Source organism: Cololabis saira, chromosome 10, assembly GCF_033807715.1.
Source record: "Cololabis saira isolate AMF1-May2022 chromosome 10, fColSai1.1, whole genome shotgun sequence".
Classification (NCBI taxonomy): domain Eukaryota; kingdom Metazoa; phylum Chordata; class Actinopteri; order Beloniformes; family Belonidae; genus Cololabis; species Cololabis saira.
Window position 1 is genome coordinate 33,490,363 of NC_084596.1, and position 66,109 is coordinate 33,556,471.

Genomic DNA, 66,109 nt, shown 5'->3' on the forward strand with positions numbered 1-66,109 from the left:
GAGGGATCCTCTCACGATCCGCGCACAAAGCTCCACTGGATTCTCTTCGAAAGGGCATGTCATTTTCCAAGAGAGCTGATTGGTCAGTGGGCGGTGCTTTTACACCCGGCGATCTGTATCTCGAACATAACCTGCTCCGGAGCAGGTTAGCGGTTCAGCATAAGTTACCATGGCGATGTGCCCCGCTAAGAAGTGAACCACCGTCGTAGTCCTGAAAACCCAGGGTTAAACCTGAAGTTACCTCGCTAACCCCAAATCCCGCTTCGTAGTACAGGCCCCTGCTGGTTTCACCCGACCCGGAATTAAATTTTAATCAGAATCTTAAAATGTTAGTTTCTTTGATTTTATTCTGTGAAATCATTTGATCCAAATTATGATAAAAGTATTTTCTATGAGCTGTTTTGTTGCTCTGAAATCAAACTGCAGTATTTACAAGATGTTTCCCAACAGTTATTGGTCAACATCTTGTTCCTTGTTGCCCCAAAACACAGAGGAAATTATGTATGGTTTAAACATTTTAACAACTTAGTTGAGCAATGTCTTACTCAACTAATGGTACATTTTGGTATAAACATATCAAGTGCTATGTCATTTTCCCGTTCTTTTGTAAATTTCTGCAGTGTGTATTGGTAATTCCAGCAAATAATACCAACCTGATCAACAAAATTTTGTTTTGTTCCCAGTTAAAGTGTATAATCTTACATAAAGGGTCCCCTTACTGTTTAACTTTTTTAAATAGTTTTGCGAATTAATTTTTCAGTCTCATTACATCTGATTAACAGAGCTGATTAAGAGGAATTTTAATCTTTTACTAAACAAAGGCAATGCTGGTTTGGTCGCGTTAGCTGATCTTATATCATCTCAATAGATAAGTGTGGAGTATAAGTAATGTATTGCTGGTTTTAAGTCAACTTGGACGGGTATCTGAGGACTTCTGAGTTGAAGATTCAAACATTTGCTTAATTTTTGGTTAATAAAGGTGTATTATTTCTATATTTAAGTTACAAATAGGGCGACGGCGACTTAGTATTTGTTGGGGACATTAGTGACTGAAATGTGACCTCAACCACACTGCTTTTAGTAACCAGAAAGCAGATGCATAAAGTGTCTTTAAATGGGAATACTCAGACGAACACACATCTAAGCAATATAGTACAGGACTGTCTCAGAAAATTAGAATTTTGTGATAAAGTTCTTTATTTTCTGTAATGCAATTTAAAAAAAAAAAAAAAAAAAAAAAAAAAAGTCATACATTCTGGATTCATTACAAATCAACTGAAATATTGCAAGCCTTTTATTATTTTAATATTACTGATTATGGTTTAAGATTAAGATTCCCAGAATATTCTAATTTTCTGAGATAGGATATTTGAGTTTTCTTAAACTGTAAGCCATGATCAGCAATATTAAAATAATAAAAGGCTTGCAATATTTCAGTGGATTTGTAATGCATCCAGAATGTATGACATTTTTGTTTTTGTAATTGCATTACAAAAAAACACAATATTCTAATTTTCTGAGACAGTCCTGTACATGTTAAATGCAGGAATGAATGTAGTTTTGTACATTTGGTGGAAGTGGAGCATGAACTACTACGGTTATGGCTGGTCCCCGAGTGGTCATCCATGGTACAGCTATGGTACAGGTACTACCACAGCTTGGTTTGCGTGGGCGACCAGCGCGCTGACGTAATCACTCTCCAGCCAATCAGCGCACTGGCTTCAACTAACTCTCCTGGGACTTCCGCCGTTCAGCCAATCAGCTGCCGCGCATATCAAACAGGAAACGCTCCCAAAAGGACAGACAACAGTTTAGTTGGAAGTCAAGTTAGCACTGCGGAGACTTCCAGTTATAGCATATGAGTAGCAGCTCTTCGGCCGAAAGAGGTGTTATTAATACGTAACCTAGCCTGGGACTTACACCGGCTCCGAGAAGCTGTTAAACCACTAGATACAGTGCAGCAGTGGTTAGTATCCACGGTGCTGGGTCAGGACAGCAGGGCCAGGAGCTAGCGGCTGTAGCCTCGGCGGGACCACACTGGCCGGGCAGACATGGACAAGGTGGGTCAAGCTGCTACAGAGCCTCTTCAGACACTTTACAGGATAGGAAGGCTCTAAAAGGCTGTTTGTAGGTTATAAACGAGACATCTGTGTTGTCCTCGGCGTGAATGTCAGGAGTTGGTTGGGATTGATGTGTTGTTTGTGTTTCCTCGCAGGGAGACTTCCTGAAGGGACTGCCCGTCTACAACAAAAACAACTTCAGCAGGTTCCATGCAGACTCTGTATGTAAAGCATCCGTAAGTGGTCATCTCCACACCGACGAGCCTGGTTCTGGATAGGACGGGTTCCGGTTACAGTGTTGACATGCATGTGATTTAGGATGATCTCATAACGTCTACATGTTAGAGAGCAAACCTGCAGGAGGGTGTTCTCTCTGGCAGACAGGGCATAGTACTCAGCCAGAATCCCTGTATACTAAACAGTTACAGAGGAGAGCTGTCTCTGTTTTAAAAGACAACTCCCACCCTCTTAAATGTGAGTTTCAGGTTCATGGTACCTGCTTGTAAAACTAAACGTTACAAAAACAGCTTTGTACCAGCAGCCATCAGTGCTATTAATAAGTGAGAGAAACTGCAACATAACTTTGTATTTATGTTTTGTATTGTTTCCTTTATCTTGTTTTTATGAAAAGGCACATTTTTTATCCTTTTGCTTGGTTTTAATATTTTAGTGTTTTTATCTACTGATGTTTTTTTCTTATCTTGGGGCCGTCCTTGTTCTTTGTTCTTTTAGCCAAAGCACTGTTGTCACTTTATATTATCCTGTGTTGTTGAGTGTATGGTTTTAGATTGTATGAGGAGGCACTCACTGTGAACCAAACTTACCCAAGGGTACTATAAATAAATCTATCTATCTATCTATCTATCTATCTATCTATCTATCTATCTATCTATCTATCTATCTATCTATCTATCTATCTATCTATCTATCTATCTATCTATCTATCTATCTATCTATCTATCTAGTAAATGCTGATTTATGGTTCCGCGTTAAATCGACGTTGGTGTAACGCGGAACCATAAATCAGCCTTAACTCTCAAAGGTTTGGAAACAAGGCGACTGGACTTCTTTTTCTTTTCTTGAAGACATTTCAAAACAAAGGATGGGACGTGAAACGTCTTAAAAGAAAAAAAAAATATTTCCATGGCCCATGTTTAAAGTCCTTGAGACTTGGTACAGGCAGGTACTGTCTCACGTAACAATAGATTCATATGTATACTTGTCTAACTAGGTTGACATAATTTAGATGACCTATTTGTATTGTGCCATCTCCCAATTATGTTATTATTTGGTTAAGGTGATCAGAAAATGCTGTTGAGATGGCAGGGTTTTTCAGAGTAAGAGTCGGTCTGGTTTATACCTGAATATTACTGTGAATGTCAGCATACAAAATGCAATGGAGAAAAAACAGCTCTTAATTATTGTTAGACATCCAATGTGTGTTGTCACATAGTAGAAACACAATTTTGAGAAAAGATTTATTTGTCATTGTTTTAGAATCGCCGACCGTCTGTGTATCTTCCCACACGAGACTATCCATCAGAACAGAGTGAGTACAAGTTCCTACGTGAACCCACTTTCAGTTTACTGTGATCTTACTCATCAGGAGAAAAGCTTTCTTCAGCAGCTTTCTCACATTTGTGCACCTTTATTTGTATGTCTCTCACGGTACAATCAGCGACTTTCTTTTTTTTCCCCCCTTTTAGTTATTGTCACAGAAAAGACAAACATCCTGCTGCGGTATCTACATCAACAGTGGGATAAAAAGGTAATGGCTTGAAAAGACTAGTGACATAATCCAGTGAAAAGCAGGTGCTAATTGTGCAGTGTTTTACAGTAGATGTGGTCGATGCATTGTGACTTTCTGTCTTTTAAAAGTATTTCTCTGATTTTACCAGAATGCAGGAAAAAAGCGAGAACAGGAACCAGAAGGGGAAAACACGGCGCCTCCACGAAAGATTGCCAGAACAGACAGTCGGGAGCGGAATGAGGATTCATAACTTCGTTGACTGTTGACGCTTTCCAACTAGAGACTGATATCCTCGAACAAAACACAGACAGGGATGCAAACCTGCGCTGTGACGATGGAGCACAGGATTCAGGATATTTCAGACCACAGCTGTCACAATAGTAAACAGTAAACATCAGATTTCTTCTCAAACCAAAACAGCTTTCATGAAACATAATTTTTTTTTTTTCCTATAAACCGCCACCATCTAGAGTTGAAGTGTTGAAAATGCTCTAAATCTACCTCCTCAGTTTATGATTCATTTGGTTATATTCACGTATGCTCACAACTTTTTTTTTTTTTTTAATTCCTGAAATGCGGGTGTGAAGTAATTACTCATCTACTGCCAGTTAAGAGTTTACACTGCATTGTTATTACACAGTGTTTGAAATAATGCATGTTTTGTAGCATGCCATCTTAAGTTTTTCTCTTAATCTTATGAGGTTTTTTCAGTTTTGGATCACATATAGTAAGAGTTGTTCTTTTTAAAATGTTATTTTGGTTTCATTTTATGTGAGTGCTGGCATTATACTGGTGAACTAGGAAAAACATAGTTCTGTTCGGGGTAGAAACCGAGTTATGATGCAGGACTTCATCAAGGGCTGTGCCACATAAAAGATAAGGTTGCTTAAGGAAATGCTTTGTTTTATTCATGATGAATAATGGTTTATTGCCTTAAATGGAATCAAGTCTGTTGTACCTTTTTATTTAAAGACAGAAATCAACCATTCTTGAGTCAAAGGTACATAATCATACTAAGTAATGCAAAAGTACAAAAGTACTTGGAAGTAATGCAAAAGTACATTGATGGCTGAATGGTTTAATGCTCATTATTTTGAAACTCCATAAGCCGTTCTTGTATTTTTTTTATACTAACAAAGTACACATTATTTCAAGGAATATTTGAAGTCTAGATGCGTGTGAAGTCATATGTTAGCAAGGCTAATATGTAGGCTGCTTGAGAAGTTTTGCCAGTCACATTTTCTTACATAGGAGGTTAATTTGAGTAATTTCAGAAGGATAAATATTTTTGACTAACATACTTAAAATAGATGGCCATGTATACCATGCGTTTACTGCATGTTGAGTGTCGAGCTCACTTTTAGAATGCACAGTATTTGTCCTGGAAGTTTGCAGGGCTTTCACTTCTCACGACGGCCACATTTTTTCAAGTTGTTCAGACAAATTTTCCGCTGTCCCGGAAGAATCGGCCCACGTTTGGTCAGAACTGCGGTATATGTGCAGAGGATGCGGAAAAAAATGAACAGTTAAAAGACCAGACAGTTCATGCTCAGTTGTTAACGGCTGCTTTTCAAGGTTGTGTTTACTTGAGCTGTTTATGCAGGAGTGTAAACTCAGTGTAAGTTTCTCAAGTAAAACTGAGCTATTTTTATTTTTCCCAGCTCTTCAAAGAAAAGTTTGATTTCTACCTTTGACACATGACTCTGTTTGGAATGTGTTTGTTTGCTTTGAATTTATTGTATAAATCTTTTGCCATTTAAAGATCTTTACTTGTGTGTGTATATTACAGTAAGTGTTACAGTAAAGCCTTTGACTTGGCAAACGGTCACATCTCTGGGTAAAATTCAACATAATTCTCTGTTTCCCCCTTGTTTTTCTACATGCAAGCAGGTGTGGATTAGACCAGTTGAAAGTTGTCTCCAGAGAATTGGACCCTTGACAGCAGTGAGTCTCTGGTGGGTGTGGTCATTTCCTTTAAAAGGGTTCCTTTGTGTGCGTCTTGTATCCAGAAGACAAATGAACTCATCAGCATGGTCTCCAACAGTAACGTTTACTCATCCTCTACTCTGTGCTTGATGGCCATAGGCTCAGGCGAGGCTTTATTTGCTTCATAGAGTTTCATTCACTAATTGATGTAGTAAAATAATTTATAGAAAATTAACGTTAGGAAAAATAGAATATTTTTTATGGTCACAGTGAATAAATCTGACCTATTGCAGAAGAATACAATGGCTTGTAAAGTGCTTGACAACTGAAAAGATAACGGACATGTCATGCATGCACATGACAACATGCATTCATTATTGGCACCAAAACGAGAAACAAACCTGGAATGGGAAGCTGCTGTTTATGGCCCTCGACGAAAGGGATTATTGATTATTGGAGAACGGGTCCCGACTTTGGAACAATGATCCGTCGCATCAACATTTGTCCCGGTGCTGTTGCAAACAAGGCAGTCATGCAGAATTGTAACCTTAAAGAAAGGCTACCATTGTCCCACTGGAAGATGTACACTCACCGCACTTGTGTGCAGGTTGGATTATCAAGTCTTAATAGATGGTGTAATGCTTTCGGAGAAGGAAGTTGCATCGAGAGTGAGAGTTTAACACTTGTTGACATCAGTGCCGCTAGACGTGCCTATATACTTTGAACATTTGTACATTGTCTTTATTTAGATAACTACGTCAGTGTAATTTAGCATTTATGAAGTCTTTGTGTTTTCTGATTCAGTTAGTTGCCTCGTTTCTCTGTCTGACTCAGAAGAGGGTAATTCCTCTGCGGTGGTGTTTGGATCAGCCCTGCCGGGCTGGGCGCCAGCAGCCTGGGACAGTTGCTGTGTGCCATTTGCACACACCACAGTTCCCTCCGACTTGCTGAAACTGAAGAGCTTCCCTGGACTGAATGTCCTGTTGGGAGATTGTGACCTCTCGTGGCCACCAGGGGGAGCTGTAGACGCCCCCGTGGACCCTGGTGTGGCTCCAACTGCAACCGCTGGCTCTTTCTTGACCTCAGGGGACTTCAAGAACTTCAGAAATCCAGGGAGCTTGGCCTCTCCTCCGGTCGGGGACTGGGCCGGTGAGCGCGAGGAACTGGAGGAGAACTTCCCCTGCAGGGGGATGATCTGCTTGAGCTTCATCACGTTGTTGTTCCCCAGAAGAGAGCTGGGTCTCTTGGGCTTGTCCCCCGCCTTGCTCCCCTGTGCTTTGTCGTGGTGGTGCTGGTGCTGGTCCGCTTTGTGACCGTCGCTGTCCTGACGGGCCTCAGCCTGCAGCTCGGCCTGGCGGTGGAGCTCCTCTTCCTCCCGCCGGCGCCTGAGCTGCTGCTGGAAGTGCTGCTGGGCCTGCAGCTCGTGCTTCTACAAGGAGACGAGATGAAATCAGTCGTGCAGAAGGATGAGGTGAAGCAGAGAAATCAGATTAAAGCAGAGATCTAATTAAAGGAAAATATTTTAAAACCCCTAGTGTTTACACTAAATATCTGTCAATATTTGTCAATCATTTATTTACATGTATACGCACTATAAAATACTAGAAAGACTAGTATTTTCTAAAAAGTGTAGTCAGTCTTTGTGTCAGTGGCTGTTTAGGAGCCGCATTAACCCGTTTATGGCGACGTTTATGAAAAATTCAACTCGTTCTGATTCATTTCCTCTCTGTACATCTTTAGTCCTGCAGAGGACAGTTAGATTTATGCTTGTTTTATTTTTAACTTCCATTTTTTGATGCAGCAATGAACTAAGAATAGTTTTCAGAGGTGTTTCTAAGACAAAGCAAAGTCAAAACAGAATCCTATCTGGCCTCTTACTGACATGCTGTTAAGTATTATGGTATATACTCTGGATGTCACAGCCACTAAGGGGTCACAACAAATCACTGTTCTCACAGGATACGTTCACGCTGCAGGGCTTAAAGCTCAATCCTGAGTTTTTTTTTTGGCCAAGATCTGATATTTTTGTGGTTGTTTATTTTTAGACTTTTTTTGTGAACCAGAGATTGTAAAAAAAAAAAAAAAAAAGCTTTTGTTTTGAAATCTGGGCTGCGTTTGCCTGCAGTGTGAACGTAGCCAAGACGTTCCCACGTCTGGATGGAGGGGGTTGTGTCTGGAAAACCTAAAATAACAAAACAAACTATGCCAAATCGAAATGTTGCCGTCTAAATCTGAAACAAGAGAAACTGGATAATGAAATGTGTAGATTCTTGGCAATTTTACTATTATTCTGATAATATTAAACTGCTAAACTATGTAGTCTTTCCCAGAGTATTCCTGAAAGATTCATCTTCTCTGGGATGCGTGTTCTTGTATCCAGCCCTGTTATCACCCTTTTAGCAACATTATTAACTTAGGTATTATTCCCTTTTAAAGGATTTAACTGCAAGTTTTCCATTTGATTCATGATTTCTCCAATTTTAAAATAGACCGCTTATGTCGAACCTAAAATCAGCCTGCCAAATAAATACATGAAATGAAAAACAAATTAATAAAAAGGAATGAAATGGCTTTGTTTCCGTAACATTTTTAGTTAAACGTAAAGTTTTCTGCATCACATGATTCTGCAGATGTGATGCAGAAATATATCGACCAATAACTACACAGATACCTGGGACCATTTTACATAAATACATAAATGCACACCAACAGACCAGGAGATGCATACTGTGCTGCATGCATACTATGCATGCAGCACAGACCATAAGTTTGGACACACCTCATTCAAACAAATTGTGTGTCCAAACATTTTGGTCTGTACTGTATGTATGTGTATACATACATACATACATACATACATACATACATACATACACACACACAAATATATATATATATATATATATATATATATATATATATATATATATATATGTGTGTGTGTTTTTATATATATGTGATTGAAACTACACAGACATCAGCCAACAGCAAACCTAACGTTGGCAGAAGGTCTTTCAAGCTATGACCCAGCTATACCTTGAAAGCTTCCCTTCGTCGGTACTCTAGCTTGGCCATCTCGTCTGCTACCCAGCCAGGGATATCAGGGATGGCAACATGGAGGATGTACTTTAGGAGGATTGCAAAGTGCTGAAAACCACCGACCACAGAGGGACAAACTCAACACACTTCCATCAAAGCACAATTGCATTCTTTTTTCATATTCTAAAAGAGGACAAATCTGTACTTGCAGCGCACCACGTAACGCTTACCTCCAGTAGGACGATTGAGATGATGGTCATTTCGGGGCTCAGCCAGGGGAACAGCCGCTGCAGCTGCCCACACTGACCAATCAAGTAACAGTTAACTATGATGGCTATCAAGCCCATGGCCTCCATCGCAGTCTGGTGGTGAGGAAAAAAGAGAGAGATTTAGAAAAGATGCCTTCAGTCGCCTGAAAGACTTTCTCCAAAGCAAAGAGCGTTTTAACCTGCCACTGCCCAATGTTCTCCACCCTCTGCCCGAACGGCCTCTGCAAGCCGGTGCAGAGCTTCAGGGCGTCGCTGCGGATCTCAATGATGTTGTTGATGAGAGCACACATGGCCGCCAGGGGAAAGGCGGACGAGAACAGGACCACGTATCCGAACTGGATGAACATCTCCTGGTAGTCCAGCAGCGTGCCCTGCTGACAGCAAACACCATGCTGGTATTCTCAGGCATATTCTCATGAACGTGGAGCAGGGTGATTCTGGAGCGTTACCTCATACGTCTGCATGCAGCTCTCAATCTCAGCCTGCGTGAGGGTGAAGGTTTTGAGTTCTTCCGGGGGGTCGATCCATGATCTCTTATCATGTTTCCCTTCGCCCGGGATCTTCCTTTTCTGACAGACGGAGTCGGATTCCTTCGGTGGGGGCACACTGGCGTTCTCCTTGGTGTCCTGTGGTAACAACTGAGATATTTTTTTCATTCTGCTGCCGGTTCTGTACGTGGAGAAATGAGCTGAATGGACTTAGACATAACAGTTGCTCGTCTCACAGCATGAAGCAAGAATGAGATATTTTCGTGACATGGTGGGCCACTACTGTTTAGGAGTCGCATTAACCCGTTTATGGCGACGTTGATGAAAAATTAACTCGTTCTGATTCATTTTCTCTCTACATCTTACTTTAGGCCTGCAGAGGAAAGTTAGATTTATGCTTGTTTTATTTTGAACTTCCATTTTTTGATGCAGCAATGCACTAAAAATAGTTTTCAGAGGTGTTTTTAGGACAAAGCAAAGTCAAAACAGAATGCTCTCTGGCCTCTTACTGACATGCTCTTAAGTATTATGGTATATACTCTGGATGTCACAGCCACTAAGGGGTCACAACAAGTCACTGTTCTCACAGGATACGTTCACGCTGCAGGGCTTAAAACTCAATCCTGAGTTTTTTTTTGCCAAGATCTGATATTTTTGTGGTTGTTTATTTTTAGACTTTTTTGTGAACCAGAGACTGTAAAAAAAAAGAAAAAAGAAAAAAAGAAGCTTCTGTTTTGAAATCTGGGCTGCGTTTGCCTGCAGTGTGAACATAGCCGTGCCGTTCCCACGCCTGGATGGATGGGGTTGTGTCAGGAAAACCTAAAAAAACAAAACAAACAAACTATGTCAAACCAAAATGTGATATTGCAGTGACTCATCTCACAGCATGAAGCAAGAATGAGACATTTTCGTGACATTTTGAACAGACTTGGTGGGAAGGGTGTGAAGCTGAAAGGATGGATTCAAAAACAGAGAAGCAACTGAGAAAAGCAGAGTGCATACTTGAGCAAGCGATTCACAGTCACTGTCCTCGTCACAACTGTCAAAAATACTGGATGGATCCATCCCTTCCTGCACCAGCGTTGGACTGTCCTCCAGGAAACTGTCGTCTGCTGGCTGCGTGTCCGCGCTGACGTCCTGGTAGTCCACCTTCTCTGTGAAGCTGACTTTCCGCTGCTTCATGGCGCTGTCGTTCAGGTCCCACTCCTCCTCCGTCAGCCTGAAACCAGCTTTCAGGTCGCCTCTCCTCCTCGGCTCGGGGTTACAGCCGGGGACGTGGCCGACCGGGATTCCTCTGCCCCCCAGGAACAGGTAGGACGTCATGGAGGCCTGGGCCTTCCCCAGAGCCAGGCGGCCGTACTTGAGCATGATGGCGTGGAGCAGCTCCCACAGCACCTTCGGGGTGAAGACACCCAGCTTGTTCTGCTCATACAGATACGGCTGCAGGACTTCCTTGATGTTCTGCAGGAACTGGCGAAAAATCAGCAAAGTAGCTAACATCTGTGAGGGGAAGACAAAGTTTCTGTTACTGCGCTGGATGGATGAAAGTGCACGAGTGGTGTGTTGTAGGGCTGGGCGATATATCGAGATTTTAATATATATCGATATATTTTCAAACGCAATATAGTACGAGACAATATCGTTTATATCGATATAGCTTTTTTTTATGATTTTGATATAGCTTATTTTGTGACAAATTGACTTGAATGTTTTATTTGAGATTTGCACAAATATTTTGTTATTTGCACAACTGTCAACCTCAGTGGAAAAATTGCACAGTGTATTTTAATTTAATTGTTATGCAGAAAAGGGATATTTGTTTTATTTTATTCAAGAAGCATTTTTATTCTATATGTAATACTCTGATAAATATCAGTGGTATTTAATTTATATGAATGGTTATTTCATACAGATAAGATGTTTAAGTGTATAATAATTTATGTTTAAAAATTATTGACTTAAAACAAAACGAAAAAACATCATTTCATGGGGTGTGAATGTTTAAAAATATGTTAAAAGTAATTCTGTTACATGCGTGAGTTCATGACATTTTGGGTTTTTTACACTTCCGGAGAGGAACGGGAGAAAGAAAAAAGGAGAGCAGCAACGTGTAAATGGCGGAGACTCTGGGACTGCGTGCGCCGTCAGTGTTATCCGTGAATAAGACTGCGAACTGTAGCTGAGCTGCCAGCTCAGAGTTTGTGGGTCGGATTCACATCGGTCGCTTGAGTTTGGTGACAACGTTCTGTTGGCTGGTCGGAGCCGGGTGAACACCTGCCGTCCTCGCTGGGGAAGAACGCTGCTGCTGCGGGAGACGGGAGTTCGCTGCTGCTGCGGGAACGGAGTTCGCTGTTGCTGCAGGAACGGAGTTCGCTGCTGCTGCGGGAAACGGAGTTCGCTGCTGCTGCAGGAACGGAGTTCGCTGCTGCTGCGGGAAACGGAGTGCTGCGTGGCTGTGGTCGGAGACGGAGGCTGCCGCGACGAGGGTGACGGAGGACGCGTCCTGGCTGCCGGGGAAGCTGGAGTGCTGCTGTGGTCGGAGACGGAGGCTGCCAGACGAGCGAGGGATCTATCAGATGCGGTTTGGTCTTGCTGTTTCATCTACACATGGAGGTACCATTTTCATGAGCTCCAACTAAAGCGCGCCAACGAGAGTTTAAAAAAGATTGCACTCAAATCAAACTTAGACGTTTGAACTAAAGTAAGAAAACCATACCCCGGGGTACTTTTTGGGTTTTACTTCTCTATTGTATTTCTATTGAGAAAAGTTTGGTTGGATGTGTGTTTCTTGTTAATACATTTTCGAAAACTGAGATCTTGTGTTGGTTTTAATTGTTTTGTGTTTATTATCAGAGTACTGCATAAGAGTTTAAAGGCCTAGTGTAATTTCTCATAGCCTCTAAAGGGTAATTTAGAAGCAAGAATCATACAGTATCCTAGACTGATATTTAGAATTTGAGATGTGACTTTTACCATAAAGTGTCTGACAAGAGTTAAAGCTTAATTTTCCAGCATAAAGTGGGTTTTAATACACGAGCCGGTGGTAAAAGGGTTACATATACATGCAGGCAATTTATTTTTATTTCATTTGTTTTATACATTTTGATATTGTGCAGACCTCTGTTAATAAAGGTACCTGTGTGACATTTGGCACGAGGCTTCGTATTAAAACTGACTGTTTTTTTAAGGGTTTGCCTCAGAAAAAAATGAAGCTAACAGAGATGCTATGCTATAATGCTTTGGGGGAAACCCCAATTATGGCACAGAAAAAATATCTATATATATATCGAGTATCGCCATTCAGCTAGAAAATATCGAGATATGACTTTTGGTCCATATCGCCCAGCGCTAGTGTGTTGATATCCTTACTATCTAAAGGTACAAAATAAGCTGCCTGAAATGGTTCTGATCATTAACTGTAACAGTCAGCTTTAACGCAGCCACATACAAAGTATCCAGCTGTTACCTGGTACTGTATATTATCTAAAATACTAAATAATAAACCAGGAAAACACCATTCGTTCAACCTATCCTCGCAACACTGACAGTAGTTATGATTCAAAGCCCTGGAGAATAGACCTCAATGTTTTCACAATCCCCACATTTTGAGGATGTTTTGAGTTGTAGTGAGGTCAACCATCTGTTTACAGATTTTAGAGGAAGCTTGCAATGTGAAAATAAACACTTATTTACCTTTTTTTTGCACACAGCATTGACCCCTGGCTCAAAGGTCAGCTTGTTGTCAATTAAACAACCAAGATATCTAATACTGATTGATGACCCTGACTATCTGATGATCAATAACAACCAGGGAGAATTCTTCCTGAAATGATTTCCTTACTTTTGGCAACAACGACCCTTTTTTCATGTTTTTTTTTGAATGCTTTCATCATTATTGAGGTACAGTATGTGCCACAGTCCTGTAATCATTCAGTGATGCATGTCGGTGCAAGTTTACAAATTCTGCAGAAAAGCTTCAAAACTCTTTTTAATCAACTTATGGAACTAACAGGACTGTTGTTTATTTCAGCGTTTACTTCATCATTGATGGTTCATTCCCAGATGTCTGCGTTATCCCTGTCGTGTGAACTTATGCCATCACAGATTATAAGGTTTTAACTGTTTCATACAGGCCAGGTTATCCATCTCCTGTTTCGTTCATCATTTCTAGGATGACTTTCAGAGTTAGATAACCACATTACAGTAAGCACTGCGCTGCAGTGCAGCGTCCTATCTTATCCTCTCTGTGTTGTTTAGCTTTAGTTTGCATCTGCGAGGGCAGCGATTGAGGGCGTTTCAAGACCGGTGTTTTCAGAACTGAACCCAAATCAGCCAACCCATCACATCGGCAGGTTCACTGCATCATGTTAGTGGCGAAATACAACAAATATTCTCATTCAATTCAGTAACAGTTGTTTAGCCAAAGGATGTGTTTTTATGGTATTAAATAAAAGCTAAATAAAGGTTTTAATATAAGGCTACTTAGGTAAACATTTAAATTCTTAAAATGATCTCTCATGTATAACATACAGACTGTAAAGTGATAATTAAAACGAACAAAGCATTCTTGCCAACAGAATTGCACTTTTCACTCAAAAACACTTTTGTAATTCTTGATATTTAACTCCACATCATTTTTTATGTAAGGAGGCAGACAAAAACAAAGCAACCTTGTGGACCTATTGTGTCTCACGTAAAATGCCTGGGCGAATCCAACGGACCTGTGATGCAGTATCTGATCGCCATTCAGACGATCATAACACAGAAACAAGAATGCATATTCAAGCATTGACTTCTGCACAAGCAGCACTTCTTTATGGTGATCCTTTACCCATTTATGTTACCTTCCCCGTTACCTGTTAATTCAATTAGCTGAGAAATCCTGTCAGGTATTTCTTAATTAGGTTTTGATCTCGTGCTGATCTGTTCTTTTTACTTTAGAAGTGTGTTGATGAGTATAAAACTAAAGTTTTAAAATCGCGTATGTTGGCTTTGATCTGTTCTCCATTAAAATCAGGACCACAATGATTAGTTTTGTTGATATTTTACAAAATACTGAATAGTTTTTCCCGATGGCGTGTTGTTGAAGTTATTACCTCCTTCAGTCGCTCCATATCCTTGAGGTAGAATCCAATGTAGAAAAGGCTAAGATATGAATTGATGAATTCAAACTGTAAAACCAACAGAAAACATGGAAAGATCTCAGAAAGCAAATAATGATGGAATCTCTGTATTTAACTGAGGGGGAAGTATGACTTACAAAAACCATCTTTATGATGAGATTGTTTTCATAGGCACTCTTGAGTCTGTAATTCTCTGCATGGAAAAATAAAGACAAGAAAAGCATGAACCTTGGTGCTTGGGCTCTTTCCTGTGTCTGTTTTAGCTGCATCCTAAAGCACGAACCACAGAACCGGACCGTAAAATCACAGGCAAAGACCATCTCTTTTACTTCCTTACCCCCAATACTGTAGATCACAAAGATCAAAATAATAACAATAATGATCCCGTTGAGGTCTCCTACCCATGTCGTTGAGCCAGTAGGCGATCTTCTTATACACTTCGTCACACACGGTTACAGTAATGGCCAGAAGTATTTTAGGGATGAATCTCGTGACACCAGGTAGCTCTTGAATCTCCATCACCACTTCCTGCAAGGTGAATAAGAATGTGTTTAAATAAGTTCCTATCAATCATCTCTCTATTTCTACAACTATTTTCTAAGGGCTGTTAATTTTATCTGAACTTACAATTGCTATATTCCACTGTTAAAGGTTAGACAATTAATTTTAATGTATTATTGACTTCTTGCATCAACATTATAATTGGTTTTTCAACTATTTCATTCCCATTTCTTCAACCTGAGTTTGTACACTGCACTAACAAGCAGCAACCTGCAGTTCTAGGCAGAGGAGCATCGCGACGAAGACGAAACAGAGGCAGAGGAGGCAGACGGGCAGACTGACGAGCCATCTGAACAGAGTCCTCTTCCAGGGAGGGTAGTAGAACTCCTCACAGCCCGTTATGGGACTGCAGCGCTTCACCCCCTGCACACGCAGCACAAGAAGAAGGAGCATGAAAGATGTGCAGGGTATTATGTCATTGCAAAGAATGAACTGAAGGCATCTGTGAAATTGTTCTTGATCAAAAAAACAAGTTTCCTTTGTTTATTTCTTAATGGATGTATTCTCTGCCTGTGACAAAAGTATTTTAAATTCTTTGAAAAAAAAAAAAAAAAAAAAAAATTATAAACATCTCTGAAATAAATCCAAAATGTGTGGGTGGAAAAATACAAGTATAAGGGAAAAAACTAAGAAAACAAAAGTGCAAAGAGGGTTTAACATCATCCACAGAATTAGGTCCTCGTGATAAATTGACAGAAAACAGAAGTCATCTTCCCTAAATGAAAAAATGTTAGCGCCCAACGTGGGGCTCGAACCCACGACCCTGAGATTAAGAGTCTCATGCTCTACCGACTGAGCTAGCCGGGCTGGTGCTCTCACCCCCTCCAGATGTGTTTTTAACTCCGCCCAGCCCCTCCCCCTCCTGTTCACTAGGAGCTGCCTTGCCCCTCCCACTGAGAGTACACACCAGGCCCCCGGTCTCCATCCATGCCAGTCTCGCACTCAGCAGGCACGCCGATTTTTCCCCCCAGTGGCCAGCCGCGGTACTGCAACAAAAAAATCCCATGGGGCCCAAAAAGCTTTTTTCCCATAGACCGCAATAGTAAATAGTAATAGTAAAAGAGAAGCCTCTAAAACTGTTCACAGGACACCTCCAGCTGTAATCACCGTTAATTACTAATCTTTGTATTCTATATTTTCAAGTCATGGACTTTATATCCGTCAAAAATGATTTCTAACGGCCAGAAAAGTCAAAGAAAAGTCTTTTTCTGGGCGTGACGTCACGGTTGTGTCCGTGCACTCCATGGATGTATTATATTTATACATATTATATAATTATATTATATTAATACATGAATAATATATGTAATAATATACATGTAATAATATACATTAATTAATATATTATATTAATACATATTATATTAATACTCGTTCTCATTGCCCCGGGGCATGATGGGAGGCTCCAGAGCATCATGGGAGGTAACTCAACTGCGCATGCTCTATGGGCCCGATAACACGGAAGTAAACCCGGAAGTCAGGAACTTTTTTCGGCGTATGCGACAGGCGAGAAACTTCCATTGAAATGAACGGAGGCCATTTTCCTGTCCGGTATCCAGGTTAATATAATACATCCATGGAGTACACATACTCCTGCAACTCCTGCACACTTATGAGGGTATTTCCTGGTAGCGTAAACTGGTCTAGACACTTTAGAGTTGTACAAACAGTCACTGCCAACGATGCTTCATGCAGAATGACACAGCAGGAGTGATTTTTTTTTAAGCCTTCCAGCTTGTTTGTTGGGAGTAAACACAAGAATGCTGATAAGCTGGCCGAAGCCACGGCCCTCACCCTGAACTGAGGCCGGGGCTCCTCCAAGGACTCGGCAGGAATATCCAGGGTTCCCCACCTGTAGGCCAGCTCTGCCTCTCGCCGCTTCCAGCGCTCCAGAAACAATGTTGCCCACACAACGTTGAAGAGGGCAAAAACCACGCAGCAGATGTCCTGACTCGTCTGTGGAGGAGTATCAGACCAAAAGAGGTTATCATACTGCGTAACTAAATAAAATATACATCCTTGACTGTGGAGAGGAAGCATGACAACGAAGTATGATACATGTATGATCCAAAGATTGCATTTTTGCCACAGACAGTAGGGCTACATTGAAATTAAATTTGCTCCAATCCACAAATTTTGCTTAGAAAAAAATACATTAAATAAAAGGTCAAAAATACTTATAAATACTTATAAATATTAAAGAGAAGAAAAAACAGTTAAAAAAGTATATGAGTGTAAATACCTGCACATGTGTGCAGAAAGAGTGAAACAGTTGTTATCAATGGGGAACAACACAACGTGATTTTAAACATTATTCCGGGTGCTTTAAGGGAGAGGTGTGAGAGCGGGCAGGTACCTGGTCAGCCTCCGCCAGTATCCAGAGCAGGAAGCCGATGGCAGCGGGGTAGAGCATGGAGTTGGTGTAGAAACCCAGCCAGGCGAAGTACATCCCAATCTTCACTCCAAAGTAGTCGCAGATGTCATCTTGAAAGAACATCAGAGTTAAATACATTTTGAGACTTATATTATATTACAGAGTCTGTTGTTGTGCTCGGTAATTCCAGTTTATCTCAAGAAGCAAAATCTAGTGTAAGTTTTCTTATTTCGTACCAAGGGGCTGCCTTTCGCACACAGCCTGGACCCACGATGTCATCAGCTGGTTGAGAATCCTCTGCTCGTGAAGAGGGAACATCTGATGGATCACCCCGCGGGCGACCAGCTCTGGAACTAAAGCAAACACACCATCACATTTGCACATCGGTGACACTCATCTGGTCAGCTTTCAGAGGTCACAACTAAAACTCAAGCCTGATGAACAGACATACTTCACAAAGAGGCCATCTAGCATTTGTCTTTAAACTGAATAACTGCATTTCTGATCCAATGCAAAGTGATCCAATGCTTCTGAAAGACATTTAAATCAAACCTTGATCTGGTGTGTTAAGTTTCATTAGGGGCCAGAACATAGTGAAGGAAAGCAGTGCTGATTTGCAATGGGATAAATGTTTGCAGAATAATGGCCATTATTAATAGCCCAACTAAATTATTAATATAAATATCTATTTAAAAGTGGAAAAAAGGGCCGTTTGTACCCACCTGACATTGCTGTCGGCCAACTATTTAGAGAATGTCTGGGATGCTACTGTCAATAGCAACATTAGTATGCTCGACATTCAGCAGTCCACTGATGTTCTGGGTCTCTGGAAAGCGCCTAGAGACAACTTCTGTTGTAATAGACGCTATATAAATAAAATTGAATTGAACTGAATGTGGACTTGAGATGGCTGTGACCTTAAAGTGAATTCAATACAAACAATCCTTTTTAACCCTTTACTACCAGCCAGTTCTCAACATTACTGGCCTTTACAGTGCAGACTTATATTCTGTTCAAGCTCAAAACTGGGACAAGTCATGTCGTTTTGGTCTCTAATGAAAGTTTACATCTATTACCATCTAACAACTAGGGTTTTTATCAACCAAAGCAATTCTTGGTCGACTGAAACCCTCAAATTTAGACTAAAATTTGACTATTCAACTATTTCTTTTTTTTCTGCCTTCTCTGCGTTTCCTCCTCCATTTACTATAGGCTATACTAAATCATTTTTGATCTAATGTTTTGCACAGAAATTAATAACACACTACAGCCTGTCAAAATTAATAGGAGGAAGATTTATTTGTATAAAACCATTGTTTTGTCATGTTTTAATAATTGAACAGTGGTCGCGAGTATTTTTTTCTGGTTCAACATATTTTGGTGGGGCTCAAATAAACGCCAGAATTTCAATATGAATATATATTTAATAAAACAGCACCCTGCTAACCAGGCAGGCGCACAGAGATGGAGGGAGAGACAAGGACCACGGTGTAGGTTGGCTTACAGTGTTCAGGTGATCAGCTATGTTGATGCGGAGATGTGATATACAAACTGTTGCTTACAAAGTTTGCATACAACTTTTTTTCCATTGTGTATTTTTATGAAATTCTGCCACACTGCAGATGTCTCTGACATGATAGAGTTCAACAAATCACCGGACCTTGTTCTTCTACTTTACAATCTACCCGTTTCAGTCAGGGGGTTGGGCTAATCCATAATATTAAAAATAAGTGGGTGTCCAAAAAGATAGACCGTTACCGTGAAAGAGGTGGGCTCTGAAAATACCCCCTTTAAAACTTGGTACTTTCCTCCTGATTATATTAAAGAATCGACCAATCAGAGTTTTGGTCGAGCCAGGCCGCATCGACTAATGAATTGACCAGTGGACTAAACTAACTATAATAGACCCAGGGTTGGTTTAATTCAGGAATATTCCTTCAATAAGACCTTAGAAACAAAATAGAGGAGAGAAATGTTACGCTTACTGATTGGCTGGCCCTCCAGGAAGTGGATGTTGTGAAGCACTTCCCCCTGCTTGGCCCGCAGGTTGTCCAGCCAATACTTAATGATGCTCTGACGCTCCTAAACACAGTTACAGTTACACGGAGACAAATGTTTTCATGTGATCTGGAGGAAACTCTCCATCCCATAGAGCACATGTGATAAACGCTCAGGGTAACAAGCCTTGCAGTTCTCACCTGGGAGGTAAAGAAGCAGAGCTCGCTCTCGATGTTCTCATAGATGTTGTCCTCCTCACAGGAGAAGCGCCGCATCCCTCCACCAAACTGAGGTTTAACAGTCTTGTGCATGCCCATCTGCTCGGCTCCTCGCAGCAAACTGGTGTTGAATGGAGACATTCATGAGCAGTACCATGAGACCTTCTGGAAAATGACCACAACTTGGAAAGATGACCTTCAATACAACCTCTAAACTTGTTTTTCTTTTACATTTCTGTTTGAGCTAAAGTTAGATTAGTTTAGCCTTGACAGGCCTTTCCCTGGTTTTTGAATCTGAGTTAATCAAGACATAGTCCTGCACACCAGAATCACTGGCACTTGTTCATTAAAAATCAGCAATTAAACTATCCTCGTAACAGGTAAGAAAATAGGCAAAACGACTCGTCAATTGTTGACTGAGACTTGTCAAACAGTGGTGTCAAATATTTCTGAGCACAGACACAGAGTCAGAGCTTTAGTCTTACTTCTCAAAGGCCGTGGTGATGAAGAAGGCGTACGCCTGGGTGTGGCTATGCTGGCGGACCTGGATGCTGATTTGAGGGATTCCCAGACGAATCTGATTCAAGAGCCACAGCAGAGTGTGGTCATCTATTGTATCTGAGAGAAGTGAAAATACTTATTATTAAGAGATTATTTTCTCTTCGGTGGCATGAAGTCATGTTCATGGAGGACATGGCTGTCCGTCAAAGCATTTCCTTGAGTGTCTGATGTGGTAATCGACTACAAGTGCAGACGTACCGTCACCCTGTCACCTTGTTTGGAGCCACTGAGGGTATAACATATGTAGTTCAGAGTGCTGATCATATTAGCTGTGTTCTGTGACATCACAGACCAATCCAACCGCCACAAGGGGGTGAAGTTAAGTTCCTCCCTCCACCTCCTTAAACCAGCTGCTATCAACAACGGTGTGAAAATGTTGTTGAAAGGCTGCATTTATGCTGTTTTCTTGTGGTTTTTTGACACAGACATTTAAGGAATACTTCCGTAAAAGAGCCTGACCCCGAGCTCACCGACAAGGGGAGGGTTCATGTTTGCAAACATGAACTGCTGGAGCGGACAGAGGCTTGTGGGAGGTCATCACGGCCATGGTTTCTCTGCAAGCACGGAGGGGAAGGGACGGGCGGAAGGAGGTGGTTCTCTGTGTTCTGTTTTACTTTAAATATTAATGTGACGTTAATATTTATAACTGACCCTGCCCGAAGGATCTTCTGCAGATGCTCTGGATCAGAGCATCTGCAGAATGACAGCAAATTTCAAGAGACTTTGGACTTCATTTTTTAAATCTTCGGTGAGTAGATTTGCACATGAATCCCCTCTTTACTAAAAATGTACTCCGGACTCACGGGTGCCACGTAAAACTGGGATTTGATCAAAGAGTGTGAGTGTGAGTATGTTCGTAAATGCTGATCGATCACAAATCACATTTCTGTACGTGATGGTGTTTATCGTACGGAGTCGTCTGGAGGAGAGGTTTCCTCAGGTCACGTATAAGATCAGCTTTTTCTCAAGTTCATAACAATTACTTGGTTATTACTTGCAGCTAAAGCAGCACAGATGAACGTTTGCAAGTGTCAGACACCGGAGCTTAAGTCACTTTTACAACACAGTAAGATTTACTTTTGCTTGTTCTTTTGCTCGTTCACTGTCTCATTTCATTGTTTTCTTCCATAATTACTTTATTGAGTCATAGATGTGACCTAATGCTGTAAAACTAGATACAGTTTTCCCACCGAAACGGGAGCGGAAAATTACTTTAACTGTTTATGAACTGAAAGTAGAAACAGAAAATCATTGCAGCCAGACAACACTTTGTAATAGTCCTTCAAATTAAATAAAAACTGGTCTTTTAATGTGAAAAAGCCAAAATAACATTCATATGAATGCTAGGATGCAGGTTTTCCCAGCAGAATGAGATGAGCAGCGTTTGCTCTCGTTACCCATCAGTGGTCATGATCTTATGGCTGATCGCTGTGTCTCAAATCTGAAAGAGATTATAACGCAGAGGATGTGCTTTACATGCTGCATATGTGTAATTCAGTTCATTGAAATGCAGTGAGACCCATAAGAACATGCTGCAGAGGGGGCCGTGATGGAGAACATGTGGTCTCCAGAGACCTGATTAACAAGCTACTGGCTGGTCATTGAAGGAACCTCATGGTCACTGTTCTCGTTACCAGAAGGGCTTCACCACGGCTGGAACTGTACCGTACCCGGGAATGTCATCAGGATGTCACAGTTTTCCGTGGGAACCATCTTCAACCAGGACTTGCGAGACATGATGTAGTGTCGGGCAAGAAGAAGTCGCTTCCCAAACAGTTTATCTAAAAAGAATAAAGGAGAACACAGTGAGGAGATGCAATCAGTATGCAGAAAAAGAGTGTTTTTGCAAGAGACAGATGCTCATTTCATCTCATCATGAATACCGGGACTGCTTACTCATTCACACTGCCACTCACCACCGACACTCTTCTTGGTATTTTCTGTCGTTTCTTATTTTTTTCTGTGGCACTGTGACAAAGAGACAGCAATAATTCCTCTGCAAGCACGGCGACTGATTGCAATGCAGTGATCAGATGACTGAGCAAATGTTGCGAGACCTGGAAACAGAGCAGTGTGTGAATAGACACCACCAAAGTACTGCTTCGTATCCATCTCTAGAGCCACCGTCACATACGCCTCGGCCTACCCAGCTGTGAATTATTACCACACAGGGACTGAAGTCAACCTTTCTTCTGGCCCTTCTTTCACACATTAGCTCTGATTCGATAACACTCAGGCAGAATTGGTTCAGTGATAGACCAACCTCCTCACCGTTCACTGAACGGCACTGAGACGCTCCCTCTGTGTGTGAGAGATCGGTGTTTAACATTCCGCAGATGCATCATCGAATCCCCTGCTTTTAGCACATGTTATCCCTCTTACTGAGCGCCATCTGTGCTGCTGTCATCTCTGTCACAGACCTCGAGCTGTTCATCTATACCTGCCCATATCATATGTTGGACAACGAGTCAAACTACCTTTTCTTATGTTTGATACAATACGGTAGAGCAGCAGAGAGCCTTTTTATTCTGGGAAGTTTGGGGAATATGGTGGTCTTATACAGTATATATAACTCTTTAAACAAATATAATGATTGCATTTATCTTAATTTGCTTCTGCAAAACATTGACACTTACAGATTCTTCTATGCCTGACAAGCTACTCTTTCAAGGTCCTTCAAACTATTTTTTTTCTATATTTAATTGCTTCATTTCCCTTGAAAGTGACATAAACAAACAGAAAGATCCATGATTAAACATATAAATGTGTACTAATCCCTTGTCTAGGTGGTGGCAATCTACCCGTGTGAACTAGAATGTACTGGGCCTCTTTGCATACTTGCCTTATTGTTAACAGTAATTACCATTACTGGTAATTACTGTAATTGCTAACTTCTGCAATTGCAACAAGTTCTTTTTGACTTAATCACAAGAGACAGCTTCAGCACAAGATCCAAACATCTCCCAAGTGAACCAGAAGCTATTTGAAGTACTTTATAGAACATACCAGTTCATACTAATAAAAAGGCCGGTGCCACGCAGGCGTGAAGCGGGAACCATTTCCACTGTCTTCGTGCTCGTGTGAAGCTTCGTGGCGGGTTTGCTGTACGTTCACTGATCTGTACAATAGTACGGATGCCGCCGTGAGCTCTTGGTTTCCCAACAACTGCAGACAAGTTGAACAACGAAGCAAACGAGGGAAGCTGTGGGTGATGTGGCAATCAGCAAAATGATTATTCATGCGCCGCAGCTCGCTGCATGACACATCAAAAAATGATTAAGGATGTTTGTTGACAGATGTGAACAAGACTCTGAGTTCTTATCTTTTAACTCTCCATCGGGCTTTAGGTTGTACACTTTAAACCACTAATGCTCCTCGAAGCTGGTCCATGTGACAGGGATGCTGGGAAAATCCAGCAGAGAAGCCAGATCAGGGATGGCCCTGGTACATTGTGTCACGACTGGTGTGGTGAGGACCCAGATGCAGGAGAGCGAGAGGCAGGAGTTCAACGAAAAAGGATTTATTCCAAAAAAAGGCAAGGACCAAAAACCAAAGCGCTGCTTAGCAGGATCAATACACAGAAACAGGGATGAAAAAACTGGAGGAAAAACTTGGCATGACACATGGAGGAAAACACAGTACGGAACCACAAGGAGCAAGGGAATGACAAGACCAGATATACACAGGGGATAACGAGACACATGTGCAGACAATCAGGGCAGATGGGACACAGGCGGGTCAAAACAGAAACAAACTGGGGGAAATGTCAACCACTGACACATTGGTTCAATTTCACATGAACAAGGCTGTGTCATTTATGCAATGCTGCACCTTTGGGTAGTGCTGTGTTGCCATGGTTACGTCACTGCTGTGCTGTAAACAGATCCAACGTAACGGGTATAACGGTTATAATGGTTATAACGGTTATAACGGTTATAACGGTTTACTACCCGCTGCCTGTTGTTTTAACACCTGCCTATTGAAGTTCTGAGTAAACTATCGGATCTACAACTTGTGTGGAGTTATTGAAAACCATTAAAGGCTTTGCATAATTCAAAACAATGAACAATATCACGAAAGGGGACATATTACATTAAAATCCAACCTTTCACTTTGTTTTAGGTTGATTAAGTCTGAAATGTCTCTTTTATCCAGAAGTTCAGATTTACACGTTACTGTAACATCGCAGACTCAGATCAGCCTGATAATTTTCATTTCCACTGGCTGCTGTGAACAGATGTGTAAAACATCTTTGACAGCAGAGCTTTTGTACTGTATCACTAGGATATTTACCAAAGATGCCACTCAGATTATACTTCGGACATCTGTCTCCACTTGGGAAAAAAAGGCCTTAATTTATCTCTCATTTGGACTCAAACTGTCGGGAAAATAGCAAGAAGGACTGACAAACACCTATGTTTCTGATAGAAGATAAGTAACTGATTCAGGACAGTGCAAACATACGGAAACGTAAATCAACTTAAGGTGGTACTGCACCAACAACATTTTCAGTACATGAATATTGCTCCAACGACCACAACGCTCCTTATTTGCTTCCTCGCAACTCTATTTTTCTGTGAAGTCCTTGGGACGAACCGGCCACAGCCCAGGACCGTTAATATAATACATCCATGCCCAGGACGCGCTGATGTTCCTGTTGGACGCGCGGCTGCGCCCTCGGGACACGCACCTCCTGTCTCCTGCGTGCACCTGTGGGCAACACAAGCCGACTGCTCCAGGGCCTGTCTGAATCGGAATGTGCAGCTGCCGTGCAGCCAGAGAGGTGGCAGAGAAGCAAATAAGTCAAAAACCTCTAATAGAGAATCACCGATCCAGCATCCTTCAAGTCATTCAGCCAAGTCTGGGAATCGGTGGCCGCTCCAAATTCCCCGTCCACCGTGGCCTATAATAACCAATATCCCATTCTTTTAAAGACAAATGAACACAAATACCCAGCTTCCTTTCCTCTCCAGTGAAGATGCACATCCTCCCGTTTTTTTCTCCCGTGGAACTCACCGAGCACCCCGGACGGTGAGAACGCTGGCCGCTGCTGGTGGCTGCTGGTCCTGTCCTGCTGGCTGCAGGGCACCGTCCTGTCGGTCCTCTCCTCCTCCCTGTCTCTGCCGGCTGCCTTGCTGCTGCTGCTGCTGCTGCCTCTGCTGCTGCTGCCTCTGTTGATGATGCTGCTGATGCTGCTGCTGATGCTGCTCATGCTGCTGCCTCCACCGTCCGCAGCGGCGTCCGCAGCGGCTCCTGTGATGCCCGCAGCGTGCATGGTGCTGGAGGAAGACCGCAGTGGCTGCTGTTACTGTTAATGCATGGTCTTGGCGTGCAAAGGGAACTGTGCCTGGCAGTTGAGGAGGAGAGGGAGGAGACGGAGGAGGAGGAGGAGGTGCTGGTGGTGGATGAGGAGGAGGAAGAGGAGGAGGAGGAGGAGGAGGAGGAGGAGGAGGAGGAGGAGGAGGAGGAGGAGGAGGAGGAGGAGGAGGAGGAGGAGGAGGAACATGATCATGGCATCCACCAGTACGCGCACAAGTCGTGACTGTGTGACGACAGAGTTCAGGGGGACTCCGCGTGGGCTACAGGTCTGTAAACAAAATGATCCAGGGGTTAATAATAACTATGAATAATAATCTGCGTGAATATCTTATTTTAGAGAATAATGTCATGCACGTCATGAATTGGTTCCACTTTGGCATCCAGATACAGCAGGTCCGTCCAGGAAGGGGAGAAGAGGGGACGGAAAATAGATGGATGGATGCTTTCAAGTTCATGCTGCACACATCCTCTCTGACACTGCGTGTTGGCTGAAGTGTATAATCCTTTCCATCCTTTTAGGTGATACCTGTACTGGGAACGTGTTTCCTAGATCTGCTACGTGCAACTGCTGCGAGCTCCTTATTGTATACCTGCAGACGAATATTTACTCCTGTTTGTTGTATGAAACCGCATTAAAAAGCATGATTCCACAGATTAAAGTGGGCCAAAAAACGAGTTTAGTTTACAATATGTAAATGTTATTTGTACAATTGTATTTATATTTCTTTATTAGCCTGCTCACTATTTGTAGGATTGTCATGCGATGACTTCTGCACAAGCTCGACTACAGGGCGTATGAATAAACCCTGGTTTGGGGCCAATTTCTTGTTCTCATATTTTAGATTTGGAAAAACTGACAATGTTTGAATTCACCAAGTAGCCTTTTCTGTCTTTTTGTGTGTAATATTTCTGACTTTTGTTTTGCTTAGTTTTAATTTGAGTAACAGTTGAATAGTTTTACTTTTGTGAATTGAAGTGTAGCAGTGTAGCAGTGTCCATATACAGGACACTGCTACTTACTTTCTGCTAACAGTGAATAAAAAACTCCCTTTATCTGAGCCTCTGGACGGTACAGCAGATAAATAGACATCCACAGTGAGCGCCAAGTTAACGTTTCGTCATGATGTTGCATTCTGGGAAATTGAGTTTGTCTTAACGCCATTTTCTCCTGCCCAGTATGTTTTTTTTTTTTTATTTATTTTTTTTATTTTGGGACCCTGCTGCTTCAACTTCCTCCTAATCAATGAGGTGGGTTTTTTTTAAACAAAAAAGATTCCCAAATAAAACTCCATAGTTAGGCTACTCTGTGATTTGTAATTTGTAAAAAAAAAATGTTATAAAATGAAGCATAACAGCACATGTTCTTGTTCCCTTATTGTTGAAGCTGCAGTACACTTGTACGGACACAAGATGGGAGTAGTATACAGCAGACTAAACATCGCTGTTAAGAGCCTATCTATCTATCTATCTATCTATCTATCTATCTATCTATCTATCTATCTATCTATCTATCTATCTATCTATCTATCTATCTATCTATCTATCTATCTATCTATCTATCTATCTATCTATCTATCTATCTATCTATCTATCTATCTATCTATCTATCTATCTATCTATCTATCTATCTATCTATCTATCTATCTATCTATCCATCCATCCATCCATCCATCCATCCATCCATATATATATATATTTTTTTTTTTTCTTCTTTTTTTTTCTTTTTTTTCTTAAAGACACATCTTGAGAAGAGGTCCATAGTACCATTAAAAAACATTATACATATAACATACACGATATAAAAGACAACAAAAGACTAAAAAACAACAGTGACACAAAAAGAAAACAGTGTCAAGCAAGTGTACAGACCTGAACGCCAGTGGTTCCACAACGTGGATGTGAACTTGACTGAGCTGAGTGCAGGATTTAGTTTCTATATATATTTATATATATATATATATATATATATATATACGTATAGCCTATATTTACAGTAAAAAAACATATTTGGTCAACTCCTCATGAACAAACATGAACAAACTGCTCCAGAATGTCTTGATAATCTTGCGGTTTCATTGGACCTGCAACTTCAATCACTCAACTTTATTTTTAGAGCACTTATCACAGATAAAAATCCCAAAGTGCTTTACAAGAAAAAGAGGAGCAGGATGAAAGAAGTATAAACAGACAGGGATTAAGAACATAAAGAAGAAATAAAAGAGCAAGATAAAACCAAGTTAAAAAAATGGCAAAGCCAAAGCTATTCAGTCAACTAAAAGCTTGTCCAAATAAAAGGGTCTTCAGTTGTCTTTTAAAAGAATCAGCACTGTTGGTCATGCGCATGGAGAGAGGAAGAACGTACCACAGTCGAGGGGCGATGGACTGAAAAACATGTACTGGGATCTTGGGACAGATAATACGTTTTGTTCTGATGACCTGAGTGAGAGAGCTGGGGCATAAACAATTAAAAGATCAGATATATTTTGGGGCTTGGCCATGAAAAGTTCTGAAAGTCAGCGCAATAATTTTTAAATCAATTTGTTGCTTTACTGGCAGCCAATGTAAAGAAGATACAATCAGGGTGATGTGGTTCCATCCGTGAGCACCAGTTACAGTTTTTCTCAGTCGCTTTGGTACATTTCTCATATCAGAATTGAAATTCTCAAAACTACTTGTTCAATCTTCACATCATTGTGTCACTTGTGCACATCAGAAAAGCAGTTTCTCATTTCTTTGAACAAGTTGCAAATGCATTTGTCATCCATGCAAATGATAATGTACAATTTTCTGCTGTTTCCTACATTATCAGTTGTTTATGTCATGTTGATCAAAATGTATTATAATGGGTCTCTGTTGAATAGTCTCACCCCCCACAACATTTAGGCATTAGTTCATCGCATAAGTCTTTACATGCAAAATGGTTGAACAAGTTGTCATGATATGTCAGCATATTTCTATACATTTCCATTAGACTTTGTTTCTAAATCTGGCCTGAATTGGTAAATTGATCCCAGGTGAATCTTGACTTTCTGTAAGGGAAGGGAAATATGTCAAGCATTAGATCAACCAATGATCAACCAGTTTTCTGAAATAGCTCAAAGGTGCATCTCATGAACTATCAGCTGGCAAGTATACATATAGCCGGAGCACAACACAATGTTACAATGTCTGACAATGGAAGGACAAGGAATTGGACAGGGTCAACAGCCAGAGAGAAGAAGAAGAGGAAGAGGAGTGAGGCTGCGTGGCGGAGGAGTTGGGAGGCAAAACAGAGGAAGAGGCAGAAGAGGCCGAGGACATATGCGCGTTCCTGATGAGATAAGAGCTACACTTGTAGACCATGTTCTCAATCATGGGCTTACAATGGCCGAGGCTGGTCGAAGGGTGCAGCCAAATGTTGGGAGAACAACTGTGTACTCAATCGTTCAGAACAGGTATGTAATCTAACAATAGGCACTGTACTGTAATACTGTATACTTTCTGTAATGCTTCATACAATATGACAGTATTCTACTTTCATTTTACAATATACAGTAAGTATACTATATACAGTGACATTTTATCTTACTCAATTTTGTGTTTTGCATTACTATATTTGTTCCACATAGGACTGCAAGACAACTTCACAAGGGTGGCAGAGGGCCCCTTTTCACACATGAACAGGAGGAGGCTATTTGCACCATGGTTGTACAAAACAATGCCATAAGACTAAGGGAGATAAAGACTAAGCAATTTGACTGTCTTATCCGTACACAATGACACAAGCACTTGTGATTCTGATGCACTGACACGTTCATTGACACAGATATTTAATTTTGAGAGATGAACTAAGGATTTTGAGCAAGAGACTGGCTTTTGCAGGTAATCCATGGTGTTTTGCTATTTGTACGAACTGTTTTGAGAAATGCACTTACTGTTTGGCAAATGTCGAGGATGATCTGAGAAATGTACCAAAGCGACTGAGAAAAACTGTAAAAGCCTGGCATTCTGGACAGCCTGCAGTGTCTTCAAGAATGATTGTTACTGTAAAACAGGTCAAAAGAGAGATTGAGAAGTTTAAAAGAAATAAAAGCATGAAAACCATATCCAAGTTTGCACACAAAAGAATACTCTTAAGTTTAAAAATGTTCCTTAGATGATAAAAGCAATTTTTTGACTTGAGTGTTTATCCGAAGAAAGAGATTAATCAAGCAACACCCAGGGTTCCTGAGGCTCGACTGGACAGAGGAGCCCAGGGCCCCAAAGTGTTCTTTTCATCGGGGCAAAGATCAGGGGATTCTGTTTTGTAAGCATTTAGATAGTTGTTTGTTAACCATTTTTCAATGGAATCTACACAATTTAATAAATCAGCTAGCACCCCAATTTTTTGACTCATGAAAGGAACAACAGCTGGATATCATTAGCATAAAAGTGGTAAGATACATTTCCAAAAAGGCTTATAAGCCTTCCAAGGGGGAACAAATATGATAAAAACAAAATTGGTCCCAGCACTGAGTCCTGATTAACGGATGGATGTTTCCCCTCAGGTTATAACCCTACTTACAAATGAATGGAGTAGATTATTACAATCGGATAAAGAGTGAATGTTGATTTGGGAACCTTGAGGTGAGAAAACTTTATTAATTGTTTCAAAGAGAGTTTTGGAATTATTTTTGTTTAAGGAGACTAATTGCTGAACAAATGCTGATCTGGATTGTTTCACCAAAGCATTAAAAGAAAACATCAGCTCCTTCAAGTGGAGTCTGTGTACTTTTTAGTGGATTTCTATAGACGTTTTGCTTCCCGGCAAATTCTTCTTTGAGAATGAATTTCTTTGTTTACTCATGTACATGATTTGTTCACAGAAACAACACGCTGCTTGGTAGGTGCAATGTTATTTAAAATAGTCAGACAATGAGGATTAAAAGAATTGACTGACATATCAGCGTCATTTCCAATAAAACGGGAGTGAGGATCAAATTAATCTATAAACTTGTCAATAACCCTTTGGTTAATTGAGCGATATCGAGTCAGAATTTTGCAAGAGGGAGGTGAGATAGGAAAAGCTACATTAAAAAGAATACAGCAGTGATAACTCACAAATCTATCTTTCACACAAAGCTGGTCTACGCTCAGGCCAAAAGATTAATTAAGTCTAAAGTGTAACATTTTTCATGCATTGGGCCTGACATGCTGAATTAATTCAATTCAATTCATATTTTATTTCGAGCAATGAACATAACATAAATGACCTGCGTGCAACATAAAATTAAACAAATACCTTTTATCAGGTTTATCAGGTGCAGGTTCAAAATACAAATTAATTCGTCAACACTCGAAAGGGAGTGGGAAGAAGAAAACTTATTTAATCCCACCCCTGTTTCTCATTAACAACTTGTCAGATTTTTTTTTTTTTTTTTTTTTTTAAGGCTTCCTCCTGTCTCAGCATTTGAACCAAAAAAAATGAAAAAAAGACCTATATGAAATTATAAACGAAATGCAGATGCATTTCATGGCCACAATGCGTGCAAATCCAGGAACAATGTATATAGCAATATTTATAGTTAACCGTTAACTTATATTTATAATAAACCGTTAACTTATATTTATAATAAATACCAGCAATGGTAAGAGTAACAATACCAGAAGGTAATGGACATGGACATATAGTACATATAGTACATACATACACGTCAGTGATGGTCAGAACAACTAACAACAATTAAGAATCAGTTAAAGCTATGTTGTGCAACAAAAAGAGTGATGATTCAGTTATTAGAGTTATTCATATTTGTCTTACGATAGTTATTAATAAATAATAATGAAGATGACTTATCAAAATGAATCGTTGTTCTCTCAGATGTAAGTCGCTTTGGATAAGAGCATCTGCTAAATGACAGTAGTAGTAGTAGTAGTAATTATCAAAATGAATCAATCAAAACGGGGCACCACCTGACATATCAGGAAATAATATCTAAACAGCACAATCAGTCTCAATGTAGCTGTTATTCTATACGTGCCAGGGGTGGCGTTACAGAATAACAGTGAAGGAAGTAGTCTGAGCACAGACCTTTGCAACCGGCAGCTGTAACAAATATGTGCAAAATAAACACTCACAACTTCTGTCATTCAAATGAATCATAATTTATTTACACAAGTGTTAAAAGATAATGAAACAACACTTGGGATAAAGTTCTGATACCTAAACTAACTAAACATTAAACATAAACTTCAGATTATGTACGTGTGTGTGTGTGTGTGTGTGTGTGTGTGTGTGTGTGTGTGTGTGTGTGTGTGTGTGTGTGTGTGTGTGTGTGTGTGTGTGTGTGTGTGTGTGTGTGTGTGTGTGTGTGTGTGTGTGTCACGATGGCTGTTCAAACCATGGATGTATTATAGAACTGGATGGGACATCAAAAATGGCCACCCATTCATTTCAATGCATTTTGCTCAGCCAGCGCATACGCCGAAAAAATTTCTGACTTCCGGGTTTACTTCCGCGTTGTGCGGCCCATAGAGCATGCGCAGTTGAGTCACCTCCCATGATGCTCCGGGGCAATGACGCAAATATTATTAGAATATGTATTAATATAATATATTAATTAATGTATATTATTACATGTATAGTATTACATATATTATTAATGTATTAATATAATATAATTACATAATATATATTAATATAATTCATCCGTGGAATGCACGGACACGGACACCCAGAAAGAGACTTTTCTTTGACTTTTCTGGCCGTTAGAAAACATTTTTGACAGATATAAAGTCCATGACTTAAAAATATAGAATACAAAGATTAGTAATTGCCGGTGATTACAGCTGGAGGTGTCCTGTGAACAGTTTTAGAGGCTTCTCTTTTACTATTGCGGTCTATGGGAAAAAAACTTTCTGGGCCACGTGGGATTTTTTGTTGCAGTACCGCGGCTGGCCACTGGAAAAAATCGGCGTGCCTTCTAAGTGCGAGACCCGGGGGCTGGTTCAAACACATGGTGTGGCAAAAGTGACTGAGTCTCGCGTGATTCAAAACGGCGGACGAGATTTTGTCACGGAACAAAAGAACTCAGAGGCTTTATGGCCAAGATAAGAGTGTGTGTGTGTATGCGGGGGTTTGCAGGAGAGAATGAGAGGAATAGAGAAGAAAGTACAATCCAAGACCCTAGAATAACTTCTCACCAAGCTGTTATAATGTTTCCCACACAGAGAAGCACCAATGTGAAACTAACTTCACACGTGCACTCTGGTCATTCAACTGGGAAATGAGGAAGGGCTTTGTTTTCTGTTGTGGGAGAACATGTCATCAAGATCCAGCAATGTGGATGCAGCAATAGACAAACGATAAAATAAACAAACTAATAAACACAGTTGTGAAGGGATCAGCGATCCGGCTCACAACGTAAAACTAAAGTAGTTAAATGTGTTAACTATGTTTCTCTGCTCAGACACAAAACAGCCTCTTACGTGGATCTTTGTAGTTGAAGAAAAGGGTGGTTTGGTCTGGCCGGTCAGCGTTCCTTGGTGAACAGCTTGATGGTTACGCTCCGCAGGTTATCCTGGTGAAGAGCGTCGCTCTCTCAGGCTCTCCTTGTCTCCGTGTGGATGAGGGGATGCAGCACTGCAGCTGGGCCTCCTTCAGCTCCAGGTCGGTCTGAAGGCGTTCACGTCGGGGCATGCAAGGATCCCTCGTTCAGCTCATCTGGGGCTTGGAACATTCACGGGTCACTCGTTGCAGCGCTGCAGACTGTGGTTTCCATTTCCATGCATCCAGATGCTTCTTCAGGCACGATAAAGGAGAAGGCTGGCCCATAGCTATTAGCTTTTCATGCTAAAATAGTAGCTGTGGCCTTCTTCATAGCTCACAGAGAACCCCATGGGAGAGTGGACAGGGCTGAGAGAGAAGAGAGAGAAGAGGAGGCAGCCTGCTCTTTATAGCCGGGCCTGATTATCACAGAGTGACTGTAAATGCAAAGCCTGCTGGCTGCAAGTCATTATGGAGGTTCCTTTGTTTTAAACCATGAGGTCAATGTTAAGACATCGAGGCTGGCCTCAGAGCTATGCCTCAGAATTGGAATTAAGTTCAACACAGGACTGTGGCCAAACAGCTATAAGCTCGGATGCAATAGTACAGGTGGTGTTGTCAACATGTATGTTGAAATCACCAACAATTAATATTGACTCCAGCTTGATAATAGAGGATAAAAAACTCTGCAAATTCCTCTAAAAACAGACCAGCAGGACCAGGTGTGGTCTGTATATTAAAACACAGTACAAAGGACGAATAAACCCAATCTTAGACATCCGCAGTTCAAATGACCTAAAAGGGTCCTGGTACTGGCCCGTTGATCCGCAGGGAAAACAGTCCCAATAGACCAGAGCGAGTTTTATGCCTCGATGGCCCAATTAGCATGGTGTCCCGAACATAGAGCACTTTAGAGGGCATAATTTTTTTTTTTTTTTTTTTTTTTTACCTTGTCTGCACACATATTATTGATTGATACCATGACGGTAGAAACCAAAAGTGTATATGTGTGCATTATTACTATATTTAATATATATACATATATATATGCACACGTATGCGTACACATACATAAATATACACATACAAACCCAGTGTTTTTTTTTTTTTTTTTTTTTTTTTTTTGGGGGGGGGGTGACGACCTCCACTGCCAATCCAGGAAGCAGGAACACACGGAGACACACGTCAAGCACTGGCAATCTGCAACAAAAAAACACAAACAAAGCACGAAACCGGCACGGTGCCAACCAAAACAATAACAGCAATCGACCTAAATCTTGAGATCTGATCGCAGTCTGAGCTAAGCTATCGCTACCGCTACCTAAACCCAAAAACTAGAGAGCCAGCATGCAAGTGAACAAGCCAGTGTGTATATCTATGTGTGTGTGTGTGTATGTATATGATCATGCGTGTGTGTGTGTGTGTGTGTGTGTGTGTGTGTGTGTGTACATGCATGTGACTAAATGACTATATGTGTGTGTGTGTGTATGTGTGTGTGTGTGTGTGTGTGTGTGTGTGTGTGTGTGTGTGTGTGTGTGTGTGTGTGTGTGTGTGTTTAATAAACCAAACAAAGCTCCACCTGAAGTGTATCTATAGTGGGGGAGGGGGGGGAGCAACCCCGCCACCCGCGAGACCAGAGGCCGACACGGAAGAGCCCGGAACCCAGGCCACCGGCAACCCCACAGAGGGGAGAAGTAGGAGGAGGCAACCCACCGCCTGCGGGCGGGGCCCCCACGGCGCGGGAAGAAGCAGCCAGGGATCCCGCGGCGGCGGACCGCGACCCAGGCAATCCCCGGCCACCCGGTCCGGGCCGGACACGCGGCCAGGAGGCCCTCACCCTCCAGGCCAACGACCCCCACCCGGCAGGGGGCCAGCCTGCCCGGAGAGACAGAGCCGCCCCGGCCGCCGACGCGGGCAGGCGCACCCGTCCCCCACGAAAGTGGCCCTCCAAGACCAGAGGGGCGCCCCGCCGCAGAGGCAGCGGGGGGGACCGGAGACGGGCCCGGAGAGAGGGAACCCCCCAACAAGGCGACACCCGTGCAGGCCTGACAACGGAGGGCCCCAGACCCAGGCATCCCATTCATTCATCCATTCACCTCAGATAGACATCAGATACCTATACTAATAATAATATAATATACTATACATAATAATAATAATAATAATAATAATAATAATAATAATAATAATAATAATAATAATAATAATAATAATAATAATAATAATAATAATAACCATCTTTGTATAATATAATATTCATAAATTATTAAGTTTTGATGTCCTGCCAATGGAGGCTCAAATCCTCCATGGCAGGACCCTTCCATACCGCATTCTCACCGACACAGACATACAATCACGCACCGTTTCCCCCTCCCCGGGGGGGTCCAGCACCGCCAGAAGGCACTCCAGGCTGCATGGCGGGCCCCGCCAGGCCCGGGTAACCCGACCCACCTGTCCCAGGCCAGTGAGGGAACGCGGGTGATGTGGGACCCCCTCCCGCCCCTGGTGTTGAGTGCGTGTGATTAATGCCATAAAAACAGGGAGGGGGGAGGGCCAAGTATCGATTGACACCGACCCCCCCCCCTCCCGAACTACGTGTCCTTGTCAAATGTATTTATTAAGTGTTGAATGTGCAGTGTCTATTTTGCTGTTAAAACCGTGAGGCGGGGAGTGCCGGGCCCCGCGGGACAGTGCCCCCCACGACCCGGACCCCCCGCCCTTCGCCTATGTACGTATGAATCGTGTAGGGGGGGAAAGAGGGGGAGCGGAGGCCGAAGCCAGGAAGCAGGACCAGCAAAGCCGGCCCTGGTAAGACACCCGCGTCCCCCCACCGGCCGTCCAGTAGACGGGGGCCGGCCCTCCGAGCCGGGCCAGGGCCCCACCGTACCTTTAGAGGGCATAATTAATTCAAAACAGTGTGGTCCAGCTTGCATTGCCCAGTTTCAGTCGAACACATAAAATCCAAATACTCGCCAATAAAAACATCACTTAGGATAAAAGTTTTGTTAGCGATCGAGTGGGCATTCAGCAGTGCGAAAGGGAGCTGAGCAGGGTTTGTCCCTAGGGGCTGAGAGGAACAAGAGATCCGAAAAGCTCAACAAAGACGCTGAAGGTTCTGAGGGTTTACTCCCTGCAGAAGAGAACAGGGAGGACGGGGCACAACCCAGTCCACTCTGATGACCGGTACTAGCCAGCCGACGTCAGGCTCAATCGAACGATGAGAGGGAAAAAGTGGTGAAGCTTTATCTGGACAGTCCTGATGTCAGCAGAGAAATGTCTTACACAAGCCCTCAGTCTCACCAGTCTCCCACTTCTGCAGTTTTAATTTCACAGTGGACTCAGTCTTTGAATTTGAATTTATTTCAGACAATTGCCACAAAATTGATTGGTAAACAGTATTTACAAAAGTACAATCTCAAACAACATATATTGTTTATTGTTTATTAGGGCCCGAGCACTTACAGTGCGAAGGCCCTATTGTATCTGTAGGAACTCTTTATTCTTTCTTCTGACGAAAGGAGGGCCTTTTTGCCCCCCTAAACATGCCCAAAAAGTCACCAAATTTTGCAAAAATTTGATATTTAATGGTTTGCATTAATGGGCGTGGCAAAATGGCTCAACAGCGCCCCCTAGAAAACTTTGTGCCTCAAGCCCCACGATACGGTTTGACGTACATGCACGAAAATCGGTACACACCTGTATCATGTCGCAACTTAAAGAAAAGTCTCTTGGCGCCATGGCCGAAACCGAACAGGAAGTCGGCCATTTTGAAAATTTTGAATTTATCGCGTAATTTTGGCGCAATTTATGCCATTCCTTTGGCAGTTAATACAGCCCGAACCGTAACGTGCACCCAGGTGTGTTATACATCAAAATATGCGTCTCCATCCAGCGACTACACGCATTACTTTTCTCTTTCAAAAGCGTTACCGTGGCGACGCTAGACGCCAAAAAGCGCGCCCCCCCTTCATCTGATTGGTCCATATTTGATAGTTCCCCATAAGTTCGCATGCAAGCCAGGCCTGGTGATACATTTTATATTTCATGGTTTGCATTAATGGGCGTGGCAAAATCGCTCAACAGCGCCACCTAGAATACTTTTCTCTGCCATAACTTTTGAATGGTTCGACATAAAGAGTCGTGGGTGGTGTCATCGGACTCGGTATTGAGTCCTTGACCATAATTGGTGAAAATTAGCCCCGCCCCTTCTTCTGATTGGTTGTCCCTATTTCCTGCTATAACATTTGAATGGTTTGACATAGAGAGTCGTGGGTGGTGTCATCGGACTCTGTATTGAGTCCTTGAGCTTCATTGGCCTGAATTAGCCCCGCCCCTTCTTCTGATTGGTTGTCCCTATTTTCTGCTATAACCTTTGAATGGTTTGACATAGAGAGTCGTGGGTGGTGTCATCGGACTCGGTATTGAGTCCTTGTGTTACAGCCATGGCTGTACCTCCCTCTTCCCCTGTGTTTCCCTGTGTTCTCCCCTCCCTTGTGTTTCCTTGTGTCACTCCCTGTATTTTGTTTTGTGTGCTGGCGTGGGTGTGGTCATCTGCCACTCACTCTCAGCTCCTGGATTCCTCCACACCTGCCAGCCATCAGCTCATCAGCTCCCTCAGTCTCCAGACCTGCCATCCATCAACTCATCTCCACTGCAGTATTTCTACACTGGCTTTTCCACCACTCCTCGCCAGATTGTTGTCAAACCTCCGTGGTGCGCACGTCAGGCCGATTCCAGTGAAATCCTAGTAAGATCTTCTTATTGTTTTTTGAGCTCGGTTACTGACTGTTTTTCTGCTGTTCCCCCAAGACCATTCTCATCTGCCTGCCACCCTCCAGCTCCAAGCTACCCCTGCCTTCCGCTCAGCCCTCAATTGTCCTCTCCTCCCCACGCCAGCCATTCCCCTTGCCAGCAACCATCTCTGCCCTAACCGGACCCCCTTTTTCCCCTTCCCTACAATAAATTAATTCTTCACTCCACCACTTTCTTCTGATTGGTTCTCGCTATTTTCTGTTATAACTTTTGATTGGTTTGACGTAAAGACTCGTGGGTGGTGTCATCAGACTCTGTATTGAGTCCTTGACCTTCATTGGCCTGAATTAGTCCAGCCCCTTCTTCTGATTGGTTGTCCCTATTTTCTGCTATAACTTTTGAATGGTTTGACATAGGAAGTCGTGGGTAGTGTCATTTCTGATATGCTTATGGGGGACGGTGGCCATGAGTGCGAGGGCCCGTTCATCGCTGCTTGCAGCTTTAATTGTTTATTGGATCCCCATTAGTTGTCACCATGGTGACGACTATTTTTCCTGGGGTCCCTAAATAGCAGTAGAAATAGCACTTCCTATACAGTGTTCCCAAAATAGAAATCATAAAAAATACAAAATAAAAAAAATAAAAACAAGCAATTAGATTATTCCTATAATAATCTCTGTACAAGTTTAAACTAAAAATACAAAATAAGGCACTCTGCAGCTTTACAGACATCAGTCAACTGAATTTAACCTAATTTCTTTACTCAAAACAGCTTTTTTCAATTCCCTTTTAAATCCTGATTTCTTACACTTGAGTATGAGGCAGTACGGAAGTCCATTCCAGTACATAATAGCTCTGTACAATACAGTTCTTTTCAGTGCATTTGTCCTCAGTCTAGGTAATCTGAAACGACAGTTTAAGGCCTGGTATCATAATCATGCGTGATCTTGATCGGTACTAATAGAGAAAACAGGCTACTGGGTTTACGCAAAGTACAAATATTATTCAAATACAAAATAAGGCTGCATGCCAATCTCTCCTCTAATTTCAGGAGAGTTTATCATGCATAGTATTTACATTATTCCTAAAGAACAGTGACGTGCCAGTCACCAGTATTAGCTCATCATTGTATTAACCAGCATTAGCTCATCATTGTAATATTTATTAATATATACATTTGTACGTAATAGAAAAACATAAACAACATTTCCAATTGAATAAACTTGTAAGTATAAGTCTTCTTTTCTTTGAATGCTTCATTTTTGTGTCTGTGAACATAGAGCGAATGTGACTTGCTAAAAAGCTCCAGTTTTGTCTCATCTATTCTCCCAGAAGCTTTATTGCTTATCAATGTAGGATTTTGATAAATTCCATTTATGCTTTCTTATAATTTGTATTCAACAGTGGAGTCCTCCTCGGTTGTCTTCCATTAAGTCCATTTTGACGCAAACCCGGGGGTGTGCTCTGACACTGGTGTTCTTAGACCTCTGAGTTCACCTTACATCTCTCTGGAAGTTGTTCTGAGATCTTTGGTTTTCCACCTCTTCAATTTTCCATCAGTTTGCCTATTTGGTGAACCCTAACCTAAGTAATTTCCTGACTTCTCTGTGTCTGATACATTGTTTAAAGTATTCTTTTTTACAAGAGGACATAGTATAAATGATGGCCAGTCTGATGATAGGGACATTTACAGACAGTGTTGTATGTTTGCTCTGTATTAATTTGTTTTTTTTGTCTGTTTTATTCTATAGACCAGCTATATATGTCCTTGAGAAACCTTTTGATTGATTGATTGATTAATTGAGTGATTGATTGATTGATATACACCTCTGCCTTTCATACAAAGGGAGCTGGGACAGTCTCCAGCAGATCCCTGTGAACCTAATTAGGAATAAAGCCTGTATTATGGTTCTGCGTCAAACCAACGCAGAGCACACGCAGAGCACACGCCGTCATGAACCCTTCGGACTTCTCCGTCACTCCATTTCGCCGCGGTGCAGTACCCCCCGTGACCGCTAATTTGCGATCTTTTCCTGAATGGTTTATCCGACTTTTTCCGGTCACAGTGAATCCAAGAGATAAGGACAACTATTGTGCAAAAAACCAAAACAAAAAAAATCACACATACACGAAGAAAAGAGCGCTGAAAGTTCACGACTGCTTCAAACCGGAAACCGGAAATGCGTTGCTTCCAAGCGAACCAATCACAGCCCTCTCCGTCTGCGTGTGGTCTGCGTCGCCTCGACGCGTAGTTACAATTTTCAGGAGGTGCACGTCAGTGACGGCGTCAGTGACGGCGTCAGTGACGGCGTCAGTGACGGCGTCAGTGACGGCGTCAGTGACGGCGTCAGTGACGGCGTGTGGTACGCGTTGACGCGTACCACACGCCGTAGGCACGGCGTTGTTTTGACGCAGAACCATAACTCAAGCTTAAGTGGGCATGGTCATGATGTCATGGGTCATAATGACTGCAAAAGGACAAAAATCACTTACATTCAATTTGTGCTTTGAAGCCTTTTTCCCTTCCCATACCGTCTGTTTTATTTAAAACTGATTGAGCCCTCTGTAGACTTGGCTCCTGCGGAAGACGGTGTCTTTTTTACTTTGTAGACATGTTTCTTGGGAATGAATGATGTCTCTCAGTGGGTTTGAGGGATCACGTTAAGTAGCAGCAGTCACTCTTTTGGCAGACTATTTGGTCTGTAATCTTGTCTGCAGCCTTCCCGTGGGACATAGGGGTTTTAGCATGTGGTGGTGAATCTATGGCCGCCCCCAGATGCAGACAGCTCCCCGTGATAGTGTTTCCTTTCTGGTTCTTTTGTGCCCACCAATGTTTTCCATGGTATTATTTCTTTTACTCATTGATTGTGTTTTAACGACGGACAAATGGACGAAGCTGCATGTTAGGCTCTCTTTTCTTTTTTCTTGTGCATTCATTTACACTGTGGTCTTATTGATAACTGTGCCATGACCACGGATGTATTATTGATCATAGAGATAGGCCAGACAACTTCCTACACGAAGTCCTCTGTTTGGCCACAAAAAGAGGCAGCTTCATGAGGGGACCTGTTTAAGAAGGTCACATCTGAGCTAATGGCTGATGATCCTCGACAGTGTGGTTAGTGTTAGGTTAAGATAAAACTTACTACAATATAACAACCACCATATGTGGATATCTGACTCAGAAGTGCTAGAGTGTATTATAAACTTGGCTTAACATTATGATTATATCCTTTTTTTTTAAATACTTCGAGGTACCAGCAACCACAGGCCAGAAGCCTATAAGCCATTTTTCTGATCAGTCAGTGCGTTTACATGCACATCTAAATCAAGCTGGTAACAAAAAAATTGGCAACAATCTAACTATGGATTAAGCTGGACTTTTCCAGAAATCCAAGTATACATGCCTGAGAAGACAATTGATTATTGAGTGAAGTGGGTTGGACTCTATGACGCTAGGTGGCACTGCACACACTATCGCGTTGGCATTTGGTCGTACATACTGTACTAAGCCTGATCATGTTGGAGGTAAGATGCTGCAGCAAAGTCTCCCTCTTCTTCTTCTGTTACTGTGTTGTTGTGATGCTGTGACTGTTATTATACCCGCTCCCGCAGCTCGTCGCTTCCAGAAAAGGGAATCCCGGGCAGTCACTAGCTCGTTTCAGCGTGGGTTGGAATATATGCCGAAATAACTCTGATTAGGACGCATTATCTGGCACTAACAGCTCGATCTCAAGAGCCTTAGTTCGGTTTGACTACAGCCCAGCTAAGGTGTACACATGGCTTTTAAAAATTCGAAATTAGTTAAATTAAGGAAACAATTCAACTTTCTGTTAGTGCATTTAAACGTACTGATTGTTTGAAGCTTTTTTTCACATATATATGAGGGGGATAGGAGCGGGGGGGCATCTGTTGAAAATCTGAGAGATATGAGAGAAACACAAGCTAACACACAACGGCCACACCACCCCGCCCCCTCCCAGCAGGCGATAGAGGGAAGCCCCGGCCGGAGCCCCCATGACCACGGGAGGAGGCAGCCAGGAAATCCACGGTGGAGGACCAGGACCCAGGCGAGCACCAGCCACCCGGCATGGGCCGATCGTGGGGCCAAGAGGTCCATGCCCTCCAGGCCCACAACCCCCACCCGGCAAGAGGCCAGCCCGCCCGGAGAGACGGGGCCGCCCTGACAGCCGAGTGTGGGTGAGTCAAGTAAAGGAGGAGAAGGAGCGTACGAGGACAGGAGGAAGGGACAGCGGTACTGGCCCTGATAGGCACCCACATTCCCCACACACCACACCAGGATGGGGAGACCCCGGTCCACCAAGCCCAGCCAGGGCCACGCTGCACCCCCAGGAGTGGGCCCCCACCCGTGTCAGAGTCCCCAGAGTGGGACATGGTTAGGGGTGTAACGATACACTAATCTCACGATACGGTACGATACACGATATTGAGGTCACGATAATGATACGATACGATATTATAGCAGTATTTTTTTAACAACCTTGAATGAGGAACATATGACTGGAAAAAATGGTCTTTTGTTTGAAAGACACAAAATACAAAACAATGCTGTGCGTTTGCCCTATTGTTACAGTTTGTAATGCTTTATAACCGTTTACGTTTTAAAGAGCAAGCCAGGCCAACCATTTTCCACACACTGAACTAAAAGTAAATGTCAGGTTTGCATTATGCATCTTCATCACCAGAAATTTAACAACTAAAATTAAATAAATAAATAAAAGTAAATAAATAAACTATGAAAAGTCCCAAACTCAAAATGCAACATAGCACAGCTTATGACAGAGCTAAGAGCTTCAGCCACATGCTCCCAGCCTGAGGCCGTAAGGTGAACCCCGTTATCGTTTCATCCCGCTCCCACCTTTGGGGATGACACAATCTTTACATCATAAAAAAGATTGATTCATGCTCACCTTATAAGTAAAAGTTCAGAGCTCAAAACCCCCAAAAGTCCCGTGATCGGGGCCGCAAAACGGTACTAGTTTCTTCTGAGCGTAGTAAGATTTTCGTCACGTGATCCCGCTGCACCAATAGGATACCCGTTACTAGTAAACACAATATATTAATATTAATAACCCAATATCGCGCTACAGTTTGTCACCTTCAATTCACACCCATGACATATAACCCTGAGAAGGAGTCCCCCAGCTGCCACGCCCATCCAAGCACCTCCCCACAGGGAGAGACCCACCACCCATCCCGGCCCTGCTCCACCCCCACACAGCCGACACCCCAGAAGCCCCAGAGTCCTCACAGACGTCGGGGCGTGCGCCCCCCTGCCTCAACAACGACCGCCCTAGGCAGCAATGCCCCCCCAACGGAGGCAGCCACCCCCCACCCAGGCCCAGCCATCCCAAAACGGAAGCTCCAGGCCCACACCCCAGCCCACACTGGAATAGTCCGGAGAACCCGCTCAAGGTAAGTGGTCGCCACCCAGGCCAAGGACAGAGCTCCATCGTGACAACCCCCCCCAGAGCTACAAGATCACCACCCACCCAACCCCACTAGTTGATGAAGCCTATAAACGGGGACCAGAGAGAATGCAGTTCTGCTGAATGATGTTTAGTGGAAGCAGCAATTATCCTGTTACTGATATGATCTGACAGAAGATTCCTAAATTGCTAAATACATAGATTAGACTTTTGTTTCCAGTTCATAAGAATGGTTTTCTTTGCGATACATATTGCAGTGAGATCCAAGTGAGCCAAGTGAGATTCCATGTGGATGTCACCCAGGTGACCTAGTATGCATAGTGTGGGGTAACCCTTTCTTTTACAGTACAGTAATAACCAGGTAATACCATGGTAATTACACTGTAATTACCTAATAGTACCTTGTATTTACAAGGTAATTACATGGTAACTACCGGGTAATTTACCCAGTAAGTACTAGGTAATTATTATGTATTTTCTTGTACCATGTAATTATGTGTATTTACCATGTAATAACATGGTAAATACCTGGTTGTTTAAACTAAACATTACTAGGTAATTACAAAGACATTAGATGGGAACTATGAGGGAAATTACAGGTATTTACTAGGTTAATATTGGTAACTACCAGTCAATTTACCATGTAATTACTCTGGAATTACTGGAAGTATTTTTCTGCAAACTACCAGGAAATTATAACCTATATTTGAGGTAGTTACCAGCTAATTACACTTCAATGACCATGTAGTTACCTTGTATTTACTATACATTTCATGGATAACTACCGGGTATTTACCCATTCATTATTGATTTATGTATTATCAATGGATTGGTGCATGTACCCCTGAGGGGTGTAAATGACTCTATTGACCTTGTAATTAACCTGATAGTTACCATGTTTTACCTGGGAATTGGCAGGTACTTACCTTGTAGTTACTTGCCCAGTAATTATATTTCCTAATTATTTACCCAATAAGTACAAACATTTTTACCTGGCTTTTACTCAGTATTAAAGTGAAACTGGACTGTAAAAGAAAGCGTGTGTTGTTTCCATAATATTACCTGGTACTTCCTCATTAAGTACAGAAATAATTACCTGATATTTACCCATTAATTGAAGTGAAACTGGACTGTAAAAGAGAACGTGTGTTGTTTCCATAATATTACCTGGTAATTGTAGATTATAATTATAAAGATTTGAACAATTGGCAAAACGTCTGATAATTACCTCCCCTTTACCCCGCAATTAGAAAGTTGGACCACACCCCCTCACATATACCCCCTCACACACCACCACCACCTTGTAACAAATACGCCAAAACAGGTGATCTGTCAAAGACTTTTTTTTTCTTCAAAAGGATAAAGAAAAAAATACAAAGTTCTGTATAAAAACATATTGTACAGTGTAAAACGTATTGCATAGTGTAAAAATGTCTGCACAGGTGCACAAAACAATAAAGCATGCATATAATTTTCATGGGTGGTCGTTGTGCACTGTGAGCAGATATTAGAGTGTGCAAAACCCATCTGGAACAGCCTTTGTCCTGTATAATCTGTTCTGTAATGCGACACTGTATGTGTTTTTGTAAAACTGAGCCGAAATTAGCTCAAACTGCACAAATGCAAATATTATGGAGCCAAACCCTTCCTGTCAAAGGAAATAAAATGAACCATATTCATCTTTTGCAAAAAATATTCTGCTGACATAGTTCACAAGCCCGCTCACCTCCATCCCCAAGGCATTTTTTTTCCCGACAACACGCACTGCTGGTATCGGCCAACAGTGTGTTGTTGAAGACAGCCGAGCAGATAGGAAACGCAATTAGAAGTCACATAGAAATGGGAACATTAGCAGCCACCAACAACAGAGGCGACAGTACTGAATCACCCAGATTAGGAAGGAGGTTGTAATCATAACCACCCGTTTCCTGCTTCAGGAAGAGGAGGGAGGTGGTCTTGTGGGCTGTTGCACAATGGCCCCAACTCTTCATCAGTGGTCTTTGCAGGGGTCCTGAGGGGTCAAGGTACCCAAGTCATGTGTTGAAGTCATTTAACCTCCATCCGAGCATACATTGAAGGAGCTTGTTTTGACTCCCAGATATGAAGTAAATGGGAATTTTGTGATGAGGGAGATAAAGTATTGTTAAAATCCTGAAATTTTGATAAAAAAAGTTACACATCACCTGAAAGCTCATCAGATTGGGTGTAGTTTTAGCTGAACAGCTGTCTGAGAGAGCATGAGTTTGGTGTACAGAAAAAGACACGTTTGATGAGACTGATATAAAAATGTTTATCTCAGTGAAAATATAAATATGACCATTTTCCAAGTCAGTTTATGTGTGAGGCCTTCGCTTGATCTCACGTGACTCAGTTTAATCTGCCTTCCTCCTTCTCTGCTCCTTAATCTGGTCTCACCAGAACCGTTAGGTTGTTTACCGGTCAAAGTAAACAGCTTGAGTAAAACCCCTATTTTGATTTGGTTCTGATTTGTCCCAAAGTTTTAACTTACCGGTAATCTTAGAGCGTGAGCCAGTTGGTATCGGGCCCTAATGTTGAGCCAGAACCACTAGGCTAATTTATTTTATTTCCTTTCTCTATTATTTTCAGTGGAGGTTTGCTTGTGTTTGATATGAATGTTTGTGTTATATTTGAACTGCTTATTATTTTAACAGGAACATAGCATATTGCTACAGTTCTGGGGAAAAATATAAAAAATCAATTCATTAATTTCATTTTAAAATCCAGCTGGTACAATGTAGGTGTAATACAATACGGTATTGTTTTCCCCCTTTTCCTAACAGTTATTTGTTATTGCGCTGTCAGCATAAGCAGTGGTCACTGGTGGTGACGTGCGTCACATGTGCACAGGAAATAGAAAAGTTTTAATATGTCTTTGTTTCTGTCTAATAAAGTGATTCCCAGAAGTTGCCAACCCAGCGACCTTTAAGATCCTCCCAGCTACTCCTGCAGTAGGCTGCACATCCTAAACGTGGACAAACACTTGATGTCAAACAAAGGATATCCTTTAGACTGGAAAGAATTGTCCCATCACTGGAGTGCCATATCCATTAATTGGCACCAATACATTTGGTTGTGAAATTTATTCTACGTTTGCATCCTGTCGCAGTGCAAAGAACAGGATGTTTGGCTTTTCTCATAGTGTTTCTTTTTCTTCCTCATTTTTCTTCTTTTGTTTATTACATTTATTTTTTCCCCCATGCTGTGCATTTGCATCTGAAAGGTATTATTGTTAATTAAAAAGAAATAAATAATAATAATAATAATAATAATAATAATAATAATAATAATAATAATAATAATAATAATAATAATAATAATAATAATAATAATAAATGTTTGAACCCTGGAATATTTTTCATATACACAATTAAACAGTATCGCCATGAATGCATATAGAGTTTTTTGTCTACAGTTTGTTTGTCCTTATTTTTGTATGAAAAGTGCATATTCACCAATAACGAGTAGAGAGAAAGAAATGTGACTCCTATTGAACTATTTTGGAATATTGATATGTTTGTTTTCCCAGCGGGAAGACTTGTCACAGTGGCATGTTTACGGGAGCTTTTCCAAAAGTTCCCTCATTTGTCTGTGCTGCTCTGATGGGTTGGCAGGTAAACATAAACATAGCAGCAGGATTGCCAGAAAATCATCCCAGGAGGGGCTGGGGAGTCATTTGCAGACAATTAAGCAACACAATAGGTGACGCACGAGGGGACAAACAGTTGTTTCCAGGTCTGAGTAGGGCAATATTTTAAATAGCCTTGTTTATAAAGAACATGGAGAGACAGGTACAATAGATGTGTTTATATATACAAAGTTTTTTATTTTTTTATTGTAAATATGATATTAATTCAGGTTTGCATGTTCATCATTAATTCTACATTATTCAAGCAGCAAAGTTCACTCTGAATTCAACATTGTAAAAGTCAGTGAAAGTACTTTTATATATGCCTATTGGAGAATCAGTTGTTATATTGACAGCATATAATACAATACATTTATTGATATAGAGTATATGAGCTCAATATGAGAGACTTGCATTCAGCTTTCTAAATAAGGTCTTGCATTGTTGTAGAAGATTCAATATGAAAAGTTTTTTCTCTCTCTTCTTTCCTCCTAAGGTTGGATTAACCCAGCATTCTGGAAAGCTCTTGTTTCTCCCTGCAGAAAGAAAGAAAGATAAAGAGGGTTGTAAATGATTTCTAAATGAAAAGTTGAGAGGCACGAACATCAAGCTGTTTGAAATGTGTGCAGCTCTTTGTTAAAGCACCTTTCATTATGTGTGGTTTCTTTGGTTTCAGCAAACCCCACAACGAGACCAAAACCAATCACTAACTTGATAGAACTCCATGTAAAGCAACCCTAGTACAACCTGATCCCATCATATCCCACATAAATAGATGGTGCGACATGCAGACTAATGCTGAATTGCTTTTGTTTGTCAATAACATATCGATGTAATCCTGACCCTACTTCCCATATCTAAGGATTCTTATACTTACTGTGGGCTGGAGGGGTTGATTATGCGTTGCAGATCTCTAATGTGTTGGCTGATGCTGCCTGTTGATGAGCAAAAGTGATGGAAAAGTCAATATTTAGCTGTGAGGATGCCATATTTTAGGAGCTGAGGTATCCTGGGATTTCCATTGAATCACAGATAATCTAACAAAGAATTTTAGACTTCATCGCAGTCCAAATCACATTTTACCCAAACCTTTATTATAAAAGTGCCCCAGAGTAAGAGTAATAGACTTGATATGCTCCTTCTTACCCGAGGCAGCTGCCACCCCACTTGTCCTTCCTCCTCCAAGAGATGATCCAGTCCCACCATAAGTGCTTCCACTTGATGGTTTCTGTGGCACCGTCTTGCTTGGATCTGATTTGCTGCTCCCAACCCCAAAGAAATTGTATCCAGAGCTGGGCGACCCACTTTTGCTTGTGGACCCACTTGAAGAACTTGACCCAGCTGTAGAACCCCTCCCAAGCAACCCTGGCTTGGACGAACCTGAACTTGACCCAACTCCCCCAGTTGATCCTGGCTTGTTGACTCCATATCCAGTGTTGCTTTGGCTTGAACTTGACCCAGATGGCAGGTATGAACTTGAAGAGCCTGTTCCAGTTGACGGCTTGTTGACTCCATATCCAGTGTTACTTTGGCTCGAGCTTGACCCAGATGGCAGATATGAACTAGAAGAGCCTGTTCCAGTTGACGGCTTGTTGACTCCATATCCAGTGTTGCTTTGGCTTGAACTTGACCCAGATGGCAGGTATGAACTCGAAGAGCCTGTTCCAGTTGACGGCTTGTTGACTCCATATCCAGTGTTGCTTTGGCTTGAACTTGACCCAGATGGCAGGTATGAACTCGAAGAGCCAGTTCCAGTTAACCCTGGCTTGTTGAGGCCATATCCAGTGTTGCTTTGGCTTGAACTTGACCCAGATGGCAGATATGAACTCGAAGAGCCCGTTCCAGTTGACCCTGGCTTGTTGAGTCCGTATCCAGTGTTGCTTTGGCTTGAACTTGACCCAGATGGCAGGTATGATGAAGCACCGAATCCAGCTGCAGGCTTATTGAATGCTGAGCCAGTACCAAAGTTTGGACCTAACCCACCTGAGTTTGGCCTTCCTAGCGGATTGTAATTGAGTCCACCACCGAATCCGCCCCCCCCAGGTTGATACTGTGTGTTTGGTCGCAGGCCCTGGCCTTGACCTCCAAATCCCTGAAATAAAAAGAGAGCAGTAAAAGTGGATTATTCGCTCTTTTTAAAAATGTTGACAGTAAACTTATATATGTCTCAAACTTAAAGGGGACCTATTATGGCATCTAATACCTATTTTAAACAGGCCTTGAATGTCTTAAAAACAAGCTTTTGATTGTTTTTGCTAAATAAATTAGAAATTCAGCCTCTCAGCCATGTCTTTATCTTCCCATTCTCTAACCTCATTATCCATGCGGGATTCTGAGTGGGCGGGGCTATGATAATGAGGCATGTGCTGATTGGCTGCCTGAATGACGCGTAGCAGGGGAGGGCACAAAGCATTGCTTGTGTTGGTTTTTACAACCAACAACTGAATAAATACACTCCTCAATGTCAATTATTTTGTTTAATGACACCGCTACGAAAAAATGGCAGAAGCTCCGGTCGGCAGAGTAAGTTGTGGCCGTGGATTCACGCATCGGAGGCCAACCAATGTAAATTTCATTTTGGTTCAAAATGACGGGAGCAGAATCTGAACGGCTCTTAGAAGCCACATCACACTGGATGGCTCATCCGGGCGGCTGTACAGACACTGCAGAATTTGGTTGCTTTCCTCCTTCTCTGAGTTGGCAGGCTGAGGGGAGACCACTTTATATATGTTAAAGCAAGAGAAAATAGGTCCCCTTTAAACAGGATACGTGTCAAATGAAGTACTTTGAAGAGACATGATCATGATCACGGTGGCGTCTGATATCGTTTTTTATTTCTAGAGAATAGAGAATAGAGGATAGTGAAAAAAAGGGGGGGTATTCCATCATTTATTATTGAATACATTTGGTGTGCGACATGCACTGACATATGTAGTGCATGTGCAGTGTGTTGGGGATGCATGTAGGCCTGTGCGTGTGTGTGTATATATATATATATATATATATATATATATATATATATATATATATATATATATATATATATACATATATATATATATATATATACATATATATATATATATACATATATATATATATACATACATACATATATATATATATATATATATATATATATATATATATATATATATATATATATATATATATAGCTTCTGATTTCAGACTTTGCATTTACAGAGACAGTGCATAGGCTCAAGTTTTGTTTGTAAAACTGTGTGTTATTACAATGCAGGAGATGTGTAAACCCCCTCCCCAACATGCCTTCAGTAATAAAGTCAAAGCTGATGTATTTTATGTGGAGTAAATTTAATCTGTAATTTAATGGATAAGTCTAAAAATGAACCCTTTTCTGACTGACTAAGAGCATCTTACCTTTAGCGTGCATGACATGTTGAGCTGCTTGAGTCGCTCTGCAAGGTGATCGACCTCTTTACTCTTATATTTGACAGTTTTAGTCAGGACATCTATATCCGCGTCCAGCTTTAGCTTGTCCATGAAGAGTTTCTCTTTTTCTTGATCGTGTTTCTTCTGAAGCTCTTCTCTGTTCTGCTTGTAGTCCCTGATGAGGCTCATTCGGTTCTGGCTGCACTGGCGATAGTCCAGAGACAGCAGCGAGTTTTCTGCCTTCAAGTGGTTGTTTTCAGCTTGGATGCTTGACACCTGGTCCCCAACAATGTTCAGGTAGCGCTGGAGCTTGTCCTCCACTTCTCGGGACAGGTTGGTGCAGTTGGTGCGTATCTGATCCAGATGCTCTCTCTGCTTTGCACAAGTGAGCTGGAAGGCGAGGTGTCTTGGGAAAAGAGAATCGATCTTCTCAAGGAAAGCTCTAGAGACGTTGGTAACAGTCGTCAGGGAGTGTTGAAAATCTTGTTTTGCTTCGTTCTTATAGCTCTGTAACTCCATTTGCAGTATGGATTTGTCCCTCCTCAGATGGATGGACCCTAAGCTACAGTTGTCTCTCTCTTTCAGGATCTGATCCATTTCCATCCTCATCAGCTTTGTAGTCTGGGTGAAGTTGGACCTCAGAAGCTCTAACTTGGCATTCTCTCGCTCAAGATACCCACAGTTGCAGGGACAGCCGCCAGGTGAAAATGCTTGTGCTTTAAAATAATCAAAAGGGGAGAAAAATGTATAAAACAACTGTATTCTGTACCAAATGCATGCAGCTACAACAAAGAATAACAGAAATGTGCTATTAATTAGTTTGTTTATTTGTTTCAGATAATACTTACCTACTTGTGGACCATCAAATCTGAACTTACAACTCATCACGTCGTTTTTGCACTGTATCTGGTTTTTGTGAGTAAAAGACAAATAAATAGTGTTTCAGTTCCATGAGTTTGTATTTGTTCCATCTCTATTGTGAGTTTTAGAGAAACTTATTGTATAATTAACATTTTATAGACTTTTGTCAGTGTTGTTTGAGTGAAGCTACTTTTGCGAATGCTTTGGCGTCCAGGTTAAAACACACTGCGGAGTATAATCAACAAATTGAACTTCTGTTCCTTACCAGCGTCCTCTGAAAATCTTGGATCATGACAAGTGACACGTTGCTGAGGTGGCGCAGCTGGTTCAGGTCCCAGTCGTTGCGAGCCTTTTCCACCAGTGTGGTGTTGAGGAGGTTGGTCAGGTTCTTCCTCTGCTCCCTGAGGGCCACATTCTCTAAAGATACCCGGCTGAACCTCTCCTCCAGGTCCTGGACACGCGTGACGGACGCGGAGTCCTGCGTCTTGCCATAGATCAGAAAGAGCACGAGGCTGACTATGATAAGAGACTGGATGAGCGAAGAGAAGAAGAAGACAATCCGCATGTAGTAGCCACAACTCTTGCCCTTTGAGTGGTACTTCATCTTCTTCTGGGCCCTTGGGGTGAACTTGTTCACCTGGGAGTAGCCGCTGCTGTACATGAGTGCAGATGGAGAAGTCAGAGACAGGTATTGTTAAGTCCAAGGTTTGCCGTTTTCACGTGCTGTCGAGAGAGTTTATTCAGTGTATCTCTGAACCGGCAGCAAACATCGGCACCCTGCAAACCAAATGAGCAGACTGAACGAAGCTGAATAGTTTCAGTGGATTCCACAGTCCATGTCTCGCAGCTCTCCTTCCCCTCTTAAAACCTCACACTGCAGATGTGGGCCAGACGTTTCCTCACTGCAGCTCCTGTTAACCTGAGAATCGATTGTGGATTTGGCATAAACATGGGCAGGAATTTATAAACTCTTCTGCCCAAACACTTCCCCTGGTGGGAAGTGGTCGTGGTTTCAGTCTCCTCCCTCTGGCTGCTCCTCTCTGTGCAGAGTGCATCACTCACACTGCAACCTTGCAAACGCACACGTACACACACACAAACACCTTTCTTCATTTGAAAAGGGATGTTTTAGAAATTCATTTAAATCCTCTTGCTTTAAGACGGGTCTGGGGTGTAAAAAGACAAAATTGCTACAGTGAAATAGAAAACCCAACATTTAAAAATACTTTTTTATGAAATCAGAACCAAAATCAGGGAAACAACAACAAATCATTAAACACCATATTTAAATAACACAAAGGTATAAATCACTAGCGCAAAATGACAAAAAACATGAAGCAGAAGAAGATTTTACAGGTTTCTTTTCATCTTTAAGAAATTGTGTAATCTGTAATAGCATTTCTACAATTTTGATGATTCTCTGTATTTTCTGTTTCAGTTATTATTTTGTTCTGTTCTGTAAACTTTTATTTCATTGTTTTTGTCTTGTATTTCGCTATTATTAATTTTTCAATCATGTTTTTATTGTTGTTTGTTTGTTTTAACATCAGGGTCCTTGCATGGCAGATATGATCCATGAGTCTTTGCAACTGACCAAACACTTAAGCGGAAACACTAGATGATTGCCTCTGTGGGGGAAGAACGCGGTGAGAATCCTTTCTGTTTTCTTTTGCAAATAAGCACAGGCCATGACAGCTGCACCGGATTCAGTGTGTGTGTAGTTTCTCCATAAAGCTGTCAGAAAAATTTTATGGGATCATGAACAGGGTTTTCCGCAGCACAACATGAGAGAAGGACAATGGCTCGTTCTTCTGGAACTTTCATTCAGGGGCTCTTTGATGCTGTGAGTGTCTTTCCAGCATGATGACGTCAAGAAGCTTTCCTCTGTGTCCTCGGGTGAACACAGACAGTCGATCTAAAATAAAATGTAATTGTCGGACAGAAGCAGTCGCCACTTTTCCTGCCATGCATTGTTGCCATGTCAGACCCCTTCTCAAAAGGAAGCAGCAACTCATGGAGGAATTGTTGACTGGCAAACCTTCAGGAACTCTTCAGACAAGATTATAGATAAAAGGTGAGAACTGCATCACAGACAAATATTTGTTTATTAACTGGGGTTGGTGGGGCATAGGTAGTACTTATCTTGTGGAAACAGCTTTCTCAAGTAGGTTTTCTTGGCTTTGCCATACAGTCGGGCTTAATCGCAAACCATACCTGTATTCAGCTCAAATTGATATTAGGTTCAATCTGACTGGAGTATGAACCTGAATCACACAAAGACGACCCTCTGAGACGTAAGACAAAGCTTAGCATTTAACAGCTTTGCATGTGACGAGAGGGAATTTGTATTTTAACACCCAGAAAGCTTGAAACAGCATCAATGAGTTGTGGTCACAAGTCAATTTTACAAGCCCAAGTCAAGTGTGAAACCTTCGATTACAAGTCCAAGTCAAACGTAGTCTCCTCTAACTGTGATGAGCGTCCTGTGACCTCCATAAATCTGTAACCTGCTCACGGGCCGAGTTAATATTTATGTCAATCCAATGAATATCTTATCTTTCTCTCAGTTAGTGTCAGTTAGCAGCAATTTATGTAAGGCAGGGGTGGCCAATCCTGGTCCTCGAGAGCACCTATCCAGCATGTTTTAGATGTTTCCCTGCTTCAGCACAACGTGATAAAAGTAGCTGTTTCAACCATAGACATATATACGTAGACGCCCCATCGAGTGTTCTTGCCCGCTGCATCGATACGTCAACGACGCCGCCATATTGGATGTTCAAGACTGCGCTGTAAACTAATACGAGTAAATTGACTTATTTTCATAAAGCGCCTTTCTACAAAGAAATGTACGTTTTACGTCTCATTCACACACGCACTAATATACTTGGGAAACAGTTAGGCACCAAATATAATATATTTAATTTTCTCAGATGGCAAAAATAAGAACTTTATTGATCCCACATAGGAGTAATTCATGTTATATCAACTATAGAGAACAAGGTAAGTAGTGCCGAAAAACAATATATATCCCCCCTCACAAAAATAAGAAAAATAGAGAAACATATTTTCTCATCAACAAAACATATTTTAAAATTTTCAAGTAACAAAATAACATATTTGAACCATTTTTCAGACAATAAAATAACATTTGAACCATTTTTCAGACAACAAAAAACATTATTATTTTTGTGAGGGGGGATATATATTGTTTTTCGGCACTACCTTGTTCTTTATAGCTGATATAACATGAATTACTCCTATGTGGGATCAATAAAGTTCTTATTTTTGCAATCTGAGAAAATTAAATATATTATATTTGGTGCCTAACTGTTTCCCAAGTATATTAGTGCATGTGTGAATGAATAAATGAGACGTAAAACTTTCTTTGTAGAAAGGCGCTTTATGAAAATAGGTCCATTCACTTGTATTAGTTTACAGCGCAGTCTTGCCACATCCAATATGGCGGCGACGTCGACGTACGGCTCAGCGATCGATCGTTTATATGTCTATGGTTTCAACAACAGAACTGTTCAGACCTTTATGACAAGCTAATGATGAGGAGTAATTTGAATCAGGTGTGAGGAAGCAGGGAAACATCTAAAACATGCTGGATAGCGGCTCTCGAGGACCAGGATTGGCCACCCCTTGTGTAAGGCATGTAATCCCTCATGCTTAAGATGTTTTCAAAAGTTTTTTTTTGTAAAATTAAATGAACCTTCCATTAACACAGAGGTTTCTACTATCTGAAAGTCACCAGGGGCTGATTTAACTGTTCAAACTATGAAGTGCTGACTTTTCTGGGTGGGGTTTGAGATGCTGCATAAAATTAGACGGTCGGTTCAACATCTGTAAATTCACTGCTGGAAAGGTTTGCAGCCCTATTTGCCCTGTGTGTTCGGTTTATGTAGCTAATTTTTATCACAGAAGGTACCGTAGCTCGAAGACGTCACATCAGAGTGGAAAAATGGAATACTAAACATTGCTGATGATCTTTGGCAACAGGCCTATCTCCCTGTACTCCGACCACAACAGTTTTGATCGGCTGATGGATTTTTCATCGCAAATATGGCATTGTCGTAGTCTAGCCTAGATGATAGATACGCGGAAGAGAGTTTGGTTTGCTTTGGAGGAGGATGCTCCTCATTTCGATAACATTCTGCAGATGAAAGAGGAATAAAAACAATTAAAAAATCTTTATACAGGAATTCCTATATAAATCCTAATAAAGAATGACTCTGTGGCCCTACAGAGTACAGAAAGCCAACCCATTTACATCCAAAATAACTATATAATTAAATCATTCTCGCACTTTTCCACTGGTACCTACTCGGCTCTACTCATCTTGCCTAGTTTCTTTTCCATAACAATTCAGTACCTGGAGCAGAAGTAGGCGGGGGTGGAGCGAAGCTGCTGTGACGTATTTGATTGTGTGATCCAAACGAAGAAGACAACAACACTAATCTTGATATCAAATGTTCATATAATTCTTTCACAAATTTAAAACTGACAAAAAAAAAAAAAAAATCACTTCCGTCACTGATTAATTTCCTCAAACTCCGTTGATGAAAAGATAGGGGTGTCTAGAGCATTGCAATGGAACCATATTTCATGTTTCCTGATAATATCCATTCATGAAGGAAACATAATTAGTTCCTGACCAAAACCCCATTTCAAATAAGCTCTGTGGGATAAGAGAAAGTAAAAAGGCAATTTCAAAGTTTATTTAGACGGGACAATGCATATTCAGTGTGTAAATACACTGGTTTTAGCAGAATTGCTAGTTTCCACCCGCAGTCCCCACAAACAACCAGACACACTCACACTCACACCTACGGGCAATTTACAGTGATCAATTTACCTAGCATGCATGTTTTTGGACTATGGGAGGAAACCGGAGTACCTGGAGGAAACCCACGCAACGCGGGGAGAACATGCAAACTGCTAATTTGTAGCTTTAATGTTGTTCCAGTATTTTAAACACTAAATACAGACAGAAACTCTTCATATTTCTCAAATGGTTAATAATTAATTAATTAATTAAACATTTTTTAGGATTTTAGATGTGAAAGGAATCAGATAAAAGTGTGTCACTGCCTAAAACTGCAAGACCATGGGTGATCTTTTACGGGTATTTCAAATATAGATTTCTCCAGAACTTTCAGTTCCCAGCCCGTTGCCATGGGGACAAGTTGGTCCAAATGAGACATTTCTAAAAGGCTGAAACCAGCAGTTTAGCTGGGATGGTTTTAAAAGCCCTCACGACTTAATGTAGTTAATGTAATGTAGATTGATAGAAGACAAATAGTGGAAATACATGTCTAAATCAGATTCTTCACCATTTTATCTCCCTTTCGCCTTTGATTCTCCTCTCAGAGGTTGCTAAAAAGAATAGAGGCTCTTTGTTTGGTCTCAGTGCTGAAGGAAAACTCATTATTCTTATTTTTTCATTATTTACTCAGAATTAAACAAATGCCATTACCTTTCGAAATTCCATATGTATTTAAAGGTATGCAATTCGTAAAGTTGTGCTAGTTAGTGCACTGAAGGACCTTACTATTTTGAGTTAACTTCTTCACAAGTGAAGAAAAACTATTGCGAGTTTGTCACACAAATGTCTCAATACCATGTGGGAGAAATATTCGGGAAGCTGCCATACTTAAATTTCAGTAACAAAGATGGTGAAAGACAAAGCTTTAACACTCCCTCAGCGTAATAATGCCGGAGCTCAGACTGGAAGCTCTCAGAGACTACTCAGACGATGACAGAGAAGTGGTTAGTTTTGCAATAACAAACTAATAAAAGCTGAAACACATATCACCTACATTTTCCCCCGAAACCCCTGAAGCAGCTACTCTGACCGGGGAGGATAGGTGTTGCGGTGAGCTGTGCGAGGAGCTGATATTCCCGCGGTGGACTACAGTAGTGGATGAATAAATGAGGTTCTTACAAAGTCAGGTTCTGGTAAACTGTGTTGTATGGTTCTATGGTGTGTGTCTTTGTCACGAGGTACTGGTAGGTGGACCAGAAAACGGACGCAGAGAATGGAAAGTGGATGATTTATATGGATTTATTTTGGCAGGAATATGAAGTTATGACGATCAGAGGCGATCCAAGAAAGAACTGAGGACAGACTGTGAACGAGCAGGCAGGCAGGAAGGAAGGGCAGCTGGCGAGGAACGTCACGGATCAGGTCCGACTCGTCCGAGGGTTACCCGACTGGCAGAAAACAAAGATCTTTTGTGTTGTAGAATATATATTTTCATTTGAATTTCACTTTCATATTTCTGAGGTTTTGAATCATCTGCCGTGTCCTCATGACATGCATGTTCTAGTGCTTCATTGGGACCACATTGGTTACCTCCGTCCAGTGTGTCCATGTCAGAATCTTAACATTATGTTCGTATCTACAGTTGGAGAATATGGAAAATGCTAATTAAAAAAAAAACATTTGAAGCAATTCCTTATTTACTTTGACTTGAATTTCTTTACAGTCAGAATGAAAACTAAACATGTCTCCGAAACATGGATCCATTTTTGTCATTTAAGTTTTTAGCCCTTGACACATAACACAAGAGGCAATTGAGCAAAGTACAGAGGTGAAAGAAAAAAACTGGCAACTTAAACGGTTGATTGTAATGATGATGGGCTAAGAAAGCCAAACATAAAAGTCTGAGTCTGTCTTCAGTGTCACATACTGCTCATACAATGCAGTATGTAATGCATACTTCGATGAAAGTTTTGTTAGAATATGATATCCAACCATAAAAACAATTATGTCAAAGGTATAACCAGAAGAAGCAGCTGGACTTCTTATGAATGGCTCCTGCTGTAGCAGCAATTTTTATTAATTCACTATCCGAGGTAGACAAGTCAGATGTGTACTGGAAATTTTCCCAATAGTATACTGAATACTACATACTACATACTACATACTACATACTACATACTACATACTACATTCTAACAAAATCAGAATGCACTTATAGTATAGTTAATATGTGGTTTCCAAAATGCTTTTCTTTCTCAAAAATGTCTTTGAGGTTTATTATCCCCAAAGGGCAAGATCGTCGAAGAGCGACAGAGGTTGTTTTTTTCTTTTTAATGAAAACACTTCTTTAGTTTTTTTCCCATTGATTGATTGACCTTTACTTTGTCAACAAACAAACTTTACAAAAATGATGTTCTCTTGTAGAAACATTTTTCCTTCTACAAGCATAATGTCATTATAAAAATTTACAAAGGAAACAAATCAGTATTCTTAAAGGTCTTTGAAGGAAACATGCACCCTCTGTTCGGGGCCGATGATGAAAAGGCACAGACTGTTATCAGCAACAAGGGCAACGTCCAGGGTGATGCTGTGGCGTTGTATCAGTGACCTTTGCAAAGGTAATTTTCCCTTCTGTGATCGCTACATTAATGCAGAAGACTAAAGGGAGATTTTATAGCAACACATGCTGCCATCTATATGACAAGTTTCCAGGGATGTTTGTTCATTTTCAAACAAATAAATGTAAAACCACGTTTTCTCACCACACAAGCATGGGTGACTGGTGAACTGGCCTGCCTGCAGTTCTCGTCAATCCTCAACTCAGATGATGGCGTGTTGCACACCTTAAGACAGGGAGAATGGGAGAAAATAACGAATGAAACACTTCATTATTATTTGCTATCCTCAGTGTCTGAAAGCTGTGTCTTGAGAAGGGACGGCATCATTCGTGGTGGAAGCTTTATTGCTCCTGATCTGCTTCTGTGCATCTTAAATTTAATTTGCTCCGACTTCGGTCATGCTTTCTGCAAAGTAATTAAAAATTGTTTCTTTTCTTCTTCTTCTTGTATTGTCCAAAGCTTTGTCTGATTTGGTGTTGTTGGATGATGAAATCTTCCATATTGTTCCTCAACTACTGGATCCTAACACTGGATCATGAATATAACACCAGAGTTGGATCAGTTGCAACGATCGTTGGATCAATTATTGCATAACTCTTATCATTTAATCGGATAAAATTTCAAACCTCCTTAGTCACAGTTATAATACAACAGCGTAATAGTCGTAGTCTGACTCCTCAAGTCCCCAGTGTTTAAGTACAAATTCTAGTCATTAAGGAAAAATCTGAGTTGAGGTCACTATCGATCTGAGTCCAGTCCAGTTGACACAGCTGTGGGCTTTTTAGACACAAGCACAGTATAAAACAAATGTCTCAGTCTCTCTTAGCATGCTGTATATGCTCGTTAGACTAAGGCCCCGTTTACACATAGCCGGGTATTTACAAAAACGGATATTTCCCCCTCTACGTTTTGAAAAATTCCATAGTTTACACGAGATCGTTTTCAAAATCTCTTAGTTTACACGAATCCGCATAAATAGGCTGTTAACGTCATGCCAGCCAATCAGAATCCTGGAAAAAACATCAACAAATGACACGTGTAACTTCCAGTTAAGACTGATTTATGGTTCCGCGTTACACCAACGCAGAGCCTACGGCGTAGGGTACGCGGCGACGCACACCGTACGGCGCGTATCGCCGCGTACCCTACGCCGTAGGCTCTGCGTCGATTTAACGCGGGACCATAATTCAGGCTTTACTTCCAAGACGGAACGAGAGTCTTTCGTTTGGAGTGACAGAGAAGTGGAGTTACTTTTAAGTGTGACTTTAGAATATTAAACAGGTAAAATACGAGAAAATATTGACGGTGGCCAAACTAATTATAAACACAGGTCGCAGACATGACGCTGGTGACGTTTCTGTTGCATAATGTGACGTTCTGAAGCCTAAATCTCCGTTTTCCTCTGTTTAGACGCAAACGTGAAAACTGAGTTTTTGAAAATCTCCACTTTGGCCGGAGTTTTCAGAAATTATCGTTTTTGGTGACTTTGAGCTCCGTTTTCGTGTAAACGAACGGCCAAAACGCATGAAAACGCCTCCGTTTTTGCTCCGTGTAAACGGGGCCTGAATAGCATTACGGTGAAAGCAGTTAAATATACATTAACTTAGAAATGAGCAGCATCTGAATCAGAAGCTTTATTGTCATAAACGCGGTAAAAAGCAGTCCCACCATGTCATGAAATCCTCACGGTTACGTGACTCCCTTCCCATGACAGTTGAACAAAAAAGTGAACAAATCATAACTGAAAATAGTCAAATTAAATAATAAACAAAAAAGACATGAGGACAAAAAAAGTGGTGCAAAATGTGTCTTGTGAAAATGTGGAAAGAAGAGGCCAGAGGAGGAGGATGGAGCAGCGGGGGGTTTGGGGGTGTTGGGCAGCCTGATGGCCTGATGGGTAGAAGTTGTTTGAAGTTTAATGGAAAGGTCAGATTTAACAGTTTAATGGAAAGGTCAGGCGCGTGTCTTCAAAGATGAGCTTTAAAGTGGGGGCCAATGAATACGCTGAGTGGTTCTGCCCATCTCCTCCCGCTAAATCTGAGTCTGCGACACTATAACCACCAATACTGGTACTGGATTAATGTGGGACTTCATATCTGAACCGGAGAACCGTTCTCAACAACACGAGGAGCTAATCACGCAGTCGCATACAGGTGGAAGTGCCGGTTTTGTTGTTGCAGATAAGTCAAAAGATATTACTTGATGACTAGTCACTTCCTGCATATGCCTGCACTTTATTTTTTGTTTATTCCCTCACTGTGGTGTTATGTGGCTGTTATTTATTTATTTATTTGTTGTCAAACTGTGAAAATATATTGAATGCGCACTCTGTTACCACCGTAACAAATTCCTATGTGTTTTACACAAATGGCAAATAAAGAAATCTGAATCTGAATCTGAATCTGAATCTGATAATCCTGCTATGTGTAAACAATCTGAATCTAATTGTGAAGAGAGAGTTTACATCAAGCAGATACTTATCTTTATGCAGGGAGCCAGTAAACGTAAAAAGGTTTTTTATCTGGTTATACCGAGGCCACTGTCTCCTCCGTCAAAACAGACTGAGCAGCTCTTTGGCTGACTGCTGTGGCTCTGCTCGTCTGGGTGAAACCCAATAAACCCAGAACGTTCATTTGAGTCTTTATTTCTTTCTTGATCTATCCTCACTTCAGATACACTTGTCCACAACGTCAATATATTCACATGCTATTGCTTTCATGGCAGTAAAAATAGTGGATGAAACATGTTTGGCAACACATTTCAGCTGGAAACCTGAAGTTAAAAGAAAGGACTGACCTCGTCTTGTGTCATTTTTCTGACCTAAGACCTGTGAACCCCAATCACAGAGACCCTTGATCAGAAACTGAAATGTTTCACACTAGATAAATAAATAAATCTACTTCTGTCCTAGTTTTGCATCTTTTTTTGAAGGCATGAAAGCTTAGAGAGTCGGATGTCAGAGCAAATCCGGGTCTACCAGCTCTGCAACAAGACCCGAGCACACCAGGTACCGGCATCTCCTTTGGTTCTGTAGTTCTCCATCTACGCTCACTCCAAGTGGGCTCCTAGCTTCGTTGCTCACAGTGCATCCCAATTATCAGTTTTCTTCATCAAAGGGAGACATTAGATTCGTTCATGTGCTCTGTTTCAGTTCAGTTACTGCCCTAAAAAAGGCTGAGATTTAGAGTGCAATGTTTGGTTTCCTTAATGAATCATTTATTATTTATATTATACAGTTCCTGTCTCACAATCGCACCGCTTTTATCCGTATCTCATATTTTTACCTGTCTCCGTGTATCCCGGTTCCCCTTCCTCATCCTCTATCACTATAGCAACAGGAGTACATACATGTAAACCCTGAGCCGCTGCTCTCAACCAGCAAGTACAAATAGCTAAGTTTGTGGTCAAAAGTCCAAATACACAAATAATTAAGTGAGTAAGTAAACAAATAGTTAAAATGCTGTTGGCACATATGCTGCACATTTGCACCAGATAATGAAGTGCACTTTTAGAGTAAATAGAGTAAAAAAAGAGTAAAAAAGAATATGACCACTAGAGTAAAACCTGAAGAGAGGACCGATGAAGATGCACGGCGATGATGGACTGCATCTGTTTACTGGAGTCTGCAGGGAGCGTGAGAGCCAAGAAGAGAAAGCATGAATACATTATTATTATTATAGATTTAATTAAAGTAGCTCCTGCAAACTGCTTACATAAAGCAAGTGTCTTCCAGATCACCCCGTTATTGTTTATTCCTCAGCCTTCAAACTGTTATCAACAGCTTCAATTGCCAGTGCCGGATGTGTGAACAAGCCAGGTCTGCTCCACTCCCACACGCCGCTCAGCTACTGAAGGTATGCAGCATCTGTTCCCACTGCTCAGCGTATACAATTTTAACAGAGGGTACTGTTTACAGTTTGGATGTCACAGATTACAAGTGATGAAGGAACAGAGCTCCATTGTGTTGTCAGTATTAAGGATATGAAGTGTTGTGTTCGACACAAAGCGAAGTGAAGTGTTTAGAGGGAGGGTTTCCTGGCCACATAAGTGTCTTTGTTGAGCCTGAACTGTATGTCCCCGCTATTGCTATTATACTCCAAGATTTTCTCATTATACAAGCGCTCCTTGTTCAGTATTCTTCCAGATCAATACAAGGACTCGCTGTCCCTAAATTAACTTCCAAGAATATTACTATCTGATCTGTGTAGCACCGCTTTGGGAGAACCGGAGAACAAAAGAATTAAAACATCTAAAACTCATATTAACTTAATTGGGTCATGTAATGGGTATTATGAAATCCTTACGAGGGTCTCAGTAACCACATCATCATTTAATAAATAATGTTCAGTGGAGGATACAACTATATATGAAATAAAAGAGAGAAAAAAAATTTAATTTCATAATGTATCATAATAATTATTTTGAGTGAACTAAATGATGTAAGACAAACTACAATAATATGCACGTGTAATATAATCTGAAATATAAAAAAGATTATAATTTACTATATCAAATATATATAAAATAATATATTAAATATATATTAATTAAATATAATATATTTTATCCCATATATTTTTTTTAATTATATACTGTTTGCTTTTTTATCCTTTTTCTCTGCATGTGTGTGTTGTGTGTACTGCTGCTGTTCAACGTGAATTTCCCCACAGGGATGAATAAAGGACTATCTAATCTAATCTCTAATCTAATATATACCTTTGTATATATATATATATATATATATATATATATATATATATATATATATATATATATATATATATATATATATATATATATATATACCTTGTTTAATAATTCAAATATAGGGGTCTGCTGGAGTTTGTCCCAGTTTGCCATCCAGCTTGGGTGGGTCTCCAGTCCATCACAGCACTACACAGAAACAAACATCCATGGAGGAAAGTACACAAACCTCCAACAGAAATGTCCCATCCTGGATCCAGACCAATCAGCTGGTGCAACAGAGACTCACCTGGAATCATTTCTGAAGTCCTGAATAAAATATCACAGCATTTCCTGACTGATGGGTTGACTTTATCTAATTACGTGGATATAAAAATCCCGTTAGTCCCGTCGTTCCCAAATACACATTAGTTCAGAAACGTCCTTATTAGAAGTGAGTTTCTGTGTGTGTGACACATGATGGGAGTCGCGGATGATGCAGTCTTCAAAAACACAGTCCTGTCGTGGAACACACCCCCATCTAGTGGAGGCGTGCAGTTACTGCACCCGTTCATTGATCAGCCAATGGTGTGAATGAATGCACGTTCATGAGCAGCAGCACGTCAAAAACACACCTAGTGAGGAAAACACGTGCATGACGACGCTGCTTTGGCTGTACTGTTGGATAGGTCACATTTTACAGGCCTTAAACTTAAAATTAAAACTGTTTATTGTGGCAGTGCTTTGTTCCAATAATGCTGCACCAATGCACTCCTTTTTAATTTCCAAGAGTAACTGTATTTAGTCTGCTGTTCTCATCCAACTCACTGCAGGCACGAGACAGGTCGCTGCACAAGTCTAGTGTCAATAATATGAAACCTAAGTGCCTGAACAAAGACTGCGTGGCCCAGGGGGAATTATCATCTGTCAGGTGCTCTGTTGACTGGAGTACTTCCAGCAGTCCGCTGGTTGTCTTGGCAACTGGTCATTATAAGACCACATGCCAACATGCCTTACCTACGCCAGTAGAAGAAGAAATATTCAGGGAAAAGGTTGGAATAGTTTTCTCTCTGCTCCAGTGGTTCTCAGTGCACCGACCAGTGCTCTTCCCCAGTGCACTGGCCTGTACACGCAGAGAAAGTAAATGAAACGCTGCAGTGTATCTGGTTAGCCACGTCACACGTGTGTCATGTACCAGATGCCTCGCCAGAAGAAAATAGTTGCTGTTCTGAGGGATACACGGGAGACACGGAGAAGAGCTAACCAGCACAACCAAACACCAGTCTGAGCAAATAAAAATAAACAATATGGTGCTAAATATGGTGCTGTGTGCAGTTTGTTGTCCATGTGGCTTTGTCTGGCCTCTTGCATGTAGACTCGATAACGTGGGGTTCAGGTTAACATCCAAGACCTCTGACTGGACATTTCTGAGAATTTCTCGCCAGACGGTGGCGTTCGGTCCTCTCAGACCATTTTTTTGTGCTTCAAACTCATGCAAAAATGAAAGACTTATTATTTATGACCAGGATCTCCTGTGGTGAGAAAACCTGTAATATTTAAGTATAACTTGTCCACTAATTTTATATTTATTTGTGTTGAAAAAAAAAGAAACACATTTTCTGTTTTCTCACAGTGATGTACGATACAGCGGCCCTCCGCACGATCCCATCAAGCACCTCTCATCAAAAGGGCTTGAAAAGACCGAATGATGAATGCCTGATAAGAACTCCCACTCGTCTCTCTTTGTCTTCCGTGCAGCAGATGTTTTCCCTTTGACCCATATAAAAGGACTCTGTTTCTGTGACCAGGCTTGTCCATTCCTCCGAGGTCACAGGTCACCCTGGTCCTGGGGCGGAGCTGTCACTGCGAGTCTAAACATTCGACGGCCACCGGAGCGTGAAGACAACACCGCGCCTGTGAGAAGGCTCTGCGGCCGTCTCACCGTCCATATGTTGATCAAGCTGAAAGTTTCAGCTGCTGCTGGTGACGCCTCGGGGGGAGAGAGCAGACCTACCCCTACCCAACAGGATGTAAAGGTTAACTTAAACTGTTAACTGTGTGATAACAGTTTAAGCCTGCCCAGGAATGCTGCATGGGTGAGGTGTAGTGACACCCAACCCAGTACTACTCAACTCAAATTCCTCCATGTCCACGACCACATCCATAAAAACAAAAGAACTGAAGGGGGAATTAGGAAAGACACTGCACACGCGATCTCCAACCAAGTTTATTTCTCATGCACGCATTCTCAAAGAATATGACCACATCTTCTACGATGGTTTGATGTTGTTTCAGAACATTTTTGCATTACACCTTGTTTTTGTGCCCTCCGTAAAACTGTGAACAATTTGCCAAACAATGTTCCAACGGCGACCTGTTGCTGAGGAGCAATTATGATGTTACAGTTTAACTCCAAAGGCAAATCACTGGGGGAGTTGTTGGTCCAACAACAGGGGCAGCCTATTTGACATCTCTGGGCTAAAGGCAGGGGTGCACCCTGGGTGGGCCGCCAGTCCATCGCTACGTGAGTGTTGCATGTACATCAACGATCATAGGGATTTCTGCTCCCAGTCAGAACTGACATATTAGTGCATATTCCTTCTCTTTGTGTGTCAGACAGGCTCCCAGTCCACTTTACACCCCCGTAAACACATAACAACCAGGTAAACTGAGCATGAGCGAATAAAAACAGGCTGAAAACTCAGAATTGATTGATTGATTGATTGATTG

The 66,109-nt window shown here is 41.5% G+C and overlaps 3 protein-coding genes and 1 non-coding gene across 7 annotated transcripts; 1 reads left to right on the forward strand and 3 right to left on the reverse strand.

Moving 5' to 3' along the window:
• Nucleotides 1-1,767: 1,767 nt before the first annotated feature.
• Nucleotides 1,768-5,663, forward strand: LOC133452909 (DET1- and DDB1-associated protein 1-like). 2 transcript variants are annotated; one of them, XM_061732648.1, is made up of 5 exons: nt 1,768-2,060; nt 2,216-2,281; nt 3,558-3,609; nt 3,767-3,828; nt 3,959-5,663. In XM_061732648.1, exons 1-5 carry the CDS (start codon nt 2,052-2,054, stop codon nt 4,058-4,060), a joined length of 291 nt encoding a protein of 96 aa, XP_061588632.1. In that variant the 5' UTR covers nt 1,768-2,051; the 3' UTR covers nt 4,061-5,663. The 2 variants fall into 2 exon arrangements, with proteins under 2 accessions (XP_061588632.1, XP_061588631.1); XM_061732647.1 differs by having other exon boundaries at nt 1,773-2,060; nt 2,216-2,296.
• Nucleotides 3,568-25,699, reverse strand: ano8a (anoctamin 8a). Of its 3 annotated transcripts, none has more exons than XM_061732645.1 (18): nt 25,384-25,699; nt 22,038-22,148; nt 20,292-20,424; nt 19,789-19,927; nt 19,576-19,672; nt 17,827-17,943; nt 17,573-17,700; nt 17,011-17,172; nt 15,427-15,579; nt 15,057-15,183; nt 14,793-14,848; nt 14,629-14,703; nt 10,535-11,032; nt 9,494-9,670; nt 9,224-9,415; nt 9,006-9,137; nt 8,773-8,883; nt 3,568-7,165 (listed from the first exon to the last, which is right to left on the reverse strand). In XM_061732645.1, the coding sequence occupies exons 1-18, from the start codon at nt 25,640-25,642 to the stop codon at nt 6,512-6,514; spliced, it is 3,321 nt and encodes a 1,106-aa protein (XP_061588629.1). In that variant the 5' UTR covers nt 25,643-25,699; the 3' UTR covers nt 3,568-6,511. The 3 variants fall into 3 exon arrangements, with proteins under 3 accessions (XP_061588629.1, XP_061588627.1, XP_061588630.1); XM_061732643.1 differs by having other exon boundaries at nt 9,494-9,682; XM_061732646.1 differs by lacking the exon at nt 8,773-8,883 and having other exon boundaries at nt 9,494-9,682.
• Nucleotides 15,951-16,023, reverse strand: trnak-cuu (transfer RNA lysine (anticodon CUU)). Its single transcript has one exon. It is a non-coding gene; the product is annotated as a tRNA-Lys (tRNA).
• A 21,516-nt stretch (nt 25,700-47,215) lies between the features above and the next one.
• Nucleotides 47,216-52,247, reverse strand: plvapa (plasmalemma vesicle associated protein a). Its single transcript, XM_061732649.1, has 6 exons — nt 51,576-52,247; nt 51,298-51,355; nt 50,438-51,165; nt 48,185-49,130; nt 47,916-47,973; nt 47,216-47,574 (listed from the first exon to the last, which is right to left on the reverse strand). Exons 1-6 carry the CDS (start codon nt 51,969-51,971, stop codon nt 47,541-47,543), a joined length of 2,220 nt encoding a protein of 739 aa, XP_061588633.1. The 5' UTR covers nt 51,972-52,247; the 3' UTR covers nt 47,216-47,540.
• Nucleotides 52,248-66,109: the final 13,862 nt, after the last annotated feature.

Excerpts from the sequence above, each read along its gene's own strand:
- LOC133452909 (XM_061732647.1), top strand. Across the intron at positions 3,610-3,766 it reads AGACTATCCATCAGAACAGA|TTATTGTCACAGAAAAGACA; the intron begins GTGAGTACAAGT and ends CCCCCCTTTTAG. Across the intron at positions 3,829-3,958 it reads ATCAACAGTGGGATAAAAAG|AATGCAGGAAAAAAGCGAGA; the intron begins GTAATGGCTTGA and ends TGATTTTACCAG.
- ano8a (XM_061732643.1), bottom strand. The coding sequence starts at position 25,642 with ATGCACGCTGCGGGCATCACAGGAGCCGCTGCGGACGCCGCTGCGGAC. Across the intron at positions 17,701-17,826 it reads GTGCGAAAGGCAGCCCCTTG|ATGACATCTGCGACTACTTT; the intron begins GTACGAAATAAG and ends TGTTCTTTCAAG. Across the intron at positions 14,704-14,792 it reads TCATCATAAAGATGGTTTTT|TTTGAATTCATCAATTCATA; the intron begins GTAAGTCATACT and ends TTGGTTTTACAG.
- plvapa (XM_061732649.1), bottom strand. The coding sequence starts at position 51,971 with ATGTACAGCAGCGGCTACTCCCAGGTGAACAAGTTCACCCCAAGGGCC. Across the intron at positions 51,356-51,575 it reads AAGATTTTCAGAGGACGCTG|ATACAGTGCAAAAACGACGT; the intron begins GTAAGGAACAGA and ends CACAAAAACCAG. Across the intron at positions 47,974-48,184 it reads TGGGGTGGCAGCTGCCTCGG|GCAGCATCAGCCAACACATT; the intron begins GTAAGAAGGAGC and ends GCTCATCAACAG.